The sequence below is a fragment of the Rhinolophus ferrumequinum genome, chromosome 14 (genome assembly GCF_004115265.2).
Source record: "Rhinolophus ferrumequinum isolate MPI-CBG mRhiFer1 chromosome 14, mRhiFer1_v1.p, whole genome shotgun sequence".
Classification (NCBI taxonomy): domain Eukaryota; kingdom Metazoa; phylum Chordata; class Mammalia; order Chiroptera; family Rhinolophidae; genus Rhinolophus; species Rhinolophus ferrumequinum.
The window spans coordinates 612,733-684,821 of record NC_046297.1 but is presented as its reverse complement, the minus strand read 5'-3'; positions in this window follow the sequence as shown (position 1 = coordinate 684,821).

Here is a 72,089-nt window from a genome sequence, read left to right as displayed (position 1 = left end):
AATGTCTATGGAAAAATAAAGCCTGAAGAGCCAGTGAGTGTCACTTAGCATCTGCAGACATTCTGGCATTGGACAGAGAATTCGTATACCACCAGATCTGTCACTACTAGAAATGGACAGGTGAATCTCGCTTTCCTTGACTTCTTTTTCACCTACAAAACAAATGACAACAATGGAATGGAATGTCACTACACCATTGTTTTCATATATGATTACCTCCCTAGAAAATTCAAGATAAGTCATGAAAATTTTTAGAAATAATGTGAGTTCAGTGAAAGCAACAAAAAAATAATTTTCCAATACAGCAGAATGACCTTTTAGAAAACTATAATTTAAAAAAGCCCCCAAATATCAAATATCTAGAAATAAACCATTCAAATTGCATTAAATGGAAGTGAAAAATTATCAAAACTTACTGAAAAGCACGAATATGAAAGATGATGAAAAAAATGAAAAGACCATGTTCCCTGATAAAAAAGTTTCCATACTTCCCAAACTAAGTTTACAAATTCAACAATTCTAATAAAACTCTAACAGGGTATTTCTGCATCTTGACAAGCTGATTTTAATGTTTATGTGGAGAAAAAATGCAGAAGACAACTGACCAAGACCTCTTCGCGCTTCCGGCAGTGTAGACGGGTTCTTGCTCACTCCAGCACTGACCTCTCTTCTAAAGCATTCACTTCAGAACCTGCCATTGCAAAGTCTGAATCTATCATTTTGAGACGCAAGCAATCAGCCTCTTGCCAGTGTCACATCCCAGGAAGGTATGTCTCAAAACCTGGAAGCCATCCCTTTGAAACAACCAGGAAGACAGTGCCCCTCTGTCCGAGTCTGTGTGGGAGGGTGGAAGCCTAACTTCCAGAGCCCAAAGTAGCCAACACAGACAGCCTGGTCACATTGACAACCCCCAACACACAGACGACCTGGTCACACTGACAACCCCCCAACACACAGATGGCCTGGTCACACTGACACCCCCCCAACACACAGATGACCTGGTCACACTGACAACCCCCCAACACACAGACGGCCTGGTCACACTGACAAACCCCCAACACACAGACGGCCTGATCACACTGACAACCCCCCAACACACAGATGACCTGGTCACACTGACAACCCCCCAACACACAGATGACCTGGTCACACTGACAACCCCCCAACACACAGACGACCTGGTCACACTGACAACCCCCCAACACACAGACGACCTGGTCACACTGACAACCCCCCAACACACAGACGGCCTGGTCACACTGACAAACCCCCAACACACAGACGGCCTGGTCACACTGACAACCCCCCAACACACAGATGACCTGGTCACACTGACAACCCCCCAACACACAGACGGCCTGGTCACACTGACAACCCCCCAACACACAGACGGCCTGGTCACACTGACAAACCCCCAACACACAGACGGCCTGGTCACACTGACAACCCCCCAACACACAGATGACCTGGTCACACTGACAACCCCCCAACACACAGATGGCCTGGTCACGCTGACACTCTCCCCTCACCCCGGTTCTTTCCTAGTAGCTCACCCTGCTGCTCAAAATGCTCCCATCTTTTGTTTCAGGAGAGTGGAGCTCAGTCTCTCTCCCCACTACTGCAGTGGATATGCCAATGCTGTAAGGAGTTCAGAACAAAGAACACCTGGAGAGCTTTTAAACCACAGACCCTGGATCCCACCTTGAGTTTCCAATTCAGCAGGTCAGAGACAGGGGAGAACTTACCTCTGTAACTTGTTCCCTGACCCACTCATGCTGTGGCTCCGAGAACCACTTTGAGAAACAATTATGTGAGGCATTTGCACAGCACCACTGGTTTACATGGCGGGTCCTGCTGTGTGTCTGACGAACCGTGTTTCATAAACTATGGTAACAAGAGGAAACGGTGCGCTGGGCTGTTACTGGTGTGCAGCCCCCGACACGCGCCTTTCCAAAAGTCACCCACAACCTTGAATGACCTGTAGCGTGCTCTGTACTGGTTTCCTGTGGTTGCCTTAACAAATCACCATCAACTGTGTGGCTTAAAACAGAAAATTTTCCCTCACCGTCAGGAGGCCAAACGTCCACAGTCAAGGCGATGGCTGGCGGCGCTGAGGGCGACTCCATCCAGCCTCTCTCCCAGCCTCTGCCGTCACACAGAGTTCTCCCTGTGTGTCTGTCTCTTCCTCCTGTAAGGACAACAGTGACTGGATTTGGACCCCATCCTAATCCAGTGTGATCTCCTCCAGCAAACTCTGTCTGCAAAGACCATTTCCAAAATCTGAGGCTGTGGGTGGACAGGAATTTGGGGGACATCATCCAACCCAGTCCATGCTCTACTGCAGTCTCTGAACTGCTTTGTCACCAATGGTTACAAGTGACAAATATGACTAATGGTTCTTTATTCACCCTCAGCGTGGCTGGGAGGGCAGGCAGTGTGCAGCGCCCATGGCCTCAGGCTCCGCACAGAGCCTCAGCCACGGGCCCGTGTGCCAGGCAGACATCGCCACTTCCTGTGATTGTCGTGATGCGACAGACTGGAAAGCTCTAGCCCAACTGAGCTAAACAAACACAAGTGAATGCAGGTAGTCGTTTCATATTCCTCTTTCGCAGCAGTCAGTTGCTGTATGCCAAGTTCCCCAGGAAGTAAACCCTGTAGAAAAGGAAATCGGTCCCCCTGCACTCCATGGGGAGCAGCTTAGCTGGTCCTCGTCCAAAACTGTTCCACTGGAGTTTTGTCCTCAACAACTCCGGGCTCTGTGAGTGATATTTCAATAATCGGCAATCTTTCGGGAAACAGTCACTCAGCAGCCACATGTGTCGGGCTAAGGAGACAGGAGGACACCACAGGAGACACAGCCTAGGCCCTTGGGAACTTGGAAATGCAGTGGGAAACCAATGAGCAGTTGAACACAGATGAAGCACACAAAGGGGGCCTCCTTAGACACACGTGCACACACCTCAGTTACACCTCAGGACCCTGTGAGGAAGCAGAGGCAGCAGCCATCCACCTTAAAGATGAGGAAGCTGGCTCAGACAGGGTGGGGACGCGCCCACGGCCCCCAGAGGCAGGACGCAGGCCTAGACCGTCCCCCACCCGCTCATCCCCTGCACAGAGGACAGAGAGGGACATCCTCCCCCTGTGGACAGAGAGGGAACGAGCGTGACTCACTCATCCAGAGAACCTCCTGCACTGTCACCAATGCTAAGCTTAAAAACCATACATCTACAACAGACAGAAATAAATAGATGGCCGAGTTTCCAGAACATTCAATTGTCTTCCCAGCTAGAATACAGCATTCTCTGGGGTGACTTGAAAGCTACCTGGAGAAACCCTATCTCACGACTCAGTGCTTTCCAGGAGCATTTATTTGCCAGGATCAAAAACAAAACATCGCCACTTCGGAGGAACGGGCAAGCCAGCCTCGGGCGCGGGGCGCATTGACGAGCCCCAGCCCCTGCCCAGCCCTGCAGGGAGTGCCAAGTCCAGGCACATAGGACTGAGCCAGGGGAAATTCTGAGCCTGCAACATTTGAAGTCTCATTTTTCCTCAGAACTGACTGAGTTGTACCAACTCCCAGCTGTTTACATCCTTTCTAGCACACAGCCCACCCTAACACTCGTGCAGGAAAAAAAGTCCCTTTTAAACACAGTTTCCTTTGCCGGCAGAAGCTCCTTCCTGCGAGTTTGATTAAAGAACACACCCCCAAAGTAACGTGCAAATAAGGATTTCATGGAGCTGCCATAGCTAGACACACACGGGAAGGATGTGTGTGTGTGTGTGTGTGTGTGTGCACATGCACAGCACCCTAAACTAAAACCAGACACCAGTGGTTGTGAAAACAAGAAAACATGAACAAGAGGCTGTCACTGCCATTCATAGCATGATTTCTGATCACTTAATGTTGCTACGTGGCTAGATTCTTATATAAAAATTCCAATAAAAACAGGTGTACTCAGAAATACGCCAGTGGTGCTTTGTCCAGACACACACCCCGTCCCCTCCCGCCCTACGTGATACATTTGCACATGCACGTGTGTACCTACATGTGTGTGTCTTTGGGGTTTTTTCATAAATAAGTCATCTTCCCACGCTGCTCTGCGACCTGTGGTTTTCAGTTGAACAGTGTCGTGACGTCTGACTTTGCCGGTGCACAACTCAGCCTGCTCCTTCCTGAGGACTGCTGATTCCAAAGTACAGGTGACCAGCCTACTGTGCGCTCGAGGGGCCACTGCAAAGTTCTCCACGAGGAACCTGCCACATCTGGTGGACTTCAGCCCCGCTCTTTGGCTCATACTGCCTTTAAATATAGGAAACACCAGGGACTGACATTAGAAAAGCATCCTAGTAAATAAAACAGGATGGAAGTTTCGATTTATTCTTTTCATTTTCATACAGACCTACACATTTATAGGGATGAAATCTGAAAAATAAAGCCAATAGAAAATCCATGTGTTTTAATACAATTTTTTCTTAATTTTCATTTAGAGTTGCACATGTAAAAAAAAAAAACCAGTATAATGACCCAGTCTCTTTGAAATAGCATTCATAAATTACCGTTCACAGAAAAAGTTTCATTGCTAAAAAGATTACAGAGTGCGTAATTTTAACCATTACAAACAATGAATTCTCCCTTGTATTTAAAGTGCCTCATTTTATAAAGTTCTTAGGCCTTCCGTCAGAGCCAAACAGCCTTAGTTTGGATTTCTTTTGAGAAATTATTTCAGGACCGTCTTTGCTTTGAGGCATTGTCGTCAGAGGGCGCTGGCCCTCCAGCCCTGGAAATAGTCATCATTTGTAGTTAACACACAAACTCTCTCCATAGGGACGAACTAGTGCTCACACCCTGTGTCACTATCTTCCCTGTGCAGTTTACTCTCAAATATCATCCAAACCGAAGAAAGGAAGTACACACAGCTTTGCACTGAAGAAATCTGCAAAATTGTGCTCAGAAAACAGAGTAGCTCATGGAGGGTGAGAAAGGGTTGGTTGAAGACGCACGGCTCACTTTCCAAACCACACACAGAGAAGCAAAGGAAAACAGAGCACATCAGATGGACCCCCTGTTTTAGTACGGGTCACTGGCCAGGAAGAAATGGCCCAGGGTTCGTCCACAGGGAGTGAAAAGTCATTAGACACAGACCTCGTCTCACTGCTTTGTTCTAACTGGGCTAAGAATTGTGCAGAAGTAATAAATCGGTCCTTAGGCTTTGGTTGTGGTCACATCACTGACTATGACCGCTCTGTCATGTCCCCAAGAAAGGCACTACACAAGGACGCACAGCAGTTTCTTCCTTCCTCCTTCCACGCTGCCATCCTTGTTTTCATTCCTATAGGACAGGATTTCTCACCCTCAACACTAGCGACGCGTGGGGCTGTGCAGACGCCAATGACACCTCCTCAATTTTGACAACAAAAATGTGTCTGGATGGTGTCAATCCACGAGCCCAAATCATCCGTCGCTCCAGGCACTGCGGTAGTGTGTGGAGCGCTCCTACCCAGGTTCTCTACTCAGCCGCCCCCCCCCTCAGTCTCTACCTCCCCCCCCCCTCGCCCGCCTTACCAGCGAGAACTGCCATCCCATCCCATCCCACCACTGCAGGGGGAGCGTCCTCAGCCACTGTTCCCCACCCCACCCCCAGGCGGGCCTGGGGCAGGACTGTTAACGGTAATGTCGGTGCTTATTCTGACCGCTTCGCACGTGTGACCTAATCTCTAGGGTTCAGCCCCTTGTCTGGGAAGGAGACGGTAACAGGAACTACGGGAAGGATTGCTGTGAGAGCGGGAGGAAGAGCTATCGCAGGCGTTCGCTTTCGCTCGGTCTGGCCCTTGGCGACGCTGCCTTTCACTGCGGGGGTGACTTCAGCACCTGAGCCCGCACCACTGCCCCGCTAAACAAACACGGGAGCGGGGACGCAAACACGGGTCTGTCTAATCAGGACACTGGGCTCGAAAACAGGAATGTGGGCTTCAAGGGAGAGGCACTGAAATGACATGCTAAGAACTACGTCTGCAATGTTAAATGTGCTAGCATCCAGATTTTAAGGAGTAAAAAGAAACAGGAGAAAGCAATTTTACAATATCTTATGTCAACCCAATACATCAAAATATTGTCATTTCAACATGTAATCCCTATCAAAATATTAATGAGATCATTCCTCTTTTTTATACTAAGTCCTCTTAGCATAAAATCTGTGCTTTCCCCTCGTCTCAGTGTGAATTCGCCACAGTTCGAGTGCTCAAAGCCCACTGTGGCCGGTTTCTGTGGTGGGCAGTCCAGGGCCAGGCCCAGGGAGGGGCACGTGGGAGCCCCTCCCCCGTGAGTCACAGGCTTGGAAGTCTGACCTTCCCCATTAGATGGGACCTCCCTTAGAGAAGGGCGAGGGCTGCCAGGCATTGTGCAGCACACAACTGCAAGTGCCTACCTTTACCAAACAGAAGCATGAATGCAAAAATGAATAAGTGCTTGAACGAATGAGCACATGAAGGAAAATGAAAACCAAAGAGCTGGCTGCATACTTTGTAACCTCAGAGAAGCTGACACGTGTGAAAATCCAAAGCTCTATGGCGTGATCCCCTCGGCTGTTGAGAGAAGGGGATCGGAGCTCACAGATGCACGACTCAAGTCTCCGGCTGTCAATCTGATAAAACCCTGAATATTTCCACATTAAAAATGCTCATTCATTTCTTTATGTATTCACATCCCGCCTGTAGAACTACATGATTGCCTAAAATCTTTTTAACTCTCTTGAGGGTAGAATTTAAGTAAAATCTTTTCAGAAAATTTTATAGAAATATCACAAAAGCACAAACAATTGCTATGAACGCTGAAGCCTGGACAGTGAGTAACACATCAGAAGCTTGCAGCTCAGTTAATATCTGTTAGACGCTGAGGAATAGTGTTGGTTGTTTGGGCTATTTTGAGCACTATTCCTTAGACACTGGTTTTTACTAAAATACGTGGCCGAAGCAGGCATAATATTCCAGATGATCTAACAAGCACGGGAAGTAAGGAAATGACTCACTGTTAACAGACTTTGCAGCTATAAATCCATTTGTTAGGATAAACGTGAAAGGCTCTGTGTACGCACTCCTAGGTCATTTCCATACAAAGGGCCATGAATCAGTCATTTCCCAACTTCTGCATGCACATATGTGTACATGGACACACACACATGAAACTAACTTGAACACAGTGTCACATGAGTTCCTGGTAGGCCTTCTCTTCTGAAGTGTAGCCCTTATTTCCAGGTTACCAGGTCAAAATCCATTTTGATCCTGGCAGCTCCTACATGAGCTCACTCTTCTAGTTTTGTGACAATCAAACCCGATCAGCACACCCATATCTTCATCCAAGTGCTTATTGAACAAGGCAAAACTTAAGAGGAAGCTCTGTGGGGGCCACTGCATGCAGTGGTTCTCAAGTTTCCTGGGCCAAAGAACTGCCCTGGGGAGTGTCGGGAAAACGCAGTAACTCTGACTCCGTGGCTCTGGAGTGGGACCTAGAATATATATTTTTAAAAGGCACCTGCGGAAATAAATGAAGAACGCCGAATGAGAATACGCCAAGGCTGTTTATAAAGAATCCATAGCTTGCTACAAAGGGAGTCAGCCCTGCCTGCTCTTGCACCTGGCGGAGACTTAAATGACAGCAGGGCAGCAGGAAGGCTTTACAGAGGGAAAGGAAGGCTTCAGGAGTTATGGGCGGAAGGCCTGTGTCCCCCAAAATTCATGTTGAAATCCCAACCCCCCAGTGTGATGGTGTTAGGAGGGGGGCTTTGGCAGGTGATGAGGTCATGAGTGTGGGGCACCCGTGAATGGGAGTAGTGCCTTATAAAGAGACCGCTGTGCGCACTGGCCACCCCCACTGTGTGAGGAAACGGAGAGCTCGGCCGTCCGTGAGCCAGGGCACAGGGCCTCCGCAGACACCGTCTGCCAGCGCCTTGAGGGTGAGAGCACTTCCTTGAAGGCATAACTTGAGTATCCATCTTGCCACTTCCCCCTTGTGCGCACAGAACTTACGCACTCTTGTTGGGCCTGTTCCTTGGCTGCCAAATGCTGAAAATCCTTTCCTGGCTTGTCCCACAGGGTTGTCACGTAGACCGAATGAGATTGTGGAAGCATTAGCATTTTTCTGTTCTCATTACAAACGATACAAATGAGAGTTGCTATAATGACTGCAACTACTAACAAGAAAATTCTTGACATGAATGAAAATCAAAGAAAAACTTTTTGTAATTATAGAAATATTACTTAATGAGTGATTTGCTACATTGATTAAATGATGTGATTCTGAAAACCACTGATATGACTATTAAAATGTCTTCTTCCAACTGTAAAATATTTAATGATAAAGAAAAAGACAAACAAATTATAGTGTAGTAATGCAAATAATTTATCAGTATCAAAAATTATGAGAGAAAATGGAAGTCATGGTACCCCCTTCTTTCCTTATTTTATTTAACTAAGAAATAAATAAAGCATACAAATCCATTCACACAAAGACATTGGGGATTATCTCCAAGGGCTACCTCTGCGACATCAGGAGATATTAAAGCTGGATATAAAAGGAATGAGTTATTGATGGTAGAATTCTGTCACTAGGGAAAGACTGACCTCTTTCCAATCATACAAGGTGGGCAATTCTATGTTCTTATATAAAGCTAGAGCTTCTTTGTCAAGTCATTGAAAGCAAATAAAACAAGAATTTTTTGCGAATCCTGGCACCCTGGTACAGACTGCCCCTGTCACCAGCAGACCAAATAGAAGAGAGACCAGACTGTGATCTAAGAAAGGACACTTGGGATTGAAGCTGGAGCATCCTGCAAAGGAGCAAGTCCTGAGGGCCTGGAACAGCTCCTAAATGCAGGATAAATGTAGTGAATATGGCCACCTTGCATTAAGGACAGTGGGAAGAGAGACAGCTGCCTTTCTAGATAGAATAGGGTGTAACCAAGACCAGACTACACCTGGATTCTGCCAGAACATGTGCACACACCGGAGGCTGCTGCCAACAGCAAGACAGAGTGAGTGTTGGGGGCCACAGTCAATTAGTGACACCTGTGAGGGCACTAGACTCTACGGCCGTGATCCATTGTTGACACCCCCCTGGTCTGATACGTCAATCCAAGTTGGAGAACATGGCAAAAAAGCTTGAGATGGTGTAGAGATTCAAGCTACATTCTGAATAAAAATGGTGGTCAAGAGACCAATAGATACATACATGCATGCATATGTGCAGAGTTGAAGCGTACACACACACCGGCATGCATACACATACACATACCTGCATACTTGTACATTCATGCACACATGCATACGTGCATGCACGCACACCCTCCACATGCATATAAACACACCCGAATACATGCATGTATGCACACACATACCTGCACACATACACACACCTGAATACACACATGCACACACACCTGCATGCATACACACACACCTGAATACACATGTTCATGCACATACGTACATGCACACATACACACAGACACACACACTGCTGTAGGCATGTACCAACAAGTAGAGAACACAGTTCAGATGGAAAACGTATGTGCCTCCAGGTCAGATGCACGTTGGGAGACATTAAAAAGTAGCAGCATCCTGGCTGGAAGCACACCGCCCCTCCCCTCTCTCCATGGTGTGGGCCAGGGAGAGCAGGCAGGTATGTTCTGTTCCTCAGATAAGAAGGTCTCACCAAATACTTGCAATTCATGAGCACAGACGCTGGAAGAATCTGGCAAGTCTCCTAGTTCTAACAGATAAAGAAGCTGACCTCCCCCCTTCCCTGGCGGAGTGCACATGTAACTGGAAAGCTGGATCAGGTCACGGACCCTGCGCAGTCTTGTTGGGAGTGCTCTCAGGAGGAGCTGCCATGAAATGAGAGCAGCATACAGCGCTCTGCGGTGTGACAAGTCTGGGGGAGCGGAGGCCTTTATGTGAGAAAGGGAGGTCTTTGAGCCCCCACCATGGAACACTCCCTGGATGAAAGTTGTCTCCGGGGAGGGTCCCACTGCCAACAGATGTGAAGGAATGAAATCTGAAGCAGCAACGCAGATCTGAAGCGTGTGCGGCCTAGCTGGTGGCCACTGGCAGATGGTGACACGGCCTGCAGAGGGAGCAGCTTTTTCACCCTTCTCTCCTATGTGGGTCTCTTCTCTAAACAGTCCCTCAGAACTTCTCGTTAAAATGTAAACAGGTCCCTGGAAAGTTGACACTGAGGACCACTTTGAGAAGAGAATAGACAGCCATGTCTGGATGGGCTTCATGGCGAGTGAGTGCCTGCACCGGAGAACAGGTGGAGGGCCGCAGCCACCAAGGGCCCTGCACCCATGGCCACCCCAGGAGAAGCCAGATGACAGGGACAGAGTGACGAGGTCCAAAAAGCTGTCCCCTCCCATGTTCCTCAGCCAGGCCTGCTGCTCCATCCCATGTGGGTCCCATGTCCCTTTAGCTTCACTGTGATGCTGACGCAGTAATGCCGCGGCTCCACACCTGGCTGACCCTGACTGTGGGCCACGGCCGCCTGTGCCTGCCTGTGCACGGGGCTCTGACATGGTGTGGAGGCGGTGGACGCATCGCCATCACGTACCACAGAATCCACCGTGGCCAAAGACAGGCGGCGCAAGGTGTCTTCCCGCAACCGCAGCTGAGTCTCTTTTATTATGATTATTAGTTTCACGTGTACAAAACAATGTACTAGTTAGACATTTACACCCCTCACAGAGTGATAACCCCTCTCCCCCAATCCACTACCCCTCTGACATTTATACAGCCTTTATAATTCCATTGACTCTATTCCTTATGCTGTATTCCACATCCTGTGACCATATATATATGTATATACATATATATATGTATATATATATATAATTTAATATATATTAAATTATAGTTGACACTCAGTATTATTCAGCTTCAGGTGTACAGTGCAGTGGACAGGCATCTACACCATCCATGAAGTGATCATACTCAATGGGGAAAAGCTAAAACCATTCCCCCTAAGATCAGGAACAAGACAAGGCTGCCCACTTTCACCACTTTTACTCAACATAGTTCTCGAAGTCCTAGCCACAGCAATCAGACAAGGAAAAGATATAAAAGTCATCCACATTGGAAAGGAGGAAATAAAATTGTCATTATATGCAGATGACATGATACTATATATAGAGAACCCCAAAGACTCCACCAAAAACTATTAGAACTGATAAACGAATTTAGTAAAGTAGCAGGATACAAAATTAATATTCAGAAATCAGTTGCATTTGTATATACCAATAATAAAACATCAGAAGGAGAAGTTAAGAAACCAATCCCATTTACAATTGCTTCAAAACTATAAAATACTTAGGAATAAATTTAACCAAAGAACTAAAAGACTTGTACTCAGAAAATTATAAGATACTGAAGAGAGAAATTAAAGAACATACAAATAGATGGAAACACATACCATGTTCATAGATAGGAAGAATTAATATAGTTAAAATGTCAATACTGCCTAAGGTAATATACAGATTCAACACAATTCCTACCAAACTACCAAGGGCATTTTTTACAGAAATAGAACATATAATCCTAAAATTTATATGGAACCATAAAAGACCCTGAATAGCCACAGCAATCTTAAGAAATAAGAACAAAGTGGGAGGTATCACACTAGCTGACGTCAAATCATACTACAAGGCTAAAGTAATCAAAACAGCATGGAGCTGACATAAAAACAGACACATAGATCAATGGAACAGAATAGAGAGTGCAAAAATAAATCCATGCCTATACGGTCATTTAATCTGAGTCTCTTTTATAAACATGGAGGCCTCGTCAGTGCAACGGTCCCAGAGAAAACAGAAAACCATGGCTTGGGCACCTGGGGTAGCCCGTGGTCCCTGCAGAGAATTGCTAACTTTACAGGGAAAATCATGCTATTCTTCACATGCCTCAGAAACCTACAAATGTGTCTGTCAGAGCAGATTTCCAGGCTGACACTTGCCCTTCTGGGTGGGGGCTGGGAAGTTACCAGGGTGTGACTGAGGGTCTCCTGCTTTTCAAAACACACTCAGCCTATCTTTCAAGGAAAACTGGCAAGGGCAGGGTAGAAAACTTTCACTAATAACTGTCTATGGTTTTATGAAGATGGTTTTTCCTCAGAGACCAGGAGGTGAACTACTTATTTCCATTTTATGCATGTTACATGAATTCCTGAATCAATTTTCAATTTCCAGACACAAAAATACCCTTATTTAGAGTACTAAGACTTCATGTTATCTCGCCTTCCTACCTTTGTACCTTTTTAGTTTTACAGAACCAGCTAGATCTGCTCAGGTCCTGAGTTCAAACATACCTGTGAGTCACTGGCTAGAAGAATCTTAGAAACATTTGCTTGACTTTATTATTTACATGAAAAAAGGATTATTTTTGTACGGCTTACACTGTTTTTTATCGTTGCTAATAAAAAATATATTATAAGCAGTGCCTTAGTTATTTCTTTCAATTTACTTTTACTATCCTATTAAGCATTTCCTTCCCAAAGAGCCAGACAGATATTTTTTAATGGTTGTCATTTTATACACCTGACTGAAAATTAGGTGATTTTGTTCACCCTGGGGCCTCTTGATTCTACTCGGTGTCGTGTTATATTTCACTTCCACGGGCCTCTTTGTCTTGTTTTCAGAGTAGATGAGAATGGCCCATCTAGTCCCAATGGGACTTTAAGACAAGATACATACGTAGCGTTACTCTAAAATTAAATAGGCCCTTGCAACATAAAATCCCTGTGTCGATTGTAATTCCCCTTTGTGGTTTATGAATTCTTGTATACGTGTGAAGTACATCCCTACATCGAAGTCAGGCCTTAAAGTGCTTCCCACTTTCTCTTAAGTGTGGGAATTAATCATTTGGCATAAAAATTAAATGTAAGATTCTCTAGGAAAAAATGATATCACAGAGTTTCCTATAGACATGTGAGATGACACGTAACCCAGCGTTTGATATCCTGTTACAACTTCGTGCCATGCAGTCATTGAAATGTTTTTAATATTTTAAAAATTATGTAATTCCTCATCAAAATAACAAAGTTGGGACTGACACTATAAAACAGGCCACAAGCAAGTAACGTATGATACGTGTAACTCTTAGTCATCTCATTAATATTAATGCTAATAAAGAACTAAGCTATTAATTTTTCATAAGACCTAAAAAAGCCCTCTTGTTGCAAGAATTCAATCATAGAAAAAGGCACAGGAGGTGAGGATTCCAGCTGAATGCAAACAGAACTGAAAGGAGAGGGTTTCCATTTAACCCCACCGGCGGAGGCTCTTTTATTCTAGCGACATAAAGTCACTCAACCAACCCTCTTCTTTGCGTACAACGCACGGTTTTCTCTTCAGCGGAGCTCAAGAAACTCCAGGGCCGCACCTCAGATCCGTCTTTGAGCCACACGTCAGCCCGGCCCGCAGCGAGCTTCGTCCGCCCCGGAGCCTGGCCGAGTCCACGCAGACACCTGTCCTGCGCTCCCTCTCACCGAGAGCTGCCGGCCTCCCCACAGCCACCCCCGACCACACCACCTCGTGGGGACTGGAACACGCCTGAGGGAGAGAACTGCGGTGGGAAGCCAATATCCCTGCGTCAGGAGAACCGCAGCCGCGAAAGGGAGGGCTGAGACACGGCAGCTCCAGGGGTCCTCGCTCCCCTCTGAGGACACCTGTTCCTCATCAACGCAGGTAATCCTTCATCTCTCCTCGTAGATTTGTCCACGGCTTTCCTTTGCCTCATTTGATCCTCCAGGCAGCTCATTTCAGTGTCTTTCTTACTCCTCATCATGCCTCCAACAATATATGCTCATGAAAACACACACACACACACACACACACACACACACACACGTGCTCCTTCCCAGACGGCAGTGTCACGGTTACCATAGAAACATATCAGCCTTCTATCAAGTGAGGGAGAGGAATCAGGGCTCATGAATATTTATTTCATTTTACATTTGATTATTCCATTTTTAACATCTGCGACAAAAATGGATATTTTGTTTTCACTATCTTTTCAGTTCCCCTTTTTCCATTTAAAGATAGCACTTCATTCTCACTCCAAAAGTATGATAAAACTGTCTAATGCCATGTGGCCACTGTCCTCATGAGTCCGTCTCTAAGTGAGCTGACAGAGAGTTACTATGTATAAATCTTTGGCACACCGTGGAGTATTATTCTCCAGTTGTATATTTGTTACTCACATGCTCACCTCCAGAATTATACATTATTATTACGGACTCTGATAATTAATCACAGGGGTGTGTGCCTTTTACTTGCCTAACAATTCCTGTGACTCATTCGCATGAAGAAATTTAGAAAATATCCCTAAATCAGTGTACTTGGGTCAGTCACCGAGTCTTGGGGGCGATTCGGTGGTTTTCACATTCCTTTGCATTTCTGGATCTCCTTTCCATTTCACAGACGTGACAGAATATGAACATCCAGGCTGCGTTATGACAGAAACAACGGTTTGCTCATCTTTCTTTCTGTGCTGCGCTAGGAAGATGGAGTGTATACATCTCCCCACATTGCCTAAGAGCTCTCCTTGACTCCAAAGAAACAAAACCAGGTTCTTGTTCGATACTAATGGACCATCGAAGCCTTAGTGAGAGCAAATGAAAATAGAGAGTTTGGGCATGGAGAAGGGTTCATGTGATAAAATAGAGTCTAGTGAGGCAGGAAGGGCAAGTTTCTTCAATGACCATTTGGGATTCCGGTAATCTGAGGAGGGAGAAAGGCCTCGACCTGAAAAACAGCAGGTGAGTGGACCCAGTCAAGGTAATATCGTTCAGGTACAGGAAGGGATGTCTGACCACCAGGGGTGATGACTTCACATGGCCCCTAGAACACACCCAATGCCCCACAACTCCCAGAAACCCAAAGAGGGGGCTCCAGGACAGCAGAACGGTGGCCCTTCCCGTGCTCTGGAGTTAACCTGAGTAACCCTCAGGTGCCCGACCTGACCATCCGTCATCGCAGCGAGCTTCTCCAGAGCACAGCTGCTGGGTTGTGCAGACCTTGTTACCCGCCTCTATAGAGTGGAAGAAAGAAGCCTTTTCAGTTTCTGCTGCTAGAACAATGAGCTGTCAATACAGAAAAAATTAAACTTTATGTTGACCTCACAGTGATCACAAATATAAAAATAAAATCCATTCCAGGTGGTTGGTAGGTTTATATGTGAAAGAAAGAACAGTAAAATTTACAGACAATAACATACGAGAATATTCTCACAATTGGGGTAAGAAAACTCTTCCTGAACAGAACAAAAGCACTAACAATAAAGGGAAAGATGAATAATTTTGGCTACATCAAGAGACATTATTAAGAAATGAAATGAGTAACCACTGAGAAGAAAAGAAAAAAATATTTCAACATATATGTCACCTATAGAAGGTTTGCATCTAGAATATGTGAAGAATCCTACATAGTAATAGGGGAAAAAAGATGATCCAATTTAAAACCTGGGCAAAAGACTCAATCAGCCCTTCATAAAGAGGGTACCCAAATGGTCAATAAGCATGAGCTAATGCCTTTAACGTCACCAGTCACAGGGGAATATAAATTGAAACCACAGTGAGAGAACACCACACGCCAACCAGAATGGCTAAACTTAAGGACTGAAATACAAAGTTTGGATGAATGTGCGGGGCAGTGCTAAGACTTACACTGCTGGTGGGAGTGAAAACTGGTGCAAATGCTTGAAAAGCAGTTCAGAATTTTCTACTAAGTTTCAAGCTACACACATGCTATGACCCAACAATTCCACTTGTAGGTATGTACCCAAGAAAAATGACAACATACATATATGCACCAAGAGATACATACAAGAATATTGCAGCGTTCTCTGCCATAGTCAAAAATTGTTGGATTATCAATATTTGTGTAAACTTTGAGAGAAACATCCTATTTTAAGAAATATCGAGGCTAAATTTGACCATGTAGCAAAAATCTTTTTTGTAATACTTGTAAATTCTGCATGCTAAAATTGTAGAATTTAGAACAATTCATAAATCTAGAACAATGAATTTAGAACTATTCATAAATGTAAGAAATTGCCTCACTAATGAAGACTTTGTTTATAAGAATCAGAAAATGTCTAGGAAGGGAAGAAATGCCATTTCACATCTGGTAAGCTATAAGGGCTTTGTTTCTTTCCAAAGAAGACACAGAAATGACTGTTTCAAATAACAACCCAGGTAGTTACAGTATTTACCTGCAACAATAATAGTGAAAGAAAATTTAAGTGTAGATTGATGGACTAGGTTAAATTCAAAATAGCAATAATCAGGAAACATTTATCTCACATAAATCACATAATAACTTTTAAATATGATAAAGCAGCCACTAACTGAAAAAATACTACCAAATTATAAAAGATGTATATAATATCTTATAATGTTGACATAAAATACAAAAAAATCATTAAAGGGAAGAAAATTACATGGAAGATATAAAACTGAGATAATAAAGCACAAGACTATTGTGAAAAAAATAATAAACATTTTATACAATGACTTTGATGAATTTTTTTTTTAATTTTGCTGAAGGACATTTTTAAAGAATCACTAATCATCAGAGAAATGCAAATAAAAACCACAATGAGATACCACCTCACTCCTGACAGAATGGTCATTGTCAATCAGTGAACAAACAAGTGTTGGCGAGGCTGTGGGGAAAAGGGAACCCTCCTGCACTGTTGGTGGGAATGTAAATTGGTGCAGCCGCTATGGAACACAGCATGGAGGTCCCTCAAAAAAATAAAAAAGAGAACTACCATGTGACCCAGCAATTCCACTCTTGGGTATATATCTGAAGAAATCCAAAACACTAATTCAAAAAGATATATGCACCCCTATGTTCACTGCAGCACTATTTACAATAGTCAAGATACAGAAGCCACCTAAGTGTCCATCCATCATAGATGACTGGATAAAGATGTGGTACATTTATACAAAGGAATGTCAGTCGTAAAAAGGAATGAAATCTTACATTGCGACAACAGTGATGGACCTACTGGGTATTAAGCGCAGTGAAATCAGTTGACTGCGTACAGCGGGCCTGCTTTAGTGCTAAGTGATAAGAATAATAAAATAAGTAAGAGAGGGGCCCTCCTTTCAAGGGAATCACAATCTACTGGCAGAGTCTGACTTGTAAGTAGACGATTATCACAGAATACAAAAAGATACAGACTAGTAGAAACATCTTCAAACAATGTGCTTCCTCCACTTAAACTAAGTTATCTGTTGGCCCTGCAGTCAAGTTTCCAGGACATTTGCAGTTGTTTGTTTTGCAAACAGACAGTCCTTACTTTGTGTCAGGCAGTAGGATAAGCACCGAGGGCACATCTGTGAACAGGCAGGGGTGATCCCTAACTGTGCAGGAGCTCGAGGGTACTGGGCTGGGACACCGTCCTGAGTCAGCTGTCCGCGAGTGAGGCACATTTGGCTGGATGACCAAGTAAGGCGACTTCCATGTTTGAGAACCATTGTTACAAGGCAGTTTGTTTGGAAACTACGAGAAGACAAGAAAGCAGGAGAGGAGTCACAGAAAGTCCAGTGCCCAAAGTTGCTGTGCCTGGAGAAGGCATGAGAGCAGTCAGAACGCTCTGCGCGGAAGGGAGCATCCTCACCCCTCTGAGACAGTGTTGGCTGGGCTGACATCCTGTAAGAGAAAGAACAGAAAAAGGGTGTTTTCGTGTTTAATGCCTAAATGCTTGTCAACTACAGGAGGAGAAAGCAAAAAGAAATAAAGATAATTATGCTAAAAATCCCTAAAATAGTAGTTGGGAAAATGGTAAGTCTTCTTTTTGTTCCCTCATTGACTGATCATTGCCTAGGGCTGATCCCCTGAGAAAGAACCATCCACTGAGAAGATACGAATTAGTAATGAGTGAACAATCAGCAGATGGAAAAAAATGACAGAAAAGGAAATAAGGAGTTTCATTCTGCACAAATTACAAAAGAAAGGGAAGATATTTTCAAAGAGAAAACAAGAGTTGGACTGGCTTGGTGAATCAGAATTTCCACTACAGGAGCAGGTACTGTTATACTAACAAAAATGAAATTAGAACACGGAGTGTCACTCCTCATGATAAAAGTCTTGGGTACCACTTCAGGCAGCCTAGAGGTCTGGTTACATCAGGAAAAGCCTTGACTTTGCGACGCATTTGAGCCTCTCAACAGTCTGTCCATAGCCAAAGCATGCACTTCAATGGCAAAGAAATAAAAGCCCTCTGGCTGCACAAGACATACCTATGGACGTGGTCAGCCATGATGAAATGAGTTTATCAAAGACACAGAACTCCATCGAATTACAAACAGCACCACTTCCACCAAAAGCACCTTGTTAATTATACAGTAGAAAATACAGGGATAGTAAGTATTGCAATCACTGGACAGCCTACAACTGGTAGGGCATGGCCACAGGTAACTAGCGTCACTTTAGCCATTAAAAATAAACGAGGGACAGCCGTGAAGAATGATGAGAGTGAAAGGTCCCAAAGGATAAAATTGATGTGCAATAAAATGAAGCATTTCTAGGGTATTATCAAGAAACCAAGTGCAAACTCTAAAACTAACCCACAAGGAGAAAACAAGTGGGGAGCAAGGTTTTGAACTAGTTTCCCAAAGCTAGATAAATAAAGCTGAAGATGGCTCAAGATACCTCAATTTGAGAATGCTACAACCTCAACCTCCTTAACACCGAGTTGATGAAGTATTCTGAAACATATAACCCAGATAAAATCTCTTATGACACACAGGAACTTGAGAAATGACTTTATCCAATGGAATGAATATCTAATACATGTTCTTATTAAATAAATAACTTTAAATTATTTTAAGCTGGCCAATTCCAGTTCCAGCCATAATAGAACAATTGGCATTGGGCTTACCGTTGCAGCTTAAACAATTGTAAATATGTAAATCGACCATTTAAGATAATTAAGACAACAGACATCCCAGCTCTGCGATTCTTGAAAGAAAGGACAACTCATGAGATGAGTTCCAAACTGCAGCACAGAAAAGCAGCTTGAACAGAACAGGCAGTGACCTTGCTGCGCAGGGGAAACGCAAAGCAGAGTTAAGAGCCACTGAGACAACAGGAACTTTTGGGATAACAATCCTGGAGAAAAGAAAGCCATGCAGGGCAGGATCTCCGGACATCTGCACAGACGTGCATTTGGGTCTTTGGGCCGATACCAACCTGCATGTATTCAGGGCAAGACACCATGAGGCATGGTGGGAAAAGTTACTGAGGACTGTGAGCTGAATGAAGGACCCAGAGGTCACGCAACGCGGAAGACACTGCAGCGCTAATTACCCAGGATAAGAGGCTTCACTGAAGTCCACACACATTCAGCTGAGACTCCAGAAAGACCACACATTAAAAGGGGTGTCATTTTGCTCTAGAGTGAGGACTACTCTAGACCTAACCAAACACAAGCCTCAATAGGATCAAACTTATCAGTCAGGAAAATGCTGCCAGAAAACAACCCAACACTCTAATAAAGGTCACAAAATATATGCTCCCAACAAAGTAGCCTTCACAATGTCCAGCATAACATCAAAAGTACCAGGCAGGCAAAGAAACAGGAAAATGTGACACATGAGCAAGAGGAGAATGTATACAGAAAAATAACCAAAGGTGACCTACATATTGGAATTAACAAATACTTTAAAGTATTAGAAATGTATTTAAAAATTTAAAGAAAAATATGGACATAAAAAAACAGATCGAAAATCTCAAAAGAGAAATGAAAATTTGTGAAGAAACAAATGGCAATTCTATATTTGAAAATTCTAATACTTTAAATGAAAAAAAATATTACTGGGTCTAGTTAACAGCAGATTGGACAATACAGAAGAAGAGAAAGTAAAATAGAGTCTCAGTGACATCTGGGACAATATCAAGGGGCCTCACACACATATAGTTGGAGTCCCAGAAACAGAAGTGAGAAAATAGAGCAGATGAAATATTTGAATAATTAATCTTTGATAAATTTCCAAATTTGAGGAAAATTATAAATGCACAAATCCAAGAAGCCCAATGAAACCCAAACAAAATAAACAGAAATCAAACACGAAGGTCTGACAATCAAACTGCTGAAAACCAGTGATAAGGAGAGGATTTTAAAGGTAGCCAAAGGGAGGGAAAATTCCATTACGTGTGTGTGGGGGGATGATGAGCTAGTTACCAAGTAAAGGTACTTTGTATCTGAAACAGTGCACAACAAAAGTCACTGGAATGACAAATATGCAGTGCTGAAAGAAAATAAATGTCAGCATTGATGTCTATATCCAGCAAAAATGCTTTCCAAAAAATTAAGGTAAAAAAAAGGCTTTTTCAGACAAACAAAACTGGAGTGAATTTACTGCTAGCAGACCTGCACATCAGCAAATGTTAAGGGAGATTCTTCAGGGAGAATGCAAATAACAGCTGATGAAACATCAGATCTGTATAAAAGAATGAAAAGCACTAGAAACTGTAAGTATGCAAGTAAATGTAAAAGAAGTTCCTTTCATTTGCAAATTTTCTTAAATTATAGTCCATTGTTTAAATCCAAACTAGCGACCATGCATTTGAGGAGTTATGACAGGGAGAAGTAAAATGTTTGGCAACAGTAACACAAGAAATAGTGAAAAGAATTGGAAATTGTGGTAGGCAGAATTATGACAATGTCAATTTCCTGTGCTAACCTCTGGGACAGGACTGTGGAAATGATGCGATACCACAGCTATGATGAGCTTAGGTTATATGGCAGAGGTTTTCTGTAGGGGTGACTGACGTGCCTGATCCACTGACCTTAAACAAAGAAATTATTATCTGCGGAGGCCACTCTCATCACACGAGCCCCTGAGGAGCAGTTTTCTCAGAAATCCTCAGAGCTGGGCATCAAAGACGTCGGAAGCTAAGAAGTATTAGGTTCATTACTGACTACAGAACGGAGACAGTCACACGACAAGGAAGGTTAGAGGTCGGGGGTCATGGGAACTGAGCAACCCTCAGCTGAGAGCTGGGAAGCAAAGGGACCTCAGTGCACAGAACTGAGTTTGGCCAACAACCTGAATGAGTTTGAGGGCGTCTGTCCCAGTGCTTCCAGGTAAAGGCTCGGCCCTGCCTTGGTTTCAGCTGTGCGACAGCCCAGCATGGATCCCAGTCAGTTCCCTGGGGCATCTGATCTACAGAACTGTTGCTGACAAACGGGTGTGGTTCTAAGCTACTAAATTCATGGTCATTTGTTGAACAGCAATCGAAAACAAATGCCAAGTATGCTCTGTAATGCTCTTTCACTGTACAGGAAATGATACAAGCTTACTTAAGTAATATTATTTCTCATAAGTTAAATACACATGTCATAAACCCTACAACAGTCACAGAAAAAATAGACTGACATACTTAGCAACCTGATAGTTGAGATAAAATGAAATACTAAATATCCTCAACAAATTTGAAAGAGTGTTTTGAGCCTTCTCAGATGGGAGCTGGCACAGAGTGGGCAGTCTCTGAGCCTCTGTGAAAGGAATGAATGAATGAATGAATGAATGGGAATAGGAATAGTCAAGTCCACGAGTTAAGTAATAAAAATCCATTAGTGATTCTAGCACCAAAAATACCTCGATGAAGGCACGTTGTAGCCCATAAGCAATATAAGGAATAATCAGATTGGAAATCACCACGGAAGCATAGAAACCAGCAAAGATTTGGGCTTTTATTATTTATACACAATTTGAATCTAAAATGGATTTAAGGTACCGAGAAAAATAAAATTGCTATGGATTTGGGATACCCAATTTTGATTGAAATGCTAGAAGACAACGTAATGCCTTCCAAGGATTCAAGGATTCAAGTTTGGCCACTTTTCAAGATGGAAAATATAATGGGAGAACTACACATTGACATAAAGAAAACTTATTTTGAGTCATAATTATTGTATAATTACAAGAGAAAAAATCAAGAACAACAAGATTTTTAAATTTAGACACACTAGAGAAAGCAGATTTTTAAAAAACGCCAAAATACTATACAGAGAGGGGAAAAGTGCATTTAAATCTGACTAGTGGAATGATAAAAACAAAATATCTAAAAGTGAAGATTTATCTGTTATAAGATAGGGTGAGAAACTCAAAAGTTGTCAGGAAAATCTGGCTGAATTATGAAAGAAAGTGTTGTAAAAAGAGAAAGTAGGCAGCTCCTGGTGATTTAGTGACATGTCCTCAATATGCAAGGTTACAGGAAGGGTGGCTGACTGATGGAAGAAGATGATGGTGAAACAATGGCCAGTGTGCTGGACGCTGAGTTTTCGGAAGATGCGTCGCCATTGGCGGGGAGGGAGGGCGCCATCCTTCTGAAGCCCCTTTCTGACTCCCTGATTGTAGTTTTTAATAAAGTCTAAGAGGCAGGGTAGGTGAGTAATGCTATGAGTCAGAGGTTATTAGCAATTATTTTTAAGAAAGGTGATATTTGATTTTAAATTCTGGGTGACCTTTAACATTTTATAATGCCTGCTATTCTGAGAAAGTTAGAGATTTTCCAGAAAACTGGGCTGCTTCATATCCAGTGTGCGCTGGTAAGAACACAATTTGGCAAAAGCTTTCATTGTCTTCAGAGCAGTGGCAAAGCATTAAAAAGTTTAATGTTACTCAGGTATTATTTTGCTAAGTTTGGGTTGTGACTTTAATTTTCTCAGTGAAAGCTTTCCTCTTAAAAGTGCTGCAGACATTTGGTACATGCCATCAACCATATTAAGTGGTAATCTCAGCCCTCTTTCTCTAAGATTTCAGCCAGGTGCTTTGCTTTATATAAATTCAAAATCTTGCTGTGTAATAGCTTCTAATAATTGTGATAAATAGCTACAGGCAGTCATCAAAATGGTGGCGTGAGGTGAGCCTCTGTAAAGCTCCCCTGGAATTTACAACTAATCGAACAACAATAACTCCACAAAGGACTCCCTGCACAGCAGACAGGCAAGACAAAGAGGCCCACTACTGAATTCACCTAAAGGTGGGCGAATCGCACGAGCAGGGGGAGGAGGGAAGGGAGAAGTGCGGAGATGGAGCCGTGCACCTGGCTCAGTGCTCCGAGCTCGTTGCATCCTGGAGCTACCGCAGCTGTGGGAGAGGGAAAAACTCGGACTGCTAGGGCTCCGCTTATGGCCCACAGGGCTGAGGGGGCAGCATATAACATGGCTGAACCCAATGCTCACGGCAGAGACCTCGGAGAAAAGACTGAGGGATGAAGGCTGAAAACGGTGGTTTAAGCCCTCACTGCCGAGCAAACGGAAGCCTTAGGCACTGAGACTAGCGGCCACTTCCCTCCCTCCCAGAGCTCGCCCCGCCCCCACCTGCCCGGTGCTAGAAGCAGAACAGTAGCAGTGTCAGATCAAAAGAACAGAATATTTGCTGTTCTGAGAACTGTGGACCGCAGACACAGATTCGCAGCCCAACTAGTTCCTGCGAAGGGGAGGAAGCTGGGAAGCAGGACCAGCTGTGGTGGTGGTCGCTGCTATTGCTCTGGTCCACCTCTCACAACTCATCCCGTCCCAGGCCCCACCTATCTAGGCAGATCCCTGCAGGAGTAAACAGAACTGCTGAAACACAAGGGCTCTGAATCTGGTGCAGGAAGAGCTTTGGAACTTCAAAAGCTCTCTGCATACCCACCGGGACACTGCACCCTGTGACCCAGGCAAACTATTAACAGAGGAGAAGCCCGTCTCCCAGGGAATAATACCCTCATTGTGTGAGAAGCTGCAATAGTGCAGAGAAAACATAGCACTACGGTGTGAGAGAGAAAGAAAAGGCTGCCGTCAGAGAGAAAATAAAACATTCTACCAACAAGTATTGGAAAACAAAAGAAAGACCTCTTCCTATCTACCTGTTGCAGAAGCCACTCCTGTAGATGTCTAGGAAGAGAAATAATAAATCAGTAATTGCCATGAATAACCAAGACAACAAGAAAGCTCAGAAAGAAAGTGAAAAGCTTCCAGAAAGGGAACTTAAAGATATGGAAATATGTGACTTAAATGACAGAGAATTCAAGATTGCAGTTCTGAAAAAACTCAACGAGGTGCAAAAAAACACAGAAAGGCAGTTTCATGAACTCAGAAACACAATCAAAGAACAACATGAGTATTTTACGAAAGAGATTGAAATTTTAAAAAAGAACCAAATAGAATTTCTGGAGATTAAAAACTCAATAGAAGAAATTAAGAATGAAATAACCAGCTTAGGTAGTAGAGTTGACCAGATGGAGGAAAGAATCAGTGACATCGAAGATAGAAACCTGGAAATTACACAGATGGAAGAAGAAAGAGACTTGAGACTTAAAAGAAATGAAAGAACTCTACAAGAACTTTCTCACTCCATCAGAAAGAGCAATATAAGAATAATGGGCATACCAGAAAGAGAAGAAAGAGAGAAGGGAACAGAGAATATATTCAAACAAATTGTCGATGAGAACTTCCCAAACTTGTGGACAGAACTGGATCCTCGAATCCAAGAGGCAAATAGAACACCTAATTACCTCAATCCCAACAGGCCTTCTCCAAGGCACATTGTATTAAAGCTGTCTAAAATCAATGACAAAGAAAGAATCCTCAAGGCAGCCAGGGAAAAGAAGACGGTAACCTACAAAGGAAAGCCCATTAGATTATCATCAGATTTTTCAGCAGAAACTCTACAAGCCAGGAGGAAGTGGAACCAAATATTCAAACTATTGAAAGAGAGAAATTATGAGCCAAGAATAATATATCCAGCAAAGATACCCTTTAGATATGAAGGAGGAATAAAGACCTTTCCAGACATACAGAAGCTGAGGGAATTTTCTAATACACGACCTGCACTACAAGAAATACTAAAGGAGGCTATCCAACCACCATCAACAGGGACAATTTGTGGCAACCAAAACATAAAAAAGGGGAGAGTAAAGGCCTGAACCGGAATATGGGAATGGAGAAAGTAAGCGTGCTGAAGAAAATGGAATACTCTAAATATCAAACTTTCTTGTACATGAACTTAAGGGTAACCACTCAAAAAAAATCCAGAACTGAAATATATACTGTAATAAAAGAAGAAACAGAGGGAAACATCATAGAATACCACCACACAGAAATAATAGACAACAACAAAAAGGCAAAGAAACAATGGAGACACAGCCTTACCAGAAAACTAAAGATAGAATGACAGGAAATCCTCACATATCAATAATCACCCTAAATGTAAATGGACTGAACTCACCAATAAAAAGGCAAAGAGTAGCAGATTGGATCAAAAAACTAAACCCAACCATATGCTGTCTCCAAGAGACCCCTGTCAGCTACAAGGACAAGCATAGACTCGAAGTGAAAGGATGGAAATTGACACTCCAAGCAAATGGTACCCAGAGAAAATCAGGTGTAGCCATAATGATATCAGATGAAACAGACTTCAGGGTAAAAAAGGTAACAAGAGACAAAGATGGACATTTTATAATGGTAAAGGGGACTATAGAACAAGAAGACATAACAGTCATCAATATTTATGCTTCCAATCAGGGAGCACCGAAATATACCAAGCAACTACTAACAGAACTAAAGGGAGAAATTGACCAAAACACAATTATACTAGGGGACTTAAATACATCATTGACAGCTATGGATAGATCATCCAAACAGAAAATAAATAACGAAATAACAGCCCTAAATGACACGTTAGATGAAATGGACATCACTGACATTTATAGAGCACTTTATCCTAAAACATCAGACTATACATTATTTTCTAGTGTACATGGAACATTCTCAAGGATAGACCACATATTGGGACATAAAATCAGCCTCAGCAAATTTAAGAAGATTGAAATCATACTAAGCATATTCTCACAAGGCTTTGAAATTGGATATCAACTGCAAAAAGAAAGCAGGAAAAAACACAAATACATGGAGCTTAAACAACATACTTTTAAAGAACGACTGGGTCAAAGAAGAAATTAGAGGAGAGATCAAAAGATACATAGAAAGAAATGACAATGAAAATACCAAAATTTGGGGGCTGCAGTGAAAGCAGTTTTAAGAGGGAAATTTATATCATTACAGGCCTATCTCAAGAAACAAGAAAAATCCCAAATAAATAACCTCATGTTACACCTTAAAGAACTAGAAGAACAAGTGACACCCAAGGTCATCAGAAGAAAGGACATAACAAAAATCAGAGCAGAACTAAATGAAATAGAGAACAAAAAGACAACAGAAAAAATTAATGTGACAAAGAGCTGGTTCTTTGAAAAGATTAACAAAATTGACAAACCCTTGGCTAGACTCACTAAGATAAAAAGAGAGAAGACACTAATTAACAAAATCAGAAATGAAAAAGGGGAAGTTATCACAGACACCACAGAAATACAAAGGATCATCCAAGAATACTATGAAGGACTATATGCCACCAAATCAATAACCTAGAAGAAATGGACAAGTTCTTAGAAACATATAACCTTCCAAGGCTGAACCATGAAGAACTGGAAAATCTAAACAGACCGATAACTAGTAATGAAATTGAATCAGTCATCCAAAACCTTCCCAAAAGCAAAAGTCCGGGACCAGATGTCTTCACTAGTGAATTCTACCAAACCTTCAAAGAGGATCTAATACCAATCCTGCTCAAACTCTTCCAAAAAATTGAAGAAGAGACAGTACTCCCTAACTCATTTTATGAGGCCAACATTACCCTGATACCAAAACCTGGTAAGGACAACACAAAAAAAGAAAACTACAGACCAATATCTCTGATGAATACAGATGCAAAAATCCTAAAAAAAATTCTAGCAAATCGAATACAACAATGCATTAAAAAGATTAATCATCACGACCAAGTGGGGTTCATCCCCGGGGCACAAGGATGGTTCAACATCCGCAAATCCATCAATGTGATACATCACATAAACAAAATAAAGGACAAAAATCATATGATTATATCAATTGATGCAGAAAAAGCATTTGACAAGATACAACATCCATTTATGATTAAAACACTTAATAAAATAGGTATAGAAGGAAAATACCTTAACATGATAAAGGCGATATATGACAAGTCCTCAACTAATCTCATAATTAATGGTGAAAACTGAAGCCCTTTGCTCTACGTTCAGGAACACGACAGGGCTGTCCCCTATCACCTCTGCTTTTCAACATAGTGTTGCAAGTCCTTGCCAGAGCAATCAGGCAAGAGAAAGAAATAAAAGGCATCCAAATTGGGAATGAAGAAGTTAAATTATCACTCTTTGCAGATGACATGATGCTATATATAGAAAACCCTAAAGACTCCACCAAAAAGCTATTAGAAACAATCAACGAATACAGTTAAGTTGCTGGCTTCAAAATCAATGTACAAAAGTCCATTGCATTCCTATATACTAACAATGAAATCTCAGAAAAAGAAATACAAAAACAATTCCTTTTGCAATTGCAGCAAAAAGAACAAAATACCTAGGAATAAACTTAACCAAGGATGTGAAGGACCTATATGCTGAAAACTATAAGACATTTTTGAAAGAAATTGAAGAAGACACAAAGAAATGGAAAGACATTCCGTGCTCATGGATTGGAAGAATCAACATAGTTAAAAATTACCCAAAGCAATATACAGATTTAATGCAATCCCCATCAAAATCCCAATGGCATTTTTCAAAGAAATAGAACAAAAAAATCATCAGATTTGTTTGGAACCACAAAAGACCCCGAATAGCCAAAGCAATCTTAAGAAAAAAGAACAATACTGGAGGTATCACACTCCCTGACTTTAGCTTGTACTACAGGGCTACAATAATCAAAACATAATGATATTGGCAGAAAAACAGACACATAGACCAATGGAATAGAATTGAGAACCCAGAAATAAAACCACATAAATATGGACAGATAATTTTTGACAAAGAAGCTAAAAACATACAATGGAGGAAAGACAGCCTCTTCAATAAATGGTGCTGGGAGAATTGGAAAGCCACGTGCAAAAGAATGAAACTGGATTGCTCTCTGTCACCCTGTACCAAAATTAATTCAAAATGGATCAAAGACTTGATCCATTGTGTGGATCATTTGTATTTCTTTTTCTGAGATTTCATTGTTAGTATATAGGAATGCAATGGACTTTTGTACATTGATTTTGAAGCCAGCAACTTAACTGTATTCGTTGATTGTTTCTAATAGCTTTTTGGTGGAGTCTTTAGGGTTTTCTATATATAGCATCATGTCATCTGCAAAGAGTGATAATTTAACTTCTTCATTCCCAATTTGGATGCCTTTTATTTCTTTCTCTTGCCTGATTGCTCTGGCAAGGACTTGCAACACTATGTTGAATCTCATAATTAATGGTGAAAAACTGAAGCCCTTTGCTCTACGTTCAGGAACACGACAGGGCTGTCCCCTATCACATAAGACCTGATACAATAAACTGCATAGAAGAAAACATAGGTACTAAACTTATGGACCTTGGGTTCAAAGAGCATTTTATGAATTTGACTCCAAAGGCAATGGAAGTAAAGCTAAAATAAACGAATGGGACTATATGAAACTTAAAAGCTTCTGCACAGCAAAAGAAACCATCAACAAAATAAAGAGGCATCCAACTGAATGGGAGAAGATTTTTGCAAACAGTGCCTCCGATAAGGGGCTAATATCCAAAATATGCAAGGAACTCATGAAACTCAACAACAGAAAAACAAACAACCCAATTGAAAAATGGGCAGAGGACCTGAAGAGACATTTCTCCAAAGAGGACATACAAATGGCAAATAGACATATGAAAAAATGCTCAACATCACTAATCATCAGAGAAATACAAATAAAAACCACAATGAGATATCACCTCACCCCAGTCAGAATGGCTATCATCAACAAGACAAATAGTAACAAGTGTTGGAGAGGCTGTGGAGAAAAAGGAACCCTCATACACTGTTGGTGGGAATGCAGACTGGTGCAGCCGTTATGGAAGGCAGTGTGGAGGTTCCTCAAAAAATTTAGAATAGAATTAACATATGACCCAGCAATCCCTCTCCTGGGTATCTACCCAAAAAATCTGAAAACATTTATACATAAAGACACGTGTGCTCCAATGTTCATTGCAGCTTTGTTTACGATGGCCAAGACATGGAAACAACTGAAATGTCCTTCGATAGATGAATGGATAAAGAAGTTGTGGTATATATACACAATGGAATATTATTCGGCAGTAAGAAAAGATGATATAAGAACATTTGTGACAACATGGATGGATCTTGAGAGTATAATGCTAAGCGAAATAAGTCAGACGGAAAAAGCAGAGAACCACATGATTTCACTGATATGTGGTATATAAACCAAAACCAACAAAAGAACAAGACAAACAAATGAGAAACAAGAAGTCATAGACACAGACAATAGTTTAGTGGTTACCAGAGGGTATGGGGGGCGGGGGGTGGGAGATGAGGGTAAGGGGGATCCAATACATGGTGATGGAAGGAGAACTGACTCTGGGTGGTGAACACACAATGGGATTTATAGATGATGTAATACAGAATTGTACATCTGAAATCTATGTAATTTTACTAACAATTGTCACCCCAATAAATTTAAAAAAAAAGAATGTAGGAAAAAAACAAAACAAAAGAAATATGTATTTTATTGAAAAATTAAAAAATTTTTTAAAAAGTAAAAAAAAAAAAAAAAAAAAACAGCTACAGGCAAATGAGATGCCAGTCTAAGCTTAACAGCGAATTCTTCTTCACTAATAGTGGTAAATATCGTTTATGCCTCTTGGGAGGGAGTGCAGGTGTTACGATTTTGTATCTTTAACATCTTCCTGTCAAAATGTCATGGCATCGAATGGATGTTTGTAATCACAGCCTAACTCAGTGGGCTGGACCTGGGACTGTCCATGCAGATCTCATCTGGTTGAGGCTGCAGGTTTCTGCCTTAGGTGGAAGCTGGTGAGTAAAAGCTCATTTATCTAACGCTACATTGTTCCACTTCCCATGCACCTAATGGCAGCTCCTGACCAAACTGAACCCATTGCCAACCTTCAGCCTTCGCTTTGTACGATTCCTGACAAGATAGAACATACACACAATCATACACAGAGCTGCCCGCAAATACATCACAAACAGATCACAGCCACGTGCCCAAGACCCGAGAATACTGCATCAATGTCATGCCCAATCACATCTGAGAATGAGAAAGTGAAGTCCAAGATGAAGTGGATTGGATTGCAAAGCAAAGTTAGCTGCATTTCACTATACTTTTAATTCCATGAAAGCTTTGAAAAATAATTTGTTTTATAACACACCATCTGTTAACTCAGTGAAAGCAGGATTTTAGAAATATTTTGAAATTGCTTTAGAACCAGTTATCTTTTTAAACAAGTTAGGGAAAATTAATTTTATTACAGTTTCCACTCTGAATCTAGTTTTCTTATGCCCCTGCACGAATCCTAATTAAACTTATATACACGGGACATGACATATGAAAATGAACCAATTTATCTTTCATGTGTGTAGGTTTATGTGTCAGATACAGGTTTCACCTGGCTACACCCCCTGCCTCTGTTTGATGGCCACACAGCATGATCAGAGGTGGAAAATCATGCTCTTCAAATACAACCGGGCAGAGAACACCCAGGAAGGACACACAGGGCTGGACTCCAACCCTGAGACAGACCTTCCGCCTATGGTGCTTCCCACAGGCAGAGGAGAAGGGCGGCGCCCTTACGGGAAACACACCATCCATTCGTTTATCAGTTCATTCCTTATGTTATGACCAAATCCTCTGCTACAGGATGTGATGGGTACACCAGTGTATTAAAGAACCAGTCAGCATGACACGGTGCAATGAACAAACGTGAAAGGTACAGAATTGGACACTTTTCCATAAGCAGTAAACGTCCACTTGGCAGGTTTATGGGGGTGTGGGGGGACAGGGGGACAGTGCACAAATATTATTTTGAAAGTAAAGAATAAAATACACAAATGTATTTCTCTAAACTTTCAACTATATGGCATCTTTAATTAGCTTAAGTTTTTCCTCGCAAAATGCTCCCCGTTAATGAGCCTTAGAAATTAATATTCACGTATGAAAGCCCAGCTCGACTCCTATGGCAATCACACTACTTGGATGGAAAAGGTACTTCTCAAGTTCCTAACACAGTACCTTCTCTTCCGTTAGGTATTTTCTTCTGAAGGCTCTTTGCATGGCTAACGTGCTTGGCCATGCTTCTGTAAAAACGCAAGGATGACCTTTTCATCCTGTCAAAAACATAGATTTCTGATTCCAAACCTGAATTAACATAATATATCAATCCAGGTATGGAATTTTGTTCCGCATTTTATGTAATTTTGTTCTGCATTTAGAAGATATTATGTATTACATCGTTCAGTGTCCTGGATATAAAACCCCACATGAGAAATTTATTCTAGAATTTTAACTGGTGGAGGGAAGTCTCCCCAAAAGAACTAAAATGTTTCCTCTTTTCCAATAATGTTTCCTCTTTTCCTTTTCTCTTTTTGCTTTGATGGCCAGGAACCTCAGAGCACAAAACAATCACAAAATTATTAGGTACCTGATGGTCACACCCTTAGCAGCTTCCACTTTTTGTATCAGCTTGATTTTCCATATCAATCTCTGTTTTGTTTGAGGGGAGAAAAGGAAGAATATATTTAACAAATTAAAATACAAATAGTTGTATACTATACATACTACGGAAGTCATACGGTTTCAAAAAGTCACTCTATATATAACTGCTGCCCACTTTTAAAATAAATGATTAATATATAAACTCATTTGCAAGGCACATCAGGTGGAAATAAACACCTCATTTTATTTCTATGTAATGCTGTTTAAGCAGAAACCTGGAGATTTTAACATGGGTCTCATTTAATATTAATTTCACTGCTAATATTTACAATTTCTGCTCCACTGGTCATGCAGGAAGCCAGCATCATCATTATATATCACTAGACAAGCTGGCCACGTGTGAGAAGAAAAAAGGGTTAAACAGAAGAAAAGAAAAATCCCATTAACAAACAAAAACTGAATAGTTTGCACCAAAGTAAGAACGCTGACCAAGGTACCTTTCTGAAGTAATTGGAAGAACCAGTCACAAGCTCACATTTCTTAACTGAAAAAGCCTGTTGAGTAGACCTAATAAGGGCATTTTGAAGGAATAAATAATAAATGTAGAAGTAAGCTGGATAGAGTCTATGTTAATGTAAGCAATTTTTATTTTTGTGGTGGCTTTCCCTCATTTTTAGGAATTACAACAATATAATAATAATGCAAGTAATAACTTCGAACAGACTAAGTTAGCTATTCTAATAATATTATACTTGCTTTTTAGGAAAAATATTATGTAGGTTTGCAATTTTTGCTACTAAAATAGTGAAGAGAAAATAGATTGGCGGGAAACCAAGTCAATGGCTTACATGTTTACTTTCCCTTCTCCCCTTCAAACTCTGCCTTCTGGTAAGAAGAAGGGTGCGAGGGGTGGAGGAGGCTGGGAGGAAATGGGCCTCCTTTCCCTCCTGCTATCTCCCCTCCATAACAGCCCCCCACAAAGCCTGCTCCCCCAGTGCTCCCCCAGAAGCAGCTCCATCTGTCAGTCGTCCCGGCCCAGCACCTGAGAGCCGGCGCTTTCCCTCACAGCCCGTTTCCAGCCACCAGCATATCCTGTGTCACCGTCTTCAAAACACATCAATCCTCATTACTCCCAGCAGGTATGGTCTACAGAGTCACCACAAACATGAATTGTCCCTCCTGGGGGAAACACAGGGCCACGTCCCTGCGAGCACTTGGTCATACTTTCATCACCCAGTCATACACACCTCGCTTTACGTGTGTCTCTGCTTAAACACACCTATTTACCACACGTCACTGACGCTGTGACACGAGCTGGGCCAGCAGCTGTCACCGCTGCCTGAACACCCGAATCTAACGCCTGTTCCACCCATCAGGCCCCCAGCTCTCCTGGCAGGAGCCTGCACGGCCTCTGCACTGTACTCGGGGCCATTCTAAACAGCAAGGTCACCGACGCCAGGCCCAGAACTGCACAAGACACAGTGCTGAGCGCACACTGAGAAGGACGCTGGTTTGTGACGAGAGCTGAAATGGGAAGGCGGTGTCATCTTGCTGGAACTCAGCTGGTGACACACATGCCGGGCAGCTCACACGTTTGCCATTCTGTGCACGAGCGTGTCTGTGAATGGTTGTGAAGGAAGCGCTGTGGGGTTACAAATACATTTTAGCAGCAGGCAGCAGTGACCCTGGCAGGGCTGAGGGCTGACTGTGCGCCCGGCACCCATGCCACCACACCCTGCCCAGCCAGGACCACCTCACATGCACCCACCTCCAGCAGCACCCTCCCCAACTGCCGAACACCCACACACCGTTTGAACCCCAAATCAAAACCACGTCGCCCTCTGCCTTGAACCTTCCAGGGCCATTCAGTCTTTTGCAATGAAACCCAAAGTCCTGGCTGTTGCCCCCAGGCTGCTGGACGGCCTGGCCCCTTGGATCTTGCGGCCTCACTCCCACCCCAGCCCCTGCACCGTCCTGGACCGCAGGGCTTCTCACTGGCTATTCGGTCCATAAGGCTCTTTGCAGGCCTGGGCCCCTCTCTTCCTTCAGCTCTCTGTTCAAATACCTCTTCCTGGAAACGGGGCCCCGTGACCGCCCCTAGATATAATAGCACCCCACTTCCTGCTTTCTTTTTCTTGAGAGCACTACTGTGTCCCGGCACATGTCACCTTTTTAATTCTTGCCCTCTCCTTTCTCTCTGCTGTATTCCCCGCCCCTAGAACACCTCGTACAAGCTAAGTGCACAATAAATATTTAGCAAAGGAAGGAGCAGTCGCAGGTCTCTCACGCAGAGCACCTTCCTGGGTTTCACGGTGACCGGTCCCCTGGCCAGGGACTGGGGCTCCTGGAGGCTGCCAACGCTGCTCCCTGAGGCCTGAACTTCAGGAAGCCCATTTCCTGCTGGGCACCCACACCCCTCGAGGCTCCTCTCACATGGAGTCCACGACTGGCTCCTTCGCAAATGGGGTTCATATCTGGTCCCAGAAAACACCCCCTGCACCCTCCGATTAGAGCCATTTTTAGGAGCCGAAAGTGTCATGTAGCTGCCTGGAGAGCAGTGTTTCTTTCCCACATCCCCCAGGATACACTAGTCCGCACATAATGATAATTCTCGTACTCCCACTAGTAATGATAGCTGGTATCTCCTCAGGACCAAACTACGCGCTAAGCACTTGACATGAATCCTTACACTCAGTCTTCACAATGGTCCTGTGAGGAAACTGATCGCAGCTTGTAAAACAGAAACCATCACCCAGAAGCAGATTCGAGGTGAATTCTAAACTGGATGTTACACATTACTTAAGGTTACGGTTTCTTCTGTGTATAAGGCTCGCAGATGTAGGAAGAGACAGAGCTGTGGGCATCTGTTCACCTTGCAGAACCCTGGACAGACTGATTACTCGTTAGAGACTCAGAGATAGTCAGGTTGTTTCTGGAGCTCACCCCCCTGTGTCACAGTTTGGGCGGGAAATGAAAGCCACCCCAGACATCTGGTGTAGGGAGATGTCTGAACAGGAATTCATGCAGAACCGTGGGGAACCAACAGGAGGAGTGTGTGTCAGGAAAACTTTCCCAGGAAATTCAAAAGACCAGAAACTGGTCACGAGATCCGTGGTAACTGTGTGACCACCGCACCCATCACTGGCAGTTCTGCGTCTCCGTGTGGAGGACCGGCATGATGCTGACACAGCTCTGTCTCCACCGGTGAGTGAGAAAGTCCTTGGTGCCTGGCCCTTGAACCTCGTGTCCTGCCAGCGTCCACAGAGCTGTGACAGGCTAGCTTGTTCTCAGTGAAGTCCCAGCTTCTGCGTCACTCTTGACATTCATGACTCTACACCTGGTGACCCAAGCCTTAATTCTCGGAAGGCCTGAGCGTGTGTGGTCCTACTGTGGGTCGCTGTAGTTGGTCTTCCTTTAACTCCTATCCCTAGATGTGGAAGAAGTAAGAGGCGTCCGGAAACACTGGGTTCCCCAATGCCCCTCGCTGTCCGTAGGAAGCAGCCCCCATGTCTCCTTAGCAAAGCCCATCAGTCACACCAACCTCTGTATTAGTCCATTCAGTGTTTTTCTTGGCCCAGTGACACAAGGAGCCCAAAGTGGCCAAGTGATGGTCTCAGCTTCCAACTCAGTGGAACTGCTATTGAGTCCTTTGGTAGAAGCACGGTTCCCTTGGGAATGAAAACCTCTGAACCAGAAGAGCACAGAGGGGAAACAAAATTCACAAGTGGTCACGAAGGGGAACAGATGAAGAAACACCCCCACTTCCCCCACTTTGTTCCAGGGCCTGGATTTGAGAAGCGCATCCCCACACACTCTGAGCATACAGAGCGTCACACAGGACGTCCATCCAGCTCCGACGGCGCTTTGGCACAGCCGTGACCAACACAGAGACTCTGACAGATCATGTCACTTTCCTGTCCTCAGTAGGTCCCTCCAGCACCAGTCCGGCAGGCCAGCTGTTTCGGGACGCAGCATACGGACACGACAGTGACGCCTCACACACATGCCTGGTTGTCGGTTCCTCTGCTGTTCTTTCCTCACTAGATCTGAGGGGGCTAGAGCAGCACCCACATCTGGTCACTATCCACAGACCATGATGCAAAGCAGCAATGCTGTGAAAGGAAGTGTCACTGGGTGGGAGCCACCTGCTCGAGCAACTTCTATCTTAGCTTCTGGGGCAGCTCAATGTCACTGATGATACAAGGCGGCTGTGAAGACCCAAAGTTACAGATTGAAACATTAAACGGCATCTGTGTCACGGCGGGACCGTGTCGAGTGGCTGCGAACCCCGTGTTCTTCGCTACAAGGCTATAGTGTGGGTTTCCCGGGCGTCCTGACTGCACCCCCATCTCTCGGGTACTTCTGCGGGGTCATCAGGCCCGTGTGCTGCGCGCCTGCACTGACCGCACGGCCTCCTTTGGCTTTGGGCACAGCTCAGAGCTGGAAGCCTGGCTGGTCATCAGCACCCTGGGGCAACACATTCCAGTGTCCCCGAGAGGTGTGAGGTGTATGGTGACCTAGAATCCAAAGGCTCTGTCCATGAGGTCACAGTGCAGATGGAACTGGGAGGGCCTCACCAGGGACATCTCCCACCTGTGCTGTGAGGTGACCGCACGCTCCGGTCACAGCATCCAGGTGTGCCTGTGGACACAGGACACACTCATAATCCTCCTGCACTGTCAGCACCAAGCCAGCTGGAATGCCATGGTTTCAGTCTTCGAGAAATGACAGAACACTGAAGTCTCAGCAGAACACACACAGAGCCAAATGGAAGCTTCCTGTTTCTCTCTCTGGGGCACTCTAACATTAGCTTAAGTCATACTGAAGCACCCTCCAATTGAAACAGCTGCTTTCTGCCCTTAAATTAGAAATGACAAGAATAGCAGCCTTAATAAAACCGTTCTGAGACCATTGCATCTTGATTATAATAAGTACTTAAGTTCTTATAGGGATGCAAAGTCCAGCAGAGACCCCAGGTCACGCTTCAATGCCCCAAACCCACTGTTCTGGACCTAGTGTGATTCTGGGGTGACTGGTTCAAGATGGCAGCACTGACAACACATGAAGTGACTCCCTGGCACTAGTGCACCTTTCCCTCTATTGTGCACGTTCACTGGAATTCTCCCATGTGATGACCTTGTCTTGGAAATCGGAGATAATGTCCGTCCTGAACAAAGCGGAAGACTGTCAACGCTCCGTGGTTTTATTAATAGGCTGTGAAATAAATCATGGAGTCTGCTTCTTAGCACTTGCTTTAGACTCAGAAAACAAAATCGGTCATCTTCCTTTATCCCTAGGCAAAACCTCCAAAAACAAGTCATATGGTAATTACGCCCGTGATATGGAAGGAGGCATGGGTGATGTCTCAGGGACTTCCAACACGCCAGCGATCAGAAGCAGCTTTCTGATACGTGCCCTGAGATACGACATCTTCCTCTGTGTCTCTCAGCACTGAGGTCTTTTCTTCAGGATAGCGGCCGGCAGTGCACACTTGCGTCCTGCTACCTACTCATCATGTGCTAACAGACACTGGTCAGCTTAGGAAGCAGAGACCAAATTTCCTAATCGAATCGCTCTGACTGCGGAATCACATTTTGGACGGGACATCGTTCACTACGTGACCTTCTCCGACTGCTGTTTAGAGAGCATGGCCACCTTTCGGATAAGCATATAAAATAACTCACTCTTAAATTGTCTCCTATCAGTGAAGGATGAGCAGTGTGTTTCTGCAGAGAAGGTACATTTAAAGACTCAGTGACGGATTATTGAGTTACAGCATCTGTCCTTAAAAATGAGAAAGGTAACTCGCAAATGGCTTGGCCATGAAGACAAATGCGGTAATAGTTCATTTCATGTAGATTACTGAACCTAATGTTCTATTGCATTCTTCATCCCTTGAAGATCATTTCCATTGAAAAATTTCCCCTTCAGGCACCAAGACACTAAAACAAACAACAGTCACCATACATCAGAGGAAGGCATGCTAATAAAGCAAAGCTAAAGTGAAATAAACAAACAAACAAAAACCACTCTGGAGCCACTCCTAACGCTGCCCTTTCCTGTGTGACACTGTCATGACCTAAAGACGAAGAGGCCAGTCCCTTTAGAGCCAATGTTCCTGCCCCCACAAAATTGAAAGCAACGAAATTATATTTTTAAAAACCTTAGCTCATGAGTTTCCATATTTTACTTGAAGCAGACTGTGTTTGAAAGCATAAAGCTTCTTTTTCAGCAACTACATTAATAAAAATATGAGGAGGGAGAAACTTCTGGGTGGGTCCCTCAAACAGCTCTGTACAACAGAAGATTCTGAAGCCGGAATAATTTACAGTGTGTCTGAAGGTAGTTACTGGTGAATAAACAGGAAGTCAAAAGAAGTCATTTCCCAAACAGGGCACTCAGGTCAGATTTCAGCCAGGTCTTACGTTCATCACTAGCCACTTTTCCTGACTCCGATGTCTAAGAGAGCTAGTGTCCCTCGTTTTAATGTCTAGGTTTGGAAGAAGAAAGCATATATCTTGGAAAACATCCAGACTGCAGTCAATTATTTATGACATGAGACGACCACATCTTCAGAAAACCGCATCACACGGTCCTTGAGGACTTCCGAGTATTTAGTAACTCAGTCGTCTGGGAGAATACCACGACGGAGCTTCTCGACACGTACGGACCCCGGCATGTTCCAGTCGGTGGAGCTGAGACTGGCCCCCCAGCATGTCCAGGCCCACGCTGGGGGTCATAGCAGGAGGACAACGTAGGCATTGCTCAATGTCCAGTGAGAGGCCACACTCCCAAGGGCCTGCCCTCAAGTACAAGAAATAGGCAAACTTGGCGGAACAGAAAGATCCCTGGATTGAACTGTGCCAGTTTTAACTCTTCAATGCTTTTCAGATTTTTCTACAATGCATTGGTAAACTTAATTTACTCACCTCAGGAAGTGCATTTTCATAGCACAACAGATACCTGGGGTCCCTGTAACCTCTAAGGGGTGTGATTACATACATCATACTTGCTGGAAACAATGTACATGCAGATATCGAGATAAAGATGGGTTCAAAGGTATACGCCACGCATTAAACATAGTTTCACTGACCTGGGATACGTTTTCTTCTACTTGCCTACTTCCCACACTAAAATAGCTGTCTGAAAAATGTTTGCAATGGAGGAGCTGGTGAAGGGTCATAACTCTACGAAAGCCTCAGCACCCACGTGCTCACATGATCTCCCTTAACTTCACGAGAACTCGTGGTGACAGGAACCCTCATTCCAGCTTCACGACGATGGAAAGGGAGGTTCGGGAAGTTTAGTTAACTTTCCCTGGTCCCCAGCCAGTAAATGAAAGGAACGGGTCTGTCTGGTTCCCAAACTTGTTATTTCCAGTACCTCATGTTGCTGCATAATCAAGTTCGCTGATCCTAGTTATTGGAAGGTTTGGGTCAGTCTGGAAATATTATTTGCAATTGGCCTTCTGCAGGTTATTTCAATAATTCCATTCACTTTTTAACACCCTTTCCTGAATGGTTCATACCTACTTTGTATCAGTTACTATGTGAGGCACAGTAAGACAGACTCTACTCTCATGAAAACTGCCAGTGAGATTGACAGGAAAAGAAGACAACATGACCACAAACTGTACTAACTGCTAGGAAGCAGAGAAGCAGGGAGCTAAAACAGGGAGAAACAACGGAGACCCACATTGGATGGGGGATCTATGGGCGCGTGGGGACGGGCTGAGGAGCAGACCCGCTGGGTCCTGGGCCGTGCACGTCACGGTTAGTCTCTAGGAAACTGCCAACCCCTCTCCACGGCGGTGGCATCATTCCCACCGCCACCGGCCACGCACTGAGGGACCCGGTTCCCCCACAGCCTCTCCGGCCTGTAGGGAGCAGGGGGCAGGGGCAGGACCAGCTGGCACTTCCTGGGATGGCACAGGCACATACATCTCAGGCTAGGGTTCCCCAACCCAATTAACCTGTTTTCATGTATTTATTATCCCTGAAATCTGCATGTGCAGTCATGCTGATGACACTGTTTTGGAATAATCTAGAAAAGTAGCATAATAAATGAGTCAAATGTGCTTTTTAACTGCCTATCAGCCATCCATCATTCTTTAATTATCCTGCCATTTTGTAGAAATCAATAGTTAGAAAAAGACGTTAAGCCTATAACTTACGGGGCTGAAGCAACAGATAAACCTCTTAAGCATGCAATGTGTATCAGAGCGTCAAGTCTGAAATGTGGCACGACACTGAGGTTGAGAAGGGTACAAACTAGAAAAACAAAGTTGTCCTTTAAGAACTGCAAAGTTTTGACCTCATCAGGTAAAATGCTTTTGTTTGCCTTTTGAGGAACACTCATTTCATTATCCCCAGAAAACCACTTAGCAGACTCCTCAGTTACTAAGGTAAAAAGCCAGTACCTGCCCGTTTCTCCTGGTGAAAAGTTAAAATCACCAATAGCCTGAAAGCCAGTGTTTCACACGGGAAAGTGTATTTGTTCTCCGTGGTCATGGAAGTGGTCCTGAGTGGATGTTCCACACCCCAAGTCTACAGCTCTGCTTACTGTCCACGGGGAGAGTTAGGATGTTTCTGTCAGCACTTGGGTGAAGAAAAGTTCCCTTCTCTCTGGACCTTGGAGTGGGCAAGTCTTCCTGGGGGGCCTCTGTGTGCTGGGGGAGGTCTGAGAAGTTGTTTAGGAAACGCCTCGCCGCAGAAGGGAACCTAAGCCTGTCAGACATGCTCCAAAGTCAGCTGATGATCACAGCCTCCTGCCATGGCTGTGGGTGACATGCACAGGCAGGAAGGGCCTGTAGAGCCGGGAGACAAGCTCACATGATGGGCACATGGGGACGCCAGAGCGAAGGGACTTCTAGGAATAACCGAGGGAGGACACAGTGCAGAGAACCAGGCCGTGGGGTCCAGGACCCCTCGCTGCTGGTGACCGCAGCACTGTCCACACTGGGGCCCACTCGCCTGGCTCAGCGGGCAGCGGTCCTCATGCCGTCGGCCAGCTTGAGTCCCGGCCGGCTCTTGTCCAGAGCCTGAGGCTGCCTGCCTCTCTGAAAGCACTCAGGTAGCGCGGGTCCAGGCAGCCCAAGACAGCACGTGGAGAAACAGTGCAAACAGCCAAAGTGCTTTCGTCAGGCATGAATGCGAGACCAGGAAGAAAGTCACTCTTACACAGAACGCAACAGTCCCCTTAGCTGTGTGCCCTCCACCTTTGGCTCAGAGCTGTAGAGCGGTGAGGACCCCGAGCTTCATTTTGGCAAGACCATCTCCCACGTGATACTAGAAGCCATAAGCACAACAAATTCCACTTAGGCATCAATAAAATATGTAGTTGTTTCATGTTTTACAAATCAACAACAATTTCATTTTCTTCGTCAAAGAAAATGTGTGTTGAACGCTGACTGCCTGAGAAATGAAGCATTTACAGAACCCAAGATAAGTGGGCTTGTTTCCTGTACCTTCAAACCAGCGAATGACCTAAATGTATCTACCAGATATTCTCATATGATTCCAGAGGATTTGAAGTGAATGTTTTCTTAAGTAACAATTACACATGTAATTCCTTCTCTTGTCTGCTGCAACTGGATTGTAAAGTCCTTAATTTGTACATTTTCTATAAATCTTTCCTATTTGTTATTTTATTGACCTCCCTAATTCCTTTCACATTTTATAATTTACAGATATTTATATTGGGTATTTTTTCAATAACACTGCATAATGCTCAAAAATTATACAGTTTATTTTGATTTTTGCCTACTTAGCTAAGCCGTTATTTTTAAAGGGGAGAAAAAACACACTCGTTAGATGGCAACATTTGATTCTTTGTTAGAATGAATGAATGTTCCAGTAGTAAGAGCTAGTTTTTTAAAGTTCAGTTCCAGCATGTCAACACCACAGGAGTATCTTAAATAGCTCTGAGCCCGTCTCTTAGTACAGCAGTACGAGTATTTCAGGGAACAATTAGCTTTTCAACTTAGAAGAGGTCACAATTACAATCACTTTTACAAAAACATTTCTGAAATATGCTTCTGTGTTTTGATTTCAAGGAAGATATTCATGTATGAGCTTTTAAGGAATTGGTGAGTTCTCAGCTGCAAATACTAGCCGGCATTTAAAAGGAACATTGAACTAAACTTTTTAAGTAAGTGGTTCACAAAATTGCTTAATACATGCTCTAAGGATTTCTTTCTTTTCATTTTAATTAATTGCACTACAAGTTGTAAAATTCTGTCACTAGCATGATAGTAACAGCTGATCAGACCTCAGGAGTCATGTCGAACCGTGAGGAACAAGGGGTACATCACAGCTCCAGTGTCAGACCTGACCAGTCCTGGTGGAGCTAAAGACAAAAACAGGGCAGGTCGTTCGGCCAAACGGCTGTTGAAAGAGAAAAAAGGTGCATTGAGATGCCAGTGAAAGAGCACAGCTTGTGGGAACCAGAGTTCAGGGCATCAGAAGTGACCCATTTGCCAAATAACAAGAGTCACGTTGATGCCAACACCCAGGAGGCTATTCCAATAATCATTTCTCTTTCGAAACAGCTTCACCTTCAAAATAGTCTATTACCAGAGGTGTCATCAGCAATTGGGCCAGCAAAGCCAATTTTGATGTTCTCTGAATTCTTCTGCTTGGTTTGGGTTCAACAGACTCCATAAGAAAAATGGGTACGTGGTATTTACAAACAATTCTGGTATCACTTCATCTATCTTATTACATTAAAGGGCCAGCAGAGATACTCTCTATCTGATGCCCGAGCTGTCATGGTTCCTGAAAGTTTCATGGAAACCCAACAGCTTTATGGAATTCTAATTACAAGTCAAAGCGCTAATGTGTAGGAATGTGTGCCCGGTGTCTCACGGCCCTTGTGTAGAATGTTCTTGATGGGTTTGAGTTGCACTAAAAACTATTATGATGAATCAAAACAGAAATAAAAGCACATGCTATACTATTGATAAAATCCACACCACACAGGAGAAATATGGACTGCCCCCGGGGGGAAATCTCATGCTGAAACAACTTAAAAATTATTTTCCAAAATGCTCAAGATTAGGGTTTCCAGACCGGAATTCCCGCCTATTCTCAGGAATTTTTTTCACTTTCCCTTTCCCAAATCCCGAGAAAAGTTGGTTGGGAAATTGGGAAAATCAGCTCCTCGAACCCAGTAATACCCACAATGGGAAATAAACGTACTGCTCACAATGTATCTCTTAGACATTTTTCCTATTTATCACTAGGGTTTCCAGATGGGAATTCCTGCCCGTTCTCATTCCCATTCCCGAATCCCGAGAAAAGTTGGTTGGGAAATCGGGAAAATCATCTCCTTGAACCCAGGTGGTTGGTAGTATCGGCCGTCACTTTGTGGAAACGATTCATCATGGAGAACAGAAAATAGTTTATATCTTGGGATTCGAGAATGGGAAAGTGAAAAGAATTCCTGAGAACGGGCGGGAATTCCCACCTGGAAACCCTACTCAAGATCAATCGTGATTCAACTCAGTCCAACAGGGGTCTTGGCAACTATTCTCTTTGGTCAAAATACTGCATCCCCATCCTCAACAGCTAAATGAAGAAAGAACCGCAAGGCATCATGTGCTTGATATGCCGTTAGGCGGCAGGTCAGTCACATGGGTCCCTGGACCCGAAAACAATGGCACCAGTAGCTAATACTTCTCCATGTTTCGACCTTTCCCCAGACCTTCGCAGCATTTCCAGCCCGTCCTTGCTGTTCACGTCCTAGCTCTTCGGGAACCTCTGTATTCCCTGCCTTCGCAGGAGGCAGAGACCAGGAAGTACTCACCACGCTGTCCCCTTCTTTTCTAACACTGACTGTGTGAGGGACGAATGCGTGCTGCTCAGCCTGCCCACCCCTGCCTCCAACGTGGTTACACGTGACCTTCTCAGTTCTGGCCAAGGAGCTGGAAGCTGAAGTCAGCTGAGTGGGTCTGACAAAAACTGGTTTCGGTCAAGTGCTGGAAGCACCATCTGCCTTTTGTCCCCTTATCTTACCTGGAACTTGGACACAGTGCTACAGAGAGAGTGGCTATCGTTTAAACTTAAGGACCAAAGCCACATGCCAGGGAGAGCAGAGCAAGAGCAGATGGAGCCTAAAAAGTCATGGCCACCTTAAAGGGTGGCAGGAGCTCTGGCCTGCCTACCTGTGGGCTTGTCGTCACATCAGAAAGATACATCTGCTGTTTGCCTACGTCACTGCAAACAGGTTTCTTTATGTGGACTCAAATGTAATACTAACCGACACAAACAGGAAATAAGTGACCTCTCTCCTTACATTAACAGGTGTATAAATACTTGCACTAAAATTCTTTGGGTTTTTATCATACATTGATAAAAAAAAATTAAACAAAGGAAGAAACAAACATAACCACAAAATGTTTAAATATACACAAATTGTACAGGGATTCTGTTCTGTTTCGTTGATTTTGTTGTTGGCTGGCTTTTACTTTTTGATATTTTTGTGTTCTTGGTCAAACAATTTTTTAATATTACATGCAATAAAAACAAAAACCTGGTTGTGGTGTCTTTTTTTAAGTAGTTGCTAATTATTTGACATTTTTCCCTCCAAGGTAGGCTCTCTGTCCCTTTCCCTTTGAATCTGAGCAGCCTGTGACTTGCTTGTAACCAACAGAATTCAGTGCAAATGACAGCATGATCTCCAAAGCAGGTCAGCGGGGGGGGGGGGGGGGGGGGGGAGGGGGAGTACGGCTTCCTCCAGGGTTGTGGCTACTATTTGTGCAAAACATCACCCCAAAATGTAACCACATGAAGCAACCCTTTGTTTTGCTAACAGATTCTGCAGGTTTGGCAAATCAATTCCTTCCAGGACACCTGCTACTAACCCCCTCTAAACCCCCACCCACATTATAAAGCAGCAAGAGCATCTGGTCACAACCACCATTATCTCTATTCTTCGACCCACAAGCTGAAGGCACAGACGATGAGATGTCACCAATTTCCATAGTGGGCTGCATTTCTTGACTTTCCATATTTAAGGATGAAGTGAAAGCACTGTCATGAAAACATGATCTGTCACTAAGACTCTGACACGTAGCTAGACGCCAGTGACCCCTACTGAAATATTATGTCATTGTTTGAACCAGTTTCACTCTTCCCATTAAAAGGTTAGGGCATACTGTCCAAATACCTTATTCTCTGAAAGAGTTCCCTGTTCCTTTTACTTTTATAACAATAGCAGGTTGTCTACAAGATACTCGCAAGTGACTTTGTGTATTTTAGTCCATCATTATCTCCCTCTTCTGGATGGCTTGACCAAAGAGGCATGCAGGTCTAGATGGGGCGTTGAAAACAACTGTTGTGGAAACCAGACCCACTGATAGTCAGCCACGAGTTTCTCTTTAAATCCTTCCCTTGAAACAAAGTTGAAAATTACGAGCTTTTGCTCAAGTCCTGACATTGTTTACCTCAAAGGCACCCACTTAACGTCCTTCTGAGGGTTTTGTTTCCTGTCATGTGCAGACAGCCTACATCCCCTCAGAGGCCCAAAACGCTCAAGTTACCATCAAAATTCATTCCACCCAAGACTTTGTTTGGCTATACCTGTCCTACAGGTGTGAAGCTACCCTCCACGAGCTATGTACGGACAGCTGAAATGGGCTTCTCTGCTTCGTGCCAGCCATATAAAGGTACGAAGTTCTAAAATCCGAGTATAGATCTTTAAGTGATCAGATAATAGTAAAAAAAAAAAATTACAAGAAGCTCTGGCAAATTTATTTATGTTCTCTACAAGTATTACAAAGTAGTATTTTCCCCACGTTTCCACCACAGCATTTTATAGTTTGTGAAGGCACACAAATGTTGCCAAGCCCAAGGTATTTGGTCATTGAAGTTCAGACTTTTTATCTATGGTACAGTTTTAATCATATAGTTTATTTCTTAATACAGGTTAATAATTGGTTAGTCACTATTTTGTTTTTCTTACACGCTTTGATTGTTTCCAATATCTTTAAAAGGGTTTGCCTTCTCCATACGTCAGGAAGAAGTTTTAAAATATTTCCTCAAAGAAATTAGGTTTTCACAAACATAATTTATATGGAATTGATTCTCTTTGAGCTAAATGGGATTTCTAGCCCGTGGTTTGTATCTAAATTGATTTCCAAAATATCAAATGTCTTGCGCTTTGTAATTCCATTGTTGGCTTTCCATTAAGTCTGTCTATTGTCATGACAGTTAAATTTAGGAAACATAACCAAGTATTTGTTATATTTCATGAGCTGATTTTTCAGAAAGCACAATGCTAAATAATTACGGTGTGGACAACGTTGTGGAAGGTTATTCATTCGTCTATCAGCTTTGTTATAATGTGTATGCTGGTCGGTACACTGAGATCTGAGTGCTGTGTGCCGTGCAATGGAAACATGGGTTTAAGTTTCTGTTGAGTGTCTTCAGTGCTTTACAAGGAGAGGTGTGCTGCTTTAATTGAGACAGTGCCAAAAACAACGCAATAACATTCTCCTCTAATAAATGCCCTGACTCCAAATATGATTAAAGAATGTCCAGGGGCCGGCCCGGTGGCTCAGGTGGTTGGAGCTCCGTGCTCCTAACTCCGAATGCTGCCGGTTCGATTCCCACATGGGCCAGTGGGCTCTCAACCACAAGGTTGCCAGTTCAACTCCTCGAGTCCTACAAGGGATGGTGGGCTCCACCCCCTGCAACTAAAATTGAACACGGCACCTTGAGCTGAGATGGCTCAGTTGGTTGGAGCACGTCCTCTCAACCACAAGGTTGCCGGTTCGACTCCCGCAAGGGATGGTGGGCTGTGCCCCCTACAACTAGCAACAGCAACTGGACCTGGAGCTGAACTGCGCCCTCCACAACTAAGATTGAAAGGACAACAACTTGACTTGGAAAAAGAAAGTCCTGGAAGTACACACTGTTCCCCAATAAAGTCTGTTCCCCTTCCCCAATAAAAATCTTCAAAAAAAGAATGTCCAGGTTCTGCCAAGAAATCTAATCAGAAACCTCACGCTACCAAGTCTGTGCACGATAAGGAAGTGAAGGCACGATAAGGAAGTGAAGGTGGTGGCCGCTGCCACTGAAAGCTGGCTCTGTAAACCTGCCCAGATACTCTTCTCAAGTCCTTGCCCCACCCACCCCACTCACCTGGACCCCTCGTGTTGTTTACGCAGCCTGTTCCCACAGACTGCATGACTAGTCACATTGAATCACAGTCCCCTGTACATTCTGTCTGTTTGTCCCACTGAGACTTGAGGTTACCAAGGGTGAGGACAATTGTTTTCATCCCTGGACTCCTAGCGACTAACAGAGGATCTGAAATAGAGAAAATACCAATATGTGGAAATGAACTGGAATGAGGTGAAATGGGGTAAAATTCTTACACCGGGAGGCGTGATCAGATCGTCTGCATGGAAGTATATACTGTCATGATCACTGGTGTCCCCAGAAGACATGCTGCAAAGAGTTTCTTAAAACTTTATCTTCACCAAAATGACACAGTCAGTCAGCTGGGGATAAGTGAGCGCACAGTTATTTCTAGCGCCATTCGGTGTTGTTTGGACATTTGGATTTTACAAATATCATCAGCAATATGCAAAGGACGGCATGGATTACTTCCCAGAGCGGCACGGCCTGCTTCCACACTGCCGGTCAGGGATGTTTTTTAAAGGACATATTGCAGGTCAAACTGATACTCATAGTGACAATGATATCTACATGGAGTGGCCAGCTTCACAAATCTGCCGATTCAGTCAGCTAAGACAGACACCTGCAGCTGTCACCGTGAAGGCCTGCCAGGCAGATCACCTCACCACACACGCAGAGTTTCAAATACAAATGCTCATGGTGACATCGCCAGCGGGCTCTTCCCAGGGGGTCAGCAGAATTTAGAAAATATAGGTTTGAGGTGAACTCAAACCTACCTGTTCTTCTCAGACAGCAGAGAACGAGGTAAGAGCCTGCTGACACTCGGGACGTGGCTGCCGTGTCACATGATGTCACTCAAGTCATCCCATTACGATGAAGCCCAGGCAATGGTCATGTTAACTAACAGAAAAAGTTAGCGTATGAGTGTTTCCAGCCTTTCTCCTTATTCCACTAGCGTGAAGGATTCCTGGGTTGGCCACCGCGTCCCACTCCCCACCCCTTTCTCCTGAGATAGCTGCCTCTGGCTTTGCCCGCGAATCTGGACAGAAACCCGAGGGACAAGGAAAGTGGGTGCACAGATTAGGGGTGGGGCATTCTCAGACAACACAGGATGCGAGGCCTGGGAGCTTCTGTGCAAGAGGAAAGTGGAGAGGAAAGACGTTTTGTCTTCCTAAGCACTGCTGTCATCCACTCATTCTTCCCTACCCTGGCCCCTCAGTCTCGGAAAAGCAAGTGAAGAACCCCGAGGCTGGAGGACAGTGAAGCCCCCCTGCCAGGGATGGCCTGGCTCCACAGTGGAGCCCCGAGTGTTGACATGCTGAGCACGATTCCTCAGGAAGCAGAGGTCCCGCAGAACTCTGAGTAAGTGGAGTGACCTAGGAGAAGAATCCGCGACACCTGCCTGTCCCCTTACTCACTGCCAGACACTGAGCACGCTCCTCTCGTCTGCTGAGAACGCGGACCAGGTGGGGTTGTGCAGAGAGAGCTCATTCTAACGGTCACCTGTCGAGAGTTAATAAAAGTAACTTGCGACTATTTTCTCACTGAACCATTCGTCAGTTACTAAAAACAATGTGTTCTCGGGAATACAATTCATAATACACCATATAGCATTTGCGGCTTGAAAAGCACTTTTCACGATTTTTAAATATGAACCTACAGCTGTCAGGCATGCCCTGCATCAACAGCCCCGCCAGCTGGATAAGTGAGGGGCAGAGAAGCAACCGAGTGTGGCAAAGCCAGCCGGCCGGCAGCCAGCGGTGGAGCCAAAGCCTGAGCCCAGCGCGTCTGACCTTCTTGCTGTGTGCCATGGCTGCAGCGCGGCTCCAACACAGGGCTCAAGCCCCTGAGAAGCAGCGGACCCACGAGGTGCGCACCAAGCAAGCGGGACGGCTGCGTCCCTGCTGTGAGCACAGGACACAGCCCAAGACCTCACTGCTGCCCCTGCCTCCTGTCCCCTGGCTCAAGGCCTCAGCCAGGAAGCCCCCTTGTTCTGAGCCCCGGGACCCACCTCCGCCCCCCACAACCTTTCTGCATACCCCAGAACTGATATCGTGAGAGACCTGTCCCGTTCACTGCTGTCCCCACCGTCCAGGGCAGGGCCAGGCACATAAAGGTGGTCAAAGAGCTTGTGCAGAATAAACGGACAGCGCCCTCCATGACTGTGTCTGCTCGGGATCTAGGCCACCAGCTTTCCGTTTCTTCGGCATGGAGGCTCTCCCTGCCTGGGCCACAGGCACAGATTTTGGCTCATCCTTGCATCTCGTGCGCATGTCAGATGCCCCGTACTTAGTCCTCTATGGACATTCATGCTGTACCCTCATCGTGCTCTGGGAGGCAGGCACTGTCTTCCTACCCATCTCACAAGTGGGGACACTCTGGCACGGGCACACCTGTCACACTGGAAAGTGGCAAGGCCAGAGCGGCAGACCAGGCAGCCTGGCCCGGGGCCCACACTCCTGACCACTGCGCTTTATTATGTAAACGTGTGAGCCAAGCAAACAACCACAGGAAGGCACTGCAGTGACACTCAGTGACAGGGGACTGAGGGAGTGCCATAGGCACAGGCGAGGAGCGGTGACGGGCCTGGGGGCGGCGGGTGCCTTCCTCTCACAGGTAACATCCGAGTTTACCATGGTGGGCTGATGGTCCCGGGCAGCCGTGTAAGTATTCAGTGCCCCCTCACGTGTCATTTGCAAGGACACTGTTACCCACTATTACATATCCGAAAGCCAAAGGTGTTACAGTGTTTCTGTTCAGCAACCATACCACCTACCTCACTCGTCTCGGTTCCTGCTCACTTCTCCAATGAAGTACACCTCACATTTCTTTTGATTTTCTTTGATAAAGACAATCTTTTGGGAAACGCAGGCTTTTATCTCTGTAGAGTGAGTGTTCTTACTGGTGCTCATGAAATGCACTAGGGCTGAGCTGGAAAATCTGAAGGAATTTCTCTTCTCTGCTTCGTAAGATTTGTTCTGGCTTCCAACTTGGAGAGCCTGAAACAGTAACCCGAACCTCCAGGGACCTGTGCTCCCTCTGACAAGGTTTGTGTCCCGGTTTGCCAATCGTCCACTCCAGACCTCAAAGGGGTCGTGAGAAGGGAGTGGCAGGGAAGAGGGATAGGAAAGAGGACCTGACGTGTCCTGGGAGTGACAGGAACTCAGAGTCACAGGGATGACGTGGGGATGAGCTGATGCCACCAGGGCACATACGGTGTCAGCTTCCCCCAAAGGACCAGCCTGGCCAGAGCCGACTCTGCCCCTCACCCGTTTGGCGGGTCCAGGTGAACAAGGCTTAGCTCGCAAGTGCACAGCTGCTGAGCTTGCAAAGGAGCCAAGAGACAAATGTGAAAAACATCTGTAAGCCTGTCATTCGGAAACACCTGGGGGTAAGTTAACTGTAAGTGTGAGCAAGTCAGGACTAAGTGGACGCTACAGGTAAGACCCGAAACCACACAACCCCTAGAAGAAGACGTGGAAGTAAGTTCTCTGACGTAGCTCCTAGTGATTTTTTCTGATATGTCTCCTTGGGCAAGGGAAACAAAAGAAAAAATAAACAAATGGGACTGCATCAAACTAAAAAGTTTTTTCACAGCGAAGGAAACCAGCAACAAAACAAAAGACAGCCTACTGAATGGGAGAAGATATTCGCCAATGATACATCAGATAAAGGGGTTAGTATAAAAAATATACAAAGAACTCATATAACTCAACACCAAAAAAAACCCAAACAATCCAATTAAAAAATGGGCAGAGGACCTGAATAAACATTTCTCCAAAGAGGACACACAGATGGCCAATAGACATATGAAAATATGCTCAATGTCACTAATCATCAGAGAAATGCAAATGAAAACCACAATGAGATCCCACCTCACACCTGTCAGAATGTCCATCATCAATAACTCAACAAACAAATGTTGGGGAGGATGCGGAGAAAAGCGAACCCTCATGCACTGTAGGTGGGATTGCAAATTGGCGCAGCCGCTATAGAAAACCGTACGGAGGTTCCTTACAAAATTAAAAAGAGAGCTACCTTCTGACCCAGCCATTCCAGTCTGTGTATTTATCCAAAAAATCCAAACCACGTGAAAGGACACATGCGCCCACTATTTACAACAGCCTGCTTGCTGCAGCTACGGTCAGCGGGAAAGGACCAGGTAAAAACACAAGCGTCAGCAGTGCCTGAACCTGTGAACTTCCTGCTGAGGCGCTGGCAACATCTCCAGCTTGTCCTTCATTCACGAGGGTAAGGCCACCAGCGGTGTCGCCTTCCAACACGTGGCTAAGTGCTGTGACCTGCAATCTGGGGTTTCTGGAGCAGCGAAGATGTGAGTGGTTCCAGTTAAGTTCCATCTTGGTGCCAAGATGGCAGAACAGTAGGCTGGACACTGGCAGTCAGGATTGGGGATCAAATGTCTCAGAACATCACGTAACACACACACAGAAGAACATGGCCTCGTCCACATGCAAATTACCCACTTGCATGTGCTTTGATAGAGACACCTAAACACAGCGTCACATTCACTCGTACTCATCCTTCTACTGACATCTGTTCATGTGACATAGGACAGAGCAAGAGAAGTTCAGAACAGAGCCCCCACAACCGCAGTGACAAATCCCTGGGGAAAGCACGCACACGTGCAATGCAGGCCCACACGACCCCAGTGCACACAGACGCGTGCACACACACACCTGTGCGGCTGCCAGTATTCAGAGTCCCTCAGCCACACACAAAGTCCTCTCTGTCATACGCACTTTTCTGCAGTGTAATTGTGTTATGTGATCAATTTTTTCCTCAAGTATTTTGTCTCTTTTCACTGATTAAGAGTTAAGTTCCCATGGAAAGTTATTTTGACAACCTTATTGATGAAAGATTCACAAGAAAAATTAAAATAAAGACTGAAGCACACTTCAAATGTCTGAGTACAAAATACTGAATCATCTTTTACTGCCATGGAATTTCCAACTTACCGTTCGGCCCTCCTCTAGCACTCTCGTGAAAGTTGAATTTTCTGGGGTACTTTAGAACAGAGTAGTCATTTGCATAGGATTTTTTCCCCTTTGCCTCAGATTATGGTCTGCATAAGAGTGCATTGAGAGCTAGAAAATAGGCCTACACTAATTAAAAAGTATGTAAACACTTCAGGCAAAGTGTAGGCATGTGAAGTTGCTATTTGATTTTAGGAACTAAGTACCGTGGAGAAGAAATAAACACTTGTGCCACTAAATAGTATATGATTGAAAGAGTTAAAGAAAAAAAGGTCAACATGTAATAAAATACATGTTGGAAATTTAGGAAAAGCCCACAAGCTCACAGAAATAAACATTGTCAAGCGTCCCTGAGACTACTGACCTTGTGGGCTATGATATAACACAGTGTTTATCCAGAGGTCCTTCGTAGGGTTCACTCTAGGTTTTGCTTTGTATTAAGAAATGGAATTTCATATGTTAATTATGTTATCCCCTGCTGATTTTAGCACTAATGCAAATTCATAAGGCCTGATGTCTCTTCAAAGCAATTGGCATTTCAACCTTCAGTTCACCTACTGATGTCCCTAGGTCTCCTGAAGGAGGACAAAACCAACCCCGAAATCCAAGGCACAAGTAATAGTTTCGTATGCTGCTCGACTCCTTGTCAGCATTCGTCTGACTGTAAATGATATTCAGAAGCTCCCTCCTCTGTACTTTCTGATTATATCCCTGTCATAAATGTGGCTGGTAAAGCGCCACATTTCAGTACAGTCGGTGGACCACAAAACTGCCATTACACACAAATTGCTTTGCACACTGAGAAAAAGTGCAAAAAGCATGTCTAAAGCAGAGGTCTTACTCAGCCAGCAGCATCCTGACATGGACATCAGCAGAGACACTAGAAGAGCAGGTCAGCGTTGCAAAGTTCACTTGGTGATCTACCAAGTTAGAAGATCCAGACAGTAGTGATTATTACATTTAACTCGTAATAATACCTTCTCTGGTGTAGCTGACTTGTCCTTAGTCTCTGCTCCTTCTAGCTGAGAAGCTGGAAAGCTAAGCTCTATGTTTCCCAGACTCCCTTGCAGCTAAGTGTTCAATGGCACATCAAGTCCTATAAACACAATCAGTTAATACACGGAGACAGAACTGAGGCAGAGACTGTCACCCTGTGACTCCCGAAGGTGGCGGCTACCTGCCATGGTCCTGGGCACATGAGGTTCCCCACAGAAGCTTCACCTTACCTATGCGTCAGCTCTCCAAGCATCCAGAAGCAATGGTGGTGGCAGTGGCTTTAACTGCCCTGGGTGAAAATTTGGGTTGTCCACCCTCCAGATTCCTCAGACAGTTGAGGAAGCGGTGGCAGTTCTTGCTCTGACATATCTCTAAGGGGGGCCCAAAGGCACACGCCCTCCCTGTAGGTCGATTCTGCATCATTCTGGGACTCATCTAAGAAGCTAGAACGTGCTCCGTAAGCCCTTCCAGTGGATTCAAAAGTTCCAAAATCCCTGAATGAAATCATTATTTGAAAGGCCCCAAGTGGTTTCTGTTTCCTGCCCTGGACCCTGACGGACACCTTGCATTCTCCATACAGTTTATCAAACAGGCTCGTGATGTATCCAAGACGGGCTTCACGGTTGGGTTCTCATCCTGGTCGGACCATGTCTCAGCCGTGAGCTCACTTACGTTTTCTCAGCCTCAGTTTCTTTATTTCTAAATAAGGAAATAACCGCCTCACCAAGTTAAATATATGAAATCGGATCTTATGAATGAAGCGTCTTCCCAGCGTCAAGCCTAGAATTCATGCCCCACTCTTTCACACACATCCTGTCATTTACATCAAGTCTCATTCCACGACTGTGAAATACTCAGCAAAGTGTAGTTCTTTTCCCCTTTCCTGCACACAAATGTAATCTCACATGTCATATCTCTATTGAAACCAGTATTAGTTCTTATGAATCTAGGAATCTGAGCACCCACCAGACACATACTAGATTTTCAACAAATGAACTTGATTACTGAATATCCAGACTTATCACAACACAATTATCAGTTTATAAACATTGACCCATGTACTGTTTTGTGTGCTATGTAGAGAATGCCCAGGGAAAATACTACTCAAAAACCCCAGTGTTTACAAACTGGACACCAAGAATCACACGTGGGGCTGCCTGACCACTGGGCTGGTTTGTACTGTGAAGAGCTGAAAACTAGTATTTGTCCTCTTTCCCCAACGTTTTTTATACTTCAGCAAAGTTGGGTAATTAGGAGCACTGCTGGGCCCAGCCATGTGAATCACGTGGCCCTGGACACGTATATGCCCTCTCTGAACTGCAGTCACACCTGCACGTGAGGACACCAAACCTTCCCATGTGCTCGGGTAGCTGCGAGCAATAAGTAGCCATGTGGCCGCTCCTCTTTGTGACATTCTGTGCCGAGGTCCTTGTTTCCCAGTCCAAACCACAGCCACTTTCCTACCCTCCTTTGTCTCCTGAACGCCCTCCTGCTTGTGCTATGAACCTGGAAAAACACAACCTCTTTCCTCAGCTTTCTCCCGTCTTCCCTCCTTTCCCTGAGGATTTTTGAACTCAAGGACGTCTGATTGCTTCCATCAGACGGCATGTGCCTGCAGATCCTCACTGCTCAGCGACACTGAAGAAAAGGGCACTGTCCTGCTGGTCCCCGAGGGGTCAGCCCAGGAGCCCGCTGCGTGGAGTGCAGCCAGACATCTGTCCTCGGCCACACAGCTGGCTCCGTGTGCACAGGATCAGTTCCTGCAGACAGGAATCCATGAGTGTTTGTCCTGAGAAGCTGACCTTGTCATTGTGGCCTCCTGACGGACAAGCCTGTCTCCTGACAGGGACCGGGCCGGGTTCTTTCTTAAAGCGATGGAAAAGACGCCCTCCCTGTCTCAAGGAGGTCCCCATGTGAAATGGTCCACCATTAGCTCAGCATGCCCTCGCCTTAGAAGCAGCACTTGCATTGTGTCGGCCTTGTCCATGTCTACACAAAACGACACGTGGCCAGCTCACACTCCTTCTCATTCTGCTTTCTGTGTCTGACCAGGACGTTCTCCGGTACAATTTGCCCTCCAGCTGCCATCCCAGTAAAAACCTGGGCTCTAAGCCGAGACCTGCTTCTCTTGCTTCTTCCCAGGAGTTTGCTGCCTTCTCACACTCACCAGTGCTCAGGGACTAATCCTGTTATCCCAGATTTCACCTTCCCAAGCTCATCTGGAACTCCAGCCTCCCGCGGTCTGTACAGATGTTACTTAGTTGGGACCTGGAGTTTTATTCTCGTTGGGACAAGTGTTACTTAAGGGAAAGCACACTGGGGTCGGCGTGGGGTGATCTGGGAGTTGCTGGGGTGATTCCAACTGCACAAAACCATGTCCCCACCCAGACGCGACAGCAGCAGCCATATCACCCCGGAGTCGTCCCTCTGCACGTTCTGCCTGCCCACCGTCTGCGGTCAGCTGGTAACATCACCCGCGCTCACATGACACGGCCAGACCGTGCTCCTGCGAGGACCTTACCCTGTGGGTCACGCTCTCTCTTCATTGGTCTTGGTGATACGTCAGCCCCTCACGGCTGCCTGATGCGTCCTGAAGCAGCAGACACCTCACTGCTCTGTTATATGTCACCTGCAACCCGGTAGGCCTGTGTTGTTACCACCACGTTGTACAGGTGAGGGGACTATCTGCGAGCGCTGGCTGGGCGGGGACGTAACCATGGCAACACATTCCGATTCCCTGCTTACTAGCAATGTGTCCTTGGGAAATGGGCAGCGCCTTCTCCTGTGTGAACAGTGGCCGTGGCGTGTTCCCTGAGCTTGCTGTGAAGAGGAAATGTGCCGCCACGGAGCAGTCTGAAAACAGAGGCTGCATGAGGACGCACCAGGAAGCCACGACCAGGGCCGAGCACACACTGAGTCACAGCTAACAACCCCACACACAGCCTGGCGGACTCCCTCCACGATGGCTCGGGGGCCTTTTGCAAAGAGGTCTTCAAACCTGAGTCCTTCTCCCCAAACAGTGTGGGTGAGTCGGTGCCACGCAGGAAGTCACCAGTCACCACAATACCAGCACCAACAAACACGCTGCCAGAGTAACTGGTCCCCCTCTGGCCTGCACAGGGAGGCCAGCATGTGCTCTCTGATGGCAGCCCCTTGCTCCCCACCGGCTTCACGCAGCCTGGTCTGCAGGCTGTGACACTGATGCACGGGGGTCCGGAGCTCCGAGAGTCAGTGCCTACGTGGCAAGGCTGAGTCTCGCAGCTGAGCCATGTCCTGAGCCAGGATGCCGGCCCCGCACTCTGCAGGGGGCCATCTGAAGTGGCTTGTGTTGGAGAATTAGGTGTCTCCAGGAGCCTGGCTCCATCCCTCCCAGCTGGTATCTGCAAAGACGGCACTGTGCAGTTCAGGGCGGAAAGGTAACTGCTGAGGCAGACAGGGCGTACGGGTGAGGAGAAGACGCGGAGAGACGCTCTCACGGGCGCCCTGCCTGGCGCTGGACCAAACCTCCCATTCCGCACCTAGTTTGTTCACTTAGCCGGGCGGAGAGCTGTTTATTTCCAATTCAAACTGTTGAAGTGCCCAAAGAGACGCCCCTGCCCTCCTGTTGACAGCTTTCTTCTCGTTTATCCATTTACATGGCCCCAGACCTAGTCTTTTGTGTCTGGTATTTTCCTAGAACTATGGAAATCACCAAACATTAAATCTAGGAAAAATCTGTCTTTCTTTTCTTCTCACCTATCCTCGTTGGGGACACAAGTGACAGTCATTCTCTGCTGACCAGCTGTACATTATCTCACAAGGTCCTTCCCTTTGTGCACCACGGCTGTGCTGTCAGCTTCCCTTGTGTGACTCTTCAGGCCTGCACAAGTCTGAGAACTCAGCTTCCACAGTAAGAAAAGGAAGTAGAAATCGTCCACCAGCATTCGCCTCACAGAACATTCTGTTTTTATGAAAAAGAAAAACTTTTCCTTTGGTGGAAAATGCCAGTTGCTTCTGACAAACACGTATGAAACTTATGTCTTCCCCAAAATAGCAAACATGCAAAACGTCACAGAATTTTTCACAGGTTGCAAGAAGTCAGTTGGAAAAGGTGTGCCCTCAGGGCCTGATGTCCTCAGCTCCAGCCAGGCCTTCCCAGCCGCTCCTACCACCAAAGCCTGAGCTCAGCCTGTGGACCACTGACACTCCACCTGACCTGCCATCAGGCCTCCCTGCCCCACGGGTGGCACAGGTGTCTGCTGCCACCCGCCCACCCCAGCATGCACACCCACTGGTCACCAGTGCTGTCACTCTCCAGCCTGTCCCCTCCCCTCCCAGATGACCTCACAGAAACCCTCAGAAAGCACACTTACCCAATTGGAGCAGGACAGCTGCTCAGCTAGGTGTTAGAGGATGGACAGAGCTGAGAAAGAAGAATCGGGACAAGGCCATTCTAGGAAGACACACAACTATCAGCAGCGTCACACAGCAGAGAAGCGCCCAGGTGTGTGCTGGTATCGTGAGGCAGGCGGTGACAAGAGCTCAGGCCCAAGTGGAAGCAGGGGACGGCCCTGCACGTTCTGTACGCGATGACTGTCCTCTGCACACGAGAACAGAAAGCCTGACTGGCCACGTCTGAGTCAGATGCCCACCTCTGCAGGGAGGAGAGGAGCCAAGGTCATTCAAACCACAGGAAATGCAGTGAAATGGACACTGTTCCCAGACCGTCAGGGAGCAACAGACACCAGGTGGGAAGTGCCTGCTGTTATTTCTCCCACAGGGCAACTGACACGGCTCTGTCGCAAACTCCTGGGTGCAAGAACTCACTGATAGCTACACCTCTGATGCATGAGTGATACTAATGCAGGCTTCACACTACGATCTGCATGAACCTGCTAGACCAAAAGCACCAGCAGGGCCAAACACTGCACTTAACCACCAGGCCCAGTACAGAGCAGGCGCTCAACTGACTTGTTTTAATAAATAAATGGAAGAACACATAGACTGCCTGATTTCACACTCCATCAATTTTATAAGGTGGATACTTCATAAATAGATGAATTATTTAGATAATTAATACAATTTTTGGTGAAGAAATATTTAATCAGATGACTGAAGTTTTTTTTGTTTTTTTTTGTTTGTTTGTTTTTTTCTGGACATTGAATAAAAATAAATGATTCAAAATCTAGAAGACAGAATTTTGATTGTATTGACAAAAGAGTCTCCTGACTATTAGGCTTAAAAAATTAGAACTTCTTTCCCAAAAAGACCACAAGTCTCCTAGTCCCGAGAGATGTTGGTTTAAATGAAGGCTGCTGTCCTTAGAACAGGTAGGGGACACTGTAATTCTCCTTGTCCTGTTGTAACGTTTCCCAGGGAAAGAGAAGTGTCTGAATGGCTAGTTTCTTTTGCTATAGTGACACCTACTGTCAATGCCAATTCTTTGGTTTTAAGAAAGAAATATTTGGAAAATAATGTTTGAGGTCTAATGAAAAGGCTGTTAATATGAATTCTTTATTTCAGTGGTTTAACTTATGAATTATAATATTTAGGAAGGTTAAAAGAAGATGCACATAATTTATGCAAATTTTGGGTATGTGTGAAGTGTTCTAAAACACTATGAACTTACTGGCTTAGCAAAACGGTCATTACCAGACTTGCAGGCATGCACACACACACATGCACACACACACACACATGCACACACGTGAGCACATGCATGCACACACACGCATGTATGTGTGTACTCACATTACACATGCACAGAAGACAATCTGAAGAGTGATTCCAGTGATCTTAAACCTAAGCCTAGAAAACATTGTATGTTCCACATACAACGTTAAACAGTTGAGTGTTCTAAAGTGTTCAAAACCATCTTAAAATGCCCATTTTGAATAGTATTAAGTATATCCCGTATACTCACTTATGTTCATTTTAATAAACATCTAGTTTTAATCTTTTCTCTTTGTGAAGGACTAGGAAGGGCCTAAGAGGACACGGCCCATTTCGTGGAGCCCCAGAAACTTGCATTTAGCTCAGGGCAGGCATGTGCGCAGCCCTCTGTTTCCTTTGCTCTCTGGAATTGCAAAGATGACATCCCTCTCCCGTAAATATCAGTGTTTTCATTTGAGTGGAATAAATACAACACTCTGCTCAGTTGTTTCAGTTAGGAGAGAGAGCCATTCTCATCACCTGGCTTCCTGACAGCTCACGACACGCCGGGCCAATACAGCGCCCTCTCGCCGCATGCTGGCAGCATCCGACGGTCGTGGTTGTCCTCACAGTGACAAGGAAAGAGCACAGGCACCTCACGAAATGTGCTGAGGGGAACAGCTCGTGGCAGGTGGACTGTTAGCCCAGGGCACGCGGGCCACACAGGCAGCGCTCAGCCTGCAGTCGCCACGTGTTTTCTGACAGTTCAAAGGGGAGAAGGGGAAGTCTGAGGAAAGGCACCGTCCTGTGTGAGGGACAGTCCCCACCTTCGCCCCGCCCTCCCTCTGAAATCCGTTCGAGACAGAACCAAGTAGGAAAAACTCAGCACAAATGATTGACGCCTGGGCCTGATGGACCCACAGCTCGATGTCCGCTTGAACAAAGAGCTGCTTCTTAGAAAACTCACAGGTACAGGAAGCAAAGCAAAGGGACAGAGATACCGCATCGCGTAGAAAGCAGGAAGCAAAACACCAGTTAATCATGGTCTCCCCGAGCGTGCCCCCGCCAATGCCCTGCACAGAGGAGTGGGCTGCAAAGGTCAGGAAATGCCAGCACGGCCCCCTGAAATGGGAGAGAACCTCGGGCCCCGGGGTCTTTCCGAGCACCTGGGAAGGAAACAGTAAATGTGGAGTCAGGGAACGTCCTGCAAAGACAGACTTCCCAGCTGTTGCATGCCACTCACTTGCAGGAATTTCCTGGACACACAGATGTTTGCAGACACGTAGGTGAGTGCATGTGGTGAGATCGCAGAGACGCGGATATCTATATCCAAACTTGGCCTGCTGCCTGCTCTTCCACATTATTACAAAACTACAATAATAAGGAAAACGTCCGTCGATATGCGTATTCTGAGGAGAACACTAGGCAGGAACCATAAAGGACAGAAAGAAATGCAGGTGGGGGACACGCCGATGAGTTGGCAGAGTCCCTCACATATGATCATTAACAACGCCAGACAGAAAACAAGACTCTCATAGATTAAAGAGAGGAATTTGGAACAGGATGACAGCTTCCAACCTCGACTGTCCCAGAGGAGTTCAAAATAGGTAAGGAAGAGAACCTGGCTTTCTTTTGATTGATTATTGGTCGTATTTATAGAGACAAAGAACAGGAAAAATACTGCGAGCAGAGAAGTGGAGAGAAGTTTACAAATAAAAGTGTGATGTGGAGACGGTGCCACGTGCGTGCAGGAATTGCCTTGCCTGGAGGGCGGGGTCCCGCACAGGCTGCAGGCTTCGTGGCAGACGGTGGGTCTGTGACTCGCCATGACGTGTGCCGGGCGCCAGGCTAGAGGCGGGACTCCATTCCACTTGGTGATTAGATTTTGAACCGTTTTCATCATGGGGACAACTCTATGGAAGCAGTATTTTAGGACTGATCGTGGTAGGTGTGGAAAAGACAGACCAGGAAGGACGGAGATGGATGTGATCGGCTCAGGCTGCTGTGCTCATTCAGGTGTGAGACTGTGCGTCTGCGTTCGGCTGGTCATGCTGTGGGAAGTAGGGAAACCGTGAATGGGAGAGACATTGCCGAGATCTAATCGAAAGGACCGGGCAGATCCCTAGCCTCCTGAGGTCTGGCCCCAGTATAGGTGCAGGCGCCACAAAGAGCAAGAACAAAACCAGAGGAGTGACTCACAGATCAGCTCACACCCAGCCAGGCAGGGTAAGACCTCTAGGAGAGGAGAGCAGAATAATGGCAAAATGCTTCAGAATAGAAGAGCTAGAAATCACTCACAGTGTGTAAGATCGGTTGATTTGTTACCTAGAACGAAAGGATATTCTCTAAATAGTCGTCACTGTAAGAGCCAAGCCAGTTTGTGCAAAATCCACGCCGTCTGGACCAAGCAACAGAAAAAGATACAGGAGAGAGAAGAAGTACGAAAAATAAGCAAATGGCAAGAAGACGAGCAAAAGCAGTGGCAGGGGAGAATCAAGGCGTGGGAGGTGACAAACAGCTGTCACCCTGACCGAAGAGCAGAGTTAACAGGCTCGGGTTACCTGGACCCAAAGATGCCTGGAATCCAACCTCTTCACCCCTCCCAGGACCGATGTGATCCAACCCCCGTTAGGCTGCCTGAGTTGGATTTCCCTCACGTGCAACACCACAAGTCCTGAGTAGTGAACTGTGAGAATGTGGGCAAGTCCCATTTCAGTTGTTTGGGAAACAGTGATGGTAACACCTACTAGGTGTGGGGGAAATTAGCAGTAAGTTACAAACATAAGTAACACTAACAGTGCCTCACGGAGCGTAGATTCTGAGCAATGGGCAAAGCAGCTCGCCACATCTATAGAAGATGTGACAGCGAGAGCAGCAGAGCTTGGGGCTCAGAGGACGTAGCTGCTAGCATTCAAAAGCAGCAATGGAGACAGGTTTTAATGTCACATCTGTCCATGAGCTAACGCTGGCACTCAGCATGTGAGAAATCGGAAACAAGGCCACCCCAGCAGGGAGAAGATGGCACAGGCGGTGTGGACTGAAGGAAAAGCAAGAGGGCCAAGACTACCCATCAGGTAAGCCGAGAGACCCTGAGATGCGAGGAGTTAGAGAGAAGTCAGGGTTGAAACACTAGAGGCAAAAAAACTATACTGAGATACGGGTGAGTGAGAATGGCCGACATAACTCTTCAGCCGTGTCTCTGAGGGTCTCAGGAGACCCTGGCCTGGGCCCCTGGACTGATGCCACATCTCTGAAACATCACACACTTTGTCTGATGCAATGCATCCAGAATTAACTGACCCAACGAATAAATCCTACTCGGTACAGACAGCCTCTTGCTATGCGAATTCCTATCCTTCTCAAGCTAGGAGCAAGTTTTCCTGATGTTACGCTCGCTCAGAAGGAGGACGTGACAACCTGCAGACGTGAGCACAGCCACCAGGACCGGGCTGCCCCAGCAGTGCGTGGTCCTCTGCGTCACCTGACATCAAGGGGCAGCTCGTGGAGGCAGCTGTTGTTTTCTAATCAACTAGATATTGTTTAGCACAACCAGACGGCGCAGTTATGTGAGCAGTTCTCAGTGAGGAGATGAGCAGGCCCCCTTCATGTGTTCAAAATTAACTGAAAAGAAACATAAAAGTGCATGTGAGCAAATGCCATTAATTTCTTGACAAGTATTTTCTGAAGAGTAATTTGGTATTTTGAAATAAGACACATCAGAGAAAGAGAGTCAGGAAACTGTGAAGCCAAAGAAGTACAGTTTTCCAGGGAGTCTAGGCGACGTCAAAACCTCACTCGTCCCCTAACAGCCAGCCTAGGTGCCACGTCTTGCAGGAGGCCTGTCTTTCCCGAGCATCTTTTCCCTGTTATAGCGCTCGCCACGGGAAAGTCATTCTTTCTTGGCTGTTGCTTCCCCCACCACGCCCATCACCCAGTCCCCAAACCGTGACCTCCCTGGCAGCATAGCCCTGCAGACGTATGCCCGACACCAAGTGGGCATGCTGTGACAGAATGATGTTTGGACGCATCTGGCTCAAGCCTCACTGTCATCCCAACCGCTGCAGTGGCTCTCGTCCACCCAGGTTTTAACAGGATGAAAGTGAATTGATTGTCGTAGCACTTGCTAATCTCGAAACTTATCGGAATTTAGGAAATACGGTCATCTTGGGACTTCCAAAGACATTTTCTCCACAGCGTGAACTCATTCGTGGCAGACGGGCAGGCACTTCTCGTGCTTTTGCGTCTTTTCACGTGTTTCGTGGCAGTGAACTTCAGCACCGCACACTGAGCTACTGCTGGGACACGGAAGAACTCACCCCAAGGAAGCACGGCTGCCGTCTGGTAGTATTTTTAGCATTTTCCTGCTCCCCGTTGTTACCTCATTGATTCAACTAATGGACCAGAATGAGAATGTTTTTCAAAATATGAAATGCTATTAGGCAGACTTGTGAGGAAAGCTGATTGATCTCACTACAATATTAAGGATGTAAGTCCTGTGATATTGCTAATACTTACCATAGAATTCCATTCAGAGCCCAATGTTATGGGACTGAAGAGGAGAGGGTGGCCTGGGGCCAGTGTGCAGAGCTGTGACACAGGGTGACAGTGGCTAAGGGCGCGCGCGGCTCTGGGGCTGAGCGGAACCCACCACTGGCTGCGGGACCTCTCACATAAGTTACCTGTCTCTAAACAGCTTCATCCTGTGCAAAAGGTTGGGGACAATAATGAGTGGCTGCACGCTCAGTCAGCCAGGCCCCGGGAAAGGAGCGCTCAGCACATCCTTGGCTAACACTGCCGCCATTGCCCTGTGGTGCCGGAGACATTTCAGGCCTGGGGCTTGTCCAGTCTTTCCGAAGTCGCCTGATCCAGACGCTGGAAGGACACACGTTCACCCTCCTTCCCAGCCTCAGGAAGCTCCCTGACGTAGATGATGTATGGGTGCTGAGTCAGAAGAGAATACATAGTCTGCAGTCAGATAACAGTCACAGATGAAGAAAGCTCGCTGGTGTCTATGCGGAGGACAGAAAACAAGAGTTTGTTCCACAAGGTGAAAGAACCATTGGCTGGTAGGTTGCGTAGCTCAGAAGTGCGAGTACTGATGGCAAACGTTGCCCTGGAACTTACCTGGAAGATTACAAGTGAGAGGGTGTGTGTGTGTGTGTGTGTGTGTGTGCGCGCGTGTGTGTGCGCGCACTTACTAATTTCACCTTTTTTCATAGGGAAATAAGGAATGAACAGATACAGGAACTCCAGGTGGGGCTGTCAGGTTTCGCAAACAGAAACGCGGCACACCCAGGTGAATTCGAATTTTAGATAATTTTTAGTACAAGCTTTTCCCATCGACACCTCTGGGTTGGTATCCTGGAAGGTGGAAGTCCTCGATACCAGGTTACTACGCTTCGCCCTGCCCCAGAACCAGTGGGCAAGGGAGCATGAACCGTGTGAAAAGCCCGATTACATGACACTTCCCAAAAGGAGGTCAGAAGTTAGGGCACTGTCACCATGCCGGCCTCAGCTGAAAAGAGGCTGCACACATATCCCCAAATGGCACTGCCCGTCTGTGAGACCACAATACACCACAGAACTTTGAGATTTTAGCTTTTGACACATAGTAGGTCTCAATAAATACATTCTCATTCAATAATCCGAAAGGAAAGTATCATCCAGTTTTAAGATTCTTGTCTCAAGCTAAGTGGCACTATACCTCCTGAGAAGAAAAGGCCCTATGTGCACTGCCTGCTCTCACATCTGTGCACGAAGCTTTGAACAATAACTGCCCTGTCTATACCTCAGCTGTGCGCCCCCCTGGTAGGTGACAAAGGCCCACACTTCCGCAGCCCTTTAATACCCCGAATGTCTGTGCCCTTGGCCTGAGATGAAGTTCCCTGGCTGCTCCTGGCAGTGCCGGCGCTGCCATTCCCATCACCGTGCAGCACCAACGCCACTGGATGAAGCAGGAAAAAGGTAAAAGTACTGCAGCAGCCGACTGGTACGTGGGCCGCGATCTGTAACAGTGACAGAGCTCGGAGCAGTCTCATTCAATGTGACAGAGCGTAGCATGCACCTGACATTGGGCCCCATGTAGTGACTAAGAGTTTCCATTTTCTGAGTTTCACAGAATTCTGTCTATCGTTTGGCAGCTCTGTTTCACCTCAATGGCTGGTTCCCTAATGCTAACAAAGTACAAAGATGAGAAAATGTCAGTAAAAAAAAGAAGAATGCAGAAGGTGCATGCAAGCTGGAGGCCACAAAACCCGATTTGCTGTGGGAATTTACCGTTCTCACTTTAGGACATTTTCGGGGCACTGCAGCTGCGGGATTGGCTGCTCCCCAGGCACCCGCCGAGAAGCTCGTTCCAGAGCACAGGCGGGTGACAGAGTGAGGTGGCTGTGGGGGTCCGTCTGTGGTCTCCCCCAGGGCAGTTTTCTGCCTGTGCCCCGACTCGGCACCCCCCACATCTGCTCTTAAAATCCAGGAAGAGACTTTTCTCCCCATTCAGGTTAAAACTTAAGCTGAGGCTCTGGCAAGACTGAGACTGTGACTCATCTGGTTGGTCACCGCTCTGTCAGGCCCCAGCAACGAGCGCACGAGGACACACGGGGAGGACGAAGCTGGGCAGCCCTGCAGGTGAGCCAGCCCCTCCTGACGGCCGTGTCTACAGGGCGGCTCTTGCTCCCTCCCGGCCCAGTCCATTCATCCCAGGGTCTCTGCTTCCGGCCTGTGTGGGGACGGCCCCAGGGACATGGGAAAAGGTAACAGGATCACAGTCTTTTAGCCCCCGCGCTGCCTCTGCCTTCTCGTCCGGTGCCAACTGTCATCGTGGGTCCCCTTCTTTCCCTGCCTCCCGGTTCACAGCTAGCCTCCTTTCTCGTGTGCAGCCATTTGTCAAACTGATTAATTATCTGGTTGCTGCTTTTCTGTTGGGCCTTAGGCCCTGTTGAGTGAGCTGCTCCCCGAGGCAGCCCTAGGGAGGGGCTGGAGGTGGGCACCTGCTCTCAGCCCCTAACTAACGCCTGGCAATTAAACCCCACTTCCCGAGCAGCTGGGGCAGCTCCACGGGCACAGGGCAGGGCTCCAATCCCGGCCAGGGCTGTGGGTCCTGCCTCGGGCCCTCACCAGCCACATGCCATCAGGAAAGGACTCAGCTCCCACCTGCCGTCCCGCATCTGACAGACGGATCTGGAGCTGCGCCTGGAGGACAGCATGACATGGACACTTGTGGTGTAGGATGGGAGTGTGCCCCCCAACAAGTTTCCTAATTATAAATACCTCCCACCCTCCTCCTGAGAAGGTCCCACAGTCCAGCTGCTCACCTGTGCGGGCAGCTGCTCTGCATGCAGACGAGCCTGTTCTGCAGGATGCGGACGTGCTCAGTGCAAGTCCACAGGGATGTACGGCGCCACCATCTGCCCCATGGGAACCACGCTCAGCACACGCGTCCGTCTCATGGGTTTCCTGTTTGACGTTATTAAATGCAATTGAAACCTACCTACAAATGAAAAGTTATTTTATTTATAAAGGAGCAGACAGGTTGCCATGTGTCTGTTGATGTCACCTTCTGAAGTCACTAAATTCTGATGCGTTATGGTAATTTGCTGTCCCCCGCTGCTACCTGCACGCCCATCTGTACCACGAAAAGGGCACACAGGTAAAGCCATTGGTAAGTCACGCTGCACAGAAATCGGGCCAAAGAGCAGCTCAACCACAGCACGTAACAACGACACGGCGATGGTTGTGCTGTTCCCTGCCAAAAAGTTACCTTCCGTTAGTCCCTTCAAATGCTTACGGGAATCCCTGGGTGTGTCTGGGTCCTGGGCACTTGTCACCAATAACAGATGACACCCTCAGGAATTGAGACCATGTGGCCAGAAACCATACACCACACTCCCTGCCAAGAAGGCCTTCCCAGAAACACTTCTTAGAAAGGAGGCTCCTGAAAATGGAAGCAATCCGAAACACACTGACTGCCTTGTTCCTTAGTGGCACTAAGAACTAACAACCATGTCTATTATGCCGTAACTGTTTATTTCTTATAAAGGTGCTTCAAGTAGCTTTCTGTCCCAACCATGAGCCTTTGAAGCTGACTTGACAGGACTATAAAAATTAGGCGACAATAATAACGTCCATCACTGATCATATAATAGGTACCAGACACCCTGTCACATAATCCTTACAACAACCCCAGTAGGTAAGAATTATGATTACTTCCCCTTTTTACAAATAAGGAAACTTATTTTTATTTACTTTTACTTATTTTATTTATTTCCTTATTTCTTAGAAACAAGGAACCTAAGGCTTAGAGAAGATAAGTAACTAGGCTTCATAGCTACGGCAGAAGCCAAATTCAACATTAGGTTTTAATTCAAATTCAATTCCTAGTCATGTCGTGAGTGTCACTTTGGTCATTTGAACAGCCAGCTCCTCCTCAACCCCCAGAGCCAGGTCAGACCTGAAGTGCCTTCAGGAGTCGGGCAGGTAAACAAATGAGTTTGTGCCGCACAAAGGGTAGGAAACGGCAGGGTCTGTGTCAGAACTGGAGACGGGTCCCCCTAAACACATTGCACAGTCTTATAACACAAGCAATCAAACGAAACGTGTGTAGTGAGCGGCCGCTTCTATCCAAGACAACGTGCTTCAAACTCTCCGTGTCTAGACTGATTTTCAGAAAACTTCCTCCACGGAGCATTTCAGAACACCCTTTCCTGTGTACAAATACTGAATGACCAGTGGTACTAGAGCAGATCTGAAAATGTTAGACCTCAAGGAAGAGATGAGTAAAGAATAGCAATGTGATTAGAAACGACTGCTAGCTCAATTAATAGGAAAGTCAACAGTGACCAATGATACTAAAGAACAACAGTCCAGAGAATAAAAGTTGATACAAAAAATAGTAAGTATCCCCTTATTTGAGAACAATTACGATGAGATAAGCTTTTCATCATATTTCCAAGAAGAGCTTTCTGTGGGACGGGGAGGAAATGAAGCTGAGGAAACAGCTATCAGGTGTTAAGCGCCTGCTGTATGCCAAGCTTGCAGGAGAGGTTCCACCCATTCTGACAACAGCCGCAGACACATGAGAGGACCCTAACAGGTATTACAAAATCTCACCCTATCAAAATCCAAAGTCACTCTTTAAAATTAGGAACACATCCAGTGACAACAGCGAAAATCTCGTTAACCCGTTTGTGACCCCTGCATATCAGAGCCCACAGCTAAAGGAGAAGTTCTGGGTACAAAATACTTACGTTAACGTGTTGCTACTGCAAAGTATTTTATAAAAATCCTGCATAAACGAGCAGTAACATGCAGTTTGCAAAATACAGAAATCGTTGCCCTTTTGAACAGCTGCCTTTCAATGTCAAAAGGTTAATACTTCAGCTTTTATCGAGTATTAGCTAAGAGCAGACCTGACCAGCGTCTTCATCTTAATCTCTGCATGCACGACACCTTTGTCCACAATGACAGAGGTCGGCAGAGGTCGTGGCATGTTTCTGAGGGTGATGGCTGCAGGCATCAGGGTCATGAAAAGCAAACGAGGTCTGGGATTCGCCAGACTTGAGGAACTGCAGGAGGCCGTGTGGACAGGCACGCGCCAAAGATGATGAGTGTCCAAACGGGACGCTGGGCAGGAACTAGCGCCACCTGGCAGAAAGGTTAACGTCTTCATTGTCAAAGAGAGATGAACAAAGTATATGGAGGATTTAGTGATTATAGGAAAAGAGATCTGTGAGAAACAATCTTCAAGAAGAGTCTCTTCAAATTACTACATTTAACGAGATAAAAAAGAGATTTTACAAGACACTTTAATCCAACTAGGCACTGAACCAGATTTTTCAAAATGGTTTGTCAATAATTTTCTATGGTTTTCTATATCAAAAGAGGGCTATCAGCTTCACTGGTGACCTAACCCACAACGTGAGGCGAGACAACTGAGATGCAAATCTTCACGAAGCCAGCATCCCTGCAGAATGTGGAGGCCTCCTTCCTTCCTTTTCCTGAACAGAAATAGTGTGTGTCTGTGATTTTGAATTCAACAAAGCAAATCAAACCAACCTCGTCCTGAATCCCAGCTCTGCCCCTTGCCAACTATCTGACTCTCGACGTAAGCCTTCTGCATCCCAGGTTCCTCTTTACTAAAGTGGAAATGGTGACAGTCACCTTACACAGTCACGTAGCCCAACGCAGAGACCAGAATGGCTATGGCAATGCCCGGCTCTGCGTGACCAGCCCACAAGTTCATGTGTACGCTCATTCTCATGACAGATGTTTCCTGAGACCCCTGGGGGTCTGTTCTTGGTGCTGGGGACACAGCAATGACAATTCAGGGAAGGTCCCTGCTGTCATGGAACTTATTCTAGTGGGGGACACGGACAACAGATAAGAAAGCAAATACATAATAAGTTCCAGGTAATGACGAAGAATTTAAGAAAGTAAAGCCGGGTGAGGGGTAGAGAATGGGACGAGAGGATGCTGAAAGCAGAGTTCCTTAGCTGGGGTGGGAGGGAAGCTTCTCCAAGAAGCTGAAACCTGAACTAAGTAAAGAAGAGCACCCTGCACGATCTGAGGGAGAGCATTCCAGGAGGAGGAAGGGCAAACGTTAAGTCTTTTAATTCTGGAATGAATTAGGCAGGAACGAAAGAAATCTTATGTGGCAGAAGCACAGTGCAGGGGGCCGAGGGGAAAAAGGGAGATGAGGTGTCCTGGGCAGCCGCCAGCCAGGTCAGAAGGATCTACGCTAAGGAATCACGCTAAGAACGACGTGAAGCCCACTAGAGGGTTGTCAGCAGTGGAGGGACAAGGTCTGAGTGGCACAACTTGATCAGTCACGAACCCGAACTACTTGTGCCCGTGTCTGAGCCCCGGGGGGTGGGGGGCGGGATGGGGGGCACCATTTGTTGGCATTGCTGTCCATAGGTCAGCCATTCCTCAAAGGGAGAGAGCGACATGGGACCCATCGAATCAGACATTCACACTCACGCCTAGACTCTATGTAGACAACAGTTGCCACAAACTGGAAACAGCAGAAACCAAACACCTAGAGAAAAAGACAATTTCAAATTCGTACCCAAGTAAGCACAGCCCTTCATCCTCTTTGAAAGCACGACTATTACTCTGTCCCTACTGAGAATCCATTAAATGACTGATGCGAACAAATTCAAAGGAAACATGCAACCACGCTAACCAAAATCGTGCACAATAGACTCCTTTAGTTTTAAAAAATGTGTGTTTGTCCCTTCAAAACAATATCTTTACTACCCGAGGAGAAACAAAATGAAAAGAAAGGTGTCATGCTGCATAATCTTGAATCCTTAAGTGTTTACAATAAATTTATTAATCTTGATACACTTTAACTAAAGAAAGAAAACCCTAACACCCAATAACATGCATCAGCGAACAGAAAGGCAAGTGCAAATCACCTCATTTGGTGGATTTGGAAGTATGGAAACATGAACAACACATCAGGCGATGCAAATGTGGAAAGGCTGGTCCCTTCCCCACTCTACAATGGACCAGACACCGCTGTCCAGAGCAGCACAGAGTCGGGCTGTTGCTAGCGTGTGCCTCTGTCACTGCTCACCAGCAGGGAGCTCTGGGACGTGTGCATGGAGATCACAGCCCTGCTGGAAGCCGCCACCTCCACCCCAGACCTCACAGGACACACAGGCGAGGACACAATCAGGCTGGCCTGGGGCTAAATCTCACGGCGTCGGGCCCCTGGGACCTGGGACAGGCTGCTCTGCAGCAGCGTCACATACAGATGCTGGTGGACACTCCTGTCCACACACATCAGGTAAATCCTCAACAGCTTTCCTAGGTGACCCCATCTCTAAGCTACAGGACAGAGCTCTGAGTTGATTTGACTAGTCCTGGAATTTACCTAGCTGCAGATTTGACTTTTGAAAATTATATTCTTGCAAACTGATGGCAAACCATGCAATGAGCTGTGTCCCGGTCATCTGGGAAAACTGAGGACACAGATGCTTTCAGAGTGTGCTGTGAAACTCTGGAGAGCACCCTCAGGGTTTACAAGGAGACTGACTCTCTCCGTGGGTGTCAGACAGCAAAGCAAAAGCCACCGGCCATGCGGTACTGTCACCACTGACACCACCAGCCACGCAGTACTGTCACCACCGTCATCACCAGTAACACTCACTGAACATTTAATGAGCCCCACACACTGTCCTAAACCCTTTGCATGTACCTGACTCTCGCAGTGCCTCTCAGGAACAGCACTGTGCAAATGCACCAGGGGGCCAGGTGTACAGCTCCTAGGACTTCACGGCAGTGCTGACTTGGCACCTATAAGGTAGATATAGGGCATTGTCCATCCACTAGGAGCTCAGTCTTTCAAAGTCCCATGAGGAACGAAGGACCCAGGCACAGCCCGTCAGGACACAGCGGCACATGTGGGATGAGTCCATTCATCTCCATGAGCTCAGAGCAGAACAGGGCAAAGATGCTGACCCCACCACATTCTCTGACCGTTCACTCACTCATCTACTCAGCAGGTACCTGCTATCAGAACTGTACTGTTCAAAACAAGAGGAGTGTATCTGGTTTTGCTGTTACTATAAGCTTAGTGGGGAAACATAATTACCCACTGATCAAGCATAACACTTTGAATTACCTTGAAAGTGCTTGGGGAAAGTAATTTCTCTATTAGACAATCATGCTGTATCATAAATTGTAAAACGTAACAGTTATTGGTTAGCAGGTATCTAACAAAAGAGCACTTCCCTTGGCCAGCTCTGAGTAGGTGGTATACAAAGGACAAATTAAATTGGCTCGTTTGAATTGTGCACTTAACAGGTGCGATATATACTGAGACATTTAAGAACATTTTTTCCAAAGGTGATTTTCAACTCATTTAAAGCTAGCAACTCTAAGGATGAACGGTACTGTATTAGACCTAAGTAGAAGTTTCTATTCAGCAGCAGCACATCCTGATACCAGCAGTGGGAACAAGGGATGTGTTTGCACTGGTGAGCCTCAGTTGTCTCTGCCTGAGTGAGTCCTAGAACTATCCATGTGAAAAGGAGCACTTGCTGTATTTGTCCTACAGTGACCTCCTTCAAGCTTTACGATTTGCAAACACTGGCATTCTAAAATTGGGCGTGTCCATTTGTACACACAGCACATGTGTTTGCAGTGTGCCCAGCGAGTGTTGGGCAACAATCTATGTCCCCCGAGCCCTCCTTTTCTTAGTGGTCTGCCCCTGGGAACACCTTAAGCTGAATGGACCTGGCTCTCCTTAGCATCTCTGTAACTGTACATCTTCTCAACATGGCAGTTACTGTTCACAAGACTTTCCAAATGCACGTGGTTTAAACTAGAGTAACATCCAAAGAAGCTAAGAAAAGCTCCAGGCAGGGCTCTAAGTAAATAACTTGGGTTACTCACTGCCATAGTGGTAAATGTTCCCATCCCATTTGTCCAAAATACTGAAAACACAGACCGATCTTTGTAAGAAGCTAACTCTCATTGTTGTTAAACCCCTGCAAAAAGAAGCCCTAAGTTTGGGTTTTGCTTTAACACGTTTTCATCAAGTTAAACTTGTATTGTGTTATTTTGAAATAAGCAGAGTACATATTCCACAAAGAATCCATAAGGTTCCTTCTAACCTGAAATGTCAACCATATCAGTACCAAAATTAAGTATTTGGCATTTTACTTGATTTCCAAGACCCCATGCTTTTTCAGTTGGGGAGGTGGAT